The sequence below is a fragment of the Eurytemora carolleeae genome, unplaced genomic scaffold (genome assembly GCF_000591075.1).
Source record: "Eurytemora carolleeae unplaced genomic scaffold, Eaff_2.0 scaffold1413, whole genome shotgun sequence".
Lineage (NCBI taxonomy): Eukaryota > Metazoa > Arthropoda > Copepoda > Calanoida > Temoridae > Eurytemora > Eurytemora carolleeae.
In genome coordinates, this window is record NW_019397299.1 from 9,623 (window position 1) to 81,711 (window position 72,089).

The 72,089-nt window shown below is 30.8% G+C and overlaps 3 protein-coding genes and 1 long non-coding RNA gene across 4 annotated transcripts; all 4 read left to right on the forward strand.

Annotated features, from left to right (window-relative positions):
• Positions 1 to 23,955: 23,955 nt before the first annotated feature.
• LOC111713355 (uncharacterized) lies at positions 23,956 to 30,697 on the forward strand (the record flags this gene model as incomplete). The annotated part of the gene is made up of 5 exons (XM_023488207.1): positions 23,956 to 24,088; positions 27,265 to 27,333; positions 27,893 to 27,970; positions 30,581 to 30,642; positions 30,684 to 30,697. Coding segments are annotated over 5 exons (356 nt in total), but the record flags the coding sequence as incomplete, so codon positions are not given.
• A 3,736-nt stretch (positions 30,698 to 34,433) lies between these two features.
• LOC111713356 (uncharacterized) lies at positions 34,434 to 36,551 on the forward strand. The gene is made up of 4 exons (XR_002767676.1): positions 34,434 to 34,475; positions 34,625 to 34,691; positions 35,641 to 35,702; positions 36,539 to 36,551. It is a non-coding gene; the product is annotated as an uncharacterized LOC111713356 (long non-coding RNA).
• An 864-nt stretch (positions 36,552 to 37,415) lies between these two features.
• Positions 37,416 to 50,149, forward strand: LOC111713354 (nephrin). Its single transcript, XM_023488206.1, has 13 exons — positions 37,416 to 37,451; positions 37,981 to 38,057; positions 38,876 to 38,950; positions 39,154 to 39,209; positions 40,691 to 40,776; positions 41,253 to 41,307; positions 42,070 to 42,145; positions 43,586 to 43,678; positions 46,296 to 46,350; positions 47,311 to 47,412; positions 48,759 to 48,804; positions 49,787 to 49,839; positions 50,115 to 50,149. The coding sequence occupies exons 2-11, from the start codon at positions 38,022 to 38,024 to the stop codon at positions 48,800 to 48,802; spliced, it is 678 nt and encodes a 225-aa protein (XP_023343974.1). The 5' UTR covers positions 37,416 to 37,451; positions 37,981 to 38,021; the 3' UTR covers positions 48,803 to 48,804; positions 49,787 to 49,839; positions 50,115 to 50,149.
• A 7,849-nt stretch (positions 50,150 to 57,998) lies between these two features.
• LOC111713353 (uncharacterized) lies at positions 57,999 to 59,204 on the forward strand. The gene is made up of 2 exons (XM_023488204.1): positions 57,999 to 58,408; positions 58,725 to 59,204. Exons 1-2 carry the CDS (start codon positions 58,236 to 58,238, stop codon positions 58,945 to 58,947), a joined length of 396 nt encoding a protein of 131 aa, XP_023343972.1. The 5' UTR covers positions 57,999 to 58,235; the 3' UTR covers positions 58,948 to 59,204.
• The last annotated feature ends 12,885 nt before the right edge of the window (positions 59,205 to 72,089 follow it).

Below are 72,089 nucleotides of genomic sequence, written 5' to 3' on the forward strand. Positions count from 1 at the left end.
ATCTATCAGCTGCTAATGCAATCTAGATCTATCAACTGAAGTTATGCAAGCTAGATCTATCAGCTGATTATGCAATCTGTATCTATCAGCTGATTATGCAATCTATGATATATTAGCTGATTATACAATCTATGATCTATCAGCTGCTTATGCAATCTAGATCTACCAACTGAAGTTATGCAAGCTAGATCTATCAGCTGATTATGCAATCTGTTTCTATCAGATACTTATGCAATCTATGATCTATCAGCTGCTTATACAATCTATGATCTATTAGCTGATTATGAAATCTAGATCTATCAACTGGAGTTATGCAATCTAGATCTATCAGATACTTCTGCAATCTAGATCTATCAGCTGATTATGCAATCTATATATATCAGATACTTATGCAATCTATATCTATCAGCTGATTATGCAATCTAGATCTATCAGCTGATTATGCAGATCATTTTACAGAAAGAACTTTATCATTGGTGAAATCAGAACCAATAAGAACGAAATGTTTTTTAAATTCAAATTTGCCTTTTCAGAACTCATTTTTTTCCCGAGGGGCCGAGATGTTTTTAAAATTGCACAGGCTGCACTTCAGCCAGTAAAACACTGATTCTAAATAATCCCAACAATGTTTTGTTTAATTAAATCCTAATGTATTGTTAAATTTTACAGTTTAAAGTCCAGATATTTGGCAAAATATATTTGGATAATTGAAAAAACATATTTTTTTAGGAAATTTGAAATTTTTTTTTTCAGATTGTATTGAAATGTCATGAAGTATTTTCGATATTGCAATGGATCTTTTATTTCATGCTTAATGCATGTTTGCCATTGCTTACATTTCTGAAAAAATCAAACAAATTGTGTAATTTTGATTAATTTAACTCTGTTTTGATATAAATGTAGAAAATGAATGTTTTTAAGCAATAAATCAATAAAGTAATAAAACATGTTAATAATAAGAATATGTAAACACTTTTCATTTTTAAAGTTATACTTCTGAAAACATTTTTTTGGAAGGTGTAAATCCCCAGTTTTGTGATTTAAAAAACCTTTACATTGTCAAAACAAAACTATAAATTTCGTGTCACATTTAAGTTGTAACTAATTTTCCATATATTTGATTTATTAGACCTGAGCTGAAAACATTAGAATGGGATATCCTTAATCCCGATCGGTTAATTAATCTGGAGATTAATAACATGAGGAGAACAAGCCAAATTTAATCTGGAGATTAAGAAAAAGAGTGGATCAAGCATTAATCCTGATATCCACAATTCAAAAGTTCCCAGCTCTGAGCTGAATCAAAATCATGAATTTGGGTGGGTAAGTTTTCAGAATCGGTTTTTTTTTAAATGAATAAATAACGACGACGAAAATTAAGTAAAAATTAAACAGTAAAGTAATAAACAATAAACTAGTTCTCAAAAGAAATTTGTCAATAAACCAATGTTAGAATCAATTATTTTGTTTTCATCATTATATTGAATTTCTTATTTACTATGAATTTGTTCGCAGATTTCTACAAATTCTTCAAAGTCGTCTTTTCAATAAAAATTCCAGAAAATCTGAAGAAAATAATTGTGAATAATTAGAGATTATAGAAACTAATAATTGAATAAGATTACTTAATCATTTTCGATAATACGGGTTAATTTTTATTTTCTTAACCTGTTCCTAAACAACTAATCATTTACTGTAGGATTTTGTTTACATTTTTTGTCGTCGTTATTTAATAATTTAAAAAAAAAATTCTGAAAACGTATCCACCCAAAAGTACGATTTTAAACGTCGACTTTGCGCTCAAACTCAGGATTTACAGATCTTTAAAAAGTTTTATATGTCTCAAATGAATCCCAAAGAAGCTTTCAAACACTGCATACTCAGTTCAACTACCTTACATAGCCGGTCACTCCCTTTAAGTCCTTTTTAATTTCTTTATGTTCTTTTATTCATTTTTCCCCTGTTATGCAATCTCGCATCAAATTCTATGTTTACATGAAATTTGACCCAGAGAGAGACCGAAAATCGAAGAGAGCGGGGGGTAGGGGGGTTAGGGGGGTGAACAAGTGTTAAGATCAAAGGAGGCCGACTAAGGCCAATTGTGACCGAGGCTTGGTTATTGACAAATTTTAAACATTATATATTGAGCTTTAGGATATTTAACTGAATAAAGTAGCTAACCGTAGACATTACCAAGACGACGTTGTAAACTCGTAGCTCTTCTTATTTCGATTTTACCAAGTATGAAGCAAGCAAATGGATCCAGTGACATATTAGAAATTCAAAACATTTTTTTCTTCTTCTCAATAGCTCTTCGGAGTTAGGATTAAAAACGTTAACAATTTCAATCTTACTTTTCAAGTCTCTTAAATTTTGTACCTGAAACAGTCTGCTTTCTATTCTCCAAAATTGCCGTTATATTTAGAATGGCAGGTCAAAAAAGCATTTTTTCTTTAGTAAAATAATGTCTAAAATATTTTTTATTCAACCTTCAAGGTACTTTGGTTTAAAAAGTTTGTCTACACCAAATTACCCTAAATATATAATAATAATTCTCTTTAACAACCACAAATTATAGTTGAGTAGCCACATGTCTACAATTACGTAGAAAACCTTGGAACTATTAAAGATAGCGAAGGCGAAATTATGGTTTATTTTAGAGAAGGGGGGGAGGTGGATAATATTTTAGAGANACTTCGCATTTCTAAAAAGAAACTAATAATTACCGAAAGCAAAAAATTGTGTTTAACTACTAAAAAAGTGAATAAAAATATGAATGCAAAAAGTACGAATTTATTGATTGAACGAATTTCAAATTTGAGAAAAAAAAGTTGCATTTCTTATTCTGAACTGCGTAGAGTCTAGGCTAGATCCCAACCGCTGGTTCAACCGCTCCCGCTGAGTTTTTTTTTCTCCAAAGTATATAGCATTCTTTTTCGAGCTCAACATTGAATGTCGGTAAACTCGAGTGAACAGTAAACATATACACACAGTTCTAGCCTAGACAAACAAATATCAGTACACCGTTGTTAATTGAACGTGATCTAGAAGAAAGGTCTGTAGTCCTATTCAACTCTCAAGTCCTTAATCCTAGAGTCTATCGCAAGTGGAACGGACTGCGCATAAGCTATCTTGATAAAGTTATTGCGCTGTTAAAATCTAGTTTTTAAAATTATTTTAATAATTATTCTGCAGAGAAAGGTGAGAAGGGGGTCCGGGGGGAGAACAATGTAGTTATGTTATGGTATTATTAGCTGAAGATAAGAGATGAGTGAAGAAAAAGAATATGTACAAAAAGTGAGTAGACAGATTGGAAAAAAGAAAGATTAATGGAATGAAGAAATACATGAAAAAGAAAAAATTGGAAAAGAAACTGAATGAGGTACGAAGTGGAAAAGAACCGGAATAAAGAAAGAAGTGGAAAGGGAACGGAATAAAGGATGTTGTGGAAAAGGAACAAAATGAAGGAAGAAGTGGAAAGGGAACGGAATAAAAAAAGAAGTGGACAGGGAACGGAATGAAGAAAGAAGTGGAAAAGAAACGAATTGATGGAAGAAGTGGAAAAAAAAACGGGATAAAGGAATAAGGAAAAGAATGAAGAGAATAGAAGCAAAGTATAAGAATACAACTGTTCCCCCCTGGAAGGAACGAAATGAAGGATGAAGGAAAAGAATGAAGAGAATAGAAGCAAAGTATAAGAATACAACTGTTCCCCCCTGGAAGGAACGAAATGAAGGATGAAGGAAAAGAATGAAGAGAATAGAAGCAAAGTATAAGAATACAACTGTTCCCCCCTGGAAGGAACGAAATGAAGGATGAAGGAAAAGAATGAAGAGAATAGAAGCAAAGTATAAGAATACAACTATTCCCCCCTGGTTGAGAGCGGTGAGAGTAAAGTATTGAAGTGCAAGAGGAACCATGTTCGCGGTTTCTCTCTCTCCGGTCCTGGTTCAACTTCTCCGGTATAGAACTCCAGTAGGAGGTTTCAACTCCAGTAGCAGGTTTAAACTAGACCAGGATACATCTTACTAGCTTTCTAACCATCATGCAATTAATTTGTTATTAGCTTTACGAAGTGATAAAATTGATTAGTGAAGAAATATGAAGATTTTGTTCTTCATTTTAGCTCTGTTCCCATCACCACACCAAGGAAACAATTTCAGATATTTTTTGGATATTTTCCAAAAATAAAGTTTTACTTAATGTGTTTGTTGCAAACCCGAAACTTTTCTAAGTTTGCTAAATTTTTGCATTTCTAAATAATTCTAACTTTGTTGGATCTTGTGGATTTGCATAACATTTACGCTTCGATTAATTCTAACATAAATTAACTTGGTTTAAAAACCAGAGAGTTTAGCTCGAAAAGAAAAGATTTTTCTCCAACTAAAATATTGTTTTAATTAGTTGACTATTTATAATTTTTTGATAATTTTTAGTTACAAACTAATTATCAAAAATGTTTTTAAATATCTAAAAAATGTGCGACTGTACAGAAAGATTACTTACGAACTAATAANACTTAATAGTTCCTCAGCTATCTGCTATTTAACTTATCTTTATACTTAATAGTTCCTCAGCTATCTGCTATTTAACTTATCTTTATACTTAATAGTTCCTCAGCTATCTGCTATTTAACTTATCTTTATACTTAATAGTTCCTTAGCTATCTGCTATTTAACTTATCTTTTTTTTGATTCCTCTTCTAGGTTTCAAAATAATTTCCTTTTTGATAATGATTAAACAAAGTGTACAATTTTTTAATAATGTTTGATTCATAAAATGTATTTTTTACTGAGTGGTTTTAATTTGTTTAGGATCTTCTTTTAACTTGAAATATTATTTATAGAGAAACTATTTTTTTCATTAAAACATAGTTTAGCTACTCTAAACAATTTAAAGATTAAAATAACATTATTTAAGTAATTTCAAAACTTTATTTGGTTTTTTAATGATAAAAATTATAAACCCTTTAATAACGCTTCCACGAAATTCAGAATTTTGCAAATATTATCTATGTTGAAAACAACAATCTTCTGAAATTTTTACTTATAAATAACTTTTTATCATATCTTATTTTATAGAACTCAAATCAGCTTAGCAAATTTTATCTAAATCAGTTTTTTTTTAAATTGTGAGTTCGAATTCTGAAATGATATTTATATTTAAAGTACTTAGTTACAAACTAATTATCAAAAATGTTTTTAAATATCTAAAAAATGCGCGAATGTACAGAAAGATTACTTACGAACTAATAACCAAAAATTTTTAGGATTAAGGTCTTTCATTATTACAAATTTTTTCTTTAAAAAATCATTATTTTAAAAATGCGCGAATGTGAAAAACGAGTAAAGATCAAGTTTTAAGCTGCAGGGCTCACAAGGATGTCATTAATGAACCCACAGGGAAATCTGGGGATTATGAATAAATCCCCCATGGGTTTAAATTTCCATTCAAACACTTTTTAATTAGAATATTATCTCATAGTTGCACACGCATTAAAATTGGTTATTTATTAGTCTAAAAAAAAGAAAAAGAAAATTGCTAAATTTATACAGAAACCAAAAAGAAAAAAAGAGGGGGTGGGAGAGGGGGGGGGGTACTGCACTTTAGGACAACAGAAATAAAAAAGTGGATGAATTATAAATAAACCAAATATTATAGTTTTTTCAGATTTAAATATTCAGTTTTGTGATTTGTCACATGTCTAGGGCTACAAAAAATACAAGTTAGTTAGTGGGGTAGAATCACAGGCCGTGGCACTGTGGCACTTGAAGGTCGATTTAGTGATACAGCTTGACATAGCAGTCTGTATCTTCTTGAACAACCCTTCAAATTATTACTTAGTAAAACTGTACTTCAAAAAAATGATATTTTTTGCCTGTATAAGTAAGGATACAAACATTGCTTTCTCAAAAAAATTCATCCTAATCGTTCATAAACTATCTTGATAAAATTAAAAACCATTTCGCCGTGCCGATTATTCAGTTTTTGATGGCTATAATCTTGATACCTATTTCTAAAATTCTATAAAAGTGTTTTAATCCTCTTATATAGATATTTCTTTAGCCAATTAGAAGGAAAAATTGAAATATCTAGAAGTGCCATATTATCATATATCAATATCTAAAATACTAGAAGTGTCATATTATCATATATCAGTATCTGAAATATATAGAAGTGCCATATTATCATATATCAGTATCTGAAATTTCTAGAAGTGCCATATTATCATATATCAGTATCTGAAATATCTAGAAGTGCCAAATTATCATTTACCAGTATCTGAAATATCTAAAAGTGCCATATTATCATATATCAGTATCTGAAATATCTAGAAGTGCCATATTATCATATATCAGTATCTGAAATATGTAGAAGTGCCATATTATCATATTCCAGTATCTGGAATATCTAGAAGTGCCACATTATCATATATCAGTATCTGAAATATCTAGAAGTGCCATATTATCATATATCAGTATCTGAAATATCTAGAAGTGCAATATTATCATATACCAGTATCTGAAATATCTAGAGTGCCATATTATCATATATCAATATCTGAAATATCTAGAGTGCCATATTATCATATGTCAGTATCTGAAATGTCTAGAAGTGCCATATTATCATATATCAGTATCTGAAATATCTAGAAGCGCAATATTATCATATATCAGTATCTGAAATATCTAGAAGTGCCATATTATCATATATCAGTATCTGAAATATCTAGAAGTGCAATATTATCATATATCAGTATCTAAAATATCTAGAGTGCCATATTATCATATATCAGTATCTGAAATCCTGTCACAATTTTCGATGAACAACAAGGCATCCGTTAAATTCATGGGACACTTAATGAAAATAACCACCCGTTCTGTGAAGTTTTCGTGTAAAATTTGCGAATTTTCATCCCAAAAGACGATAAAATTGTGTACAGCTACTTTTTCGAAAAATTAAAATTTTTAATTAACCACGGGTTCAGTCGACAAATTTTGCCTATAAACAATCCTCGCTGCGCTCTGGATGTTGTGTAGGCAAAATTGGTATCGGGAACCCTTGATAGAGTAAAATTCCCTGAACGTCCCTGTAAACTAGGTGTAAACAATTATAAACAAATATCTTTTTTTTTATAACACCCTTTGCACATACAATGAATCTAGGGTATTGCATGTTTTGTCTGTATAAATCCTAGAAAACCTGGTTTAAGTTGCGAGCTGCCTCTCTAATGAGCAAGGTTATTATACAGGCGAGGTATAATAAACAACACATAACAAACTATTCAAATAAAACAGAATTATTACTTTTATTTTATTTAAGTTAAAGGGATTGTTGGCAGGATTTGTTGGAAACCAACATTTTAGAACAAAGCTTGTCTAATTCACATAGATACCTTTTCAAATTTGTTCAGTCAAGGATGACAAGGATTATACTTTTTAGCTGAAAATTGATTATTTTTAATCGAAATATTTCGATAACAATATCAAATATGGAAATTGTCTGAAATGAACGGTTTTTAAAAAGAAATTGACGTTATATTTTCCTTCTTACTCAGAAAACGGTTTAGAGGGACAGACCGGCTATGTAAGGTAGTTAAAATGAGTATGCAGTGTTGTGGAAAAATTCTTTAGGATACATTTGAGGCATATAAAACGTTTCCACGATGTATAACTACCGAGTTTGAGCGCAAAGGCGACGTTCAAAATTATGAATTTGAGTGGGTACGTTTTCAGAATCGGTTTTTCATAATTATTAAATAACGACGACGAAAAATATAGTAAAATTTATACAGTAAACTATTTAAATGTTTAGGAACATGTTTCTCAAAAGAAATTTGTCAATAAATCGAAGTTAGGATTAATTATTTCCTTCTTCATCATTATATTGAATTTCCTATTTTTTATGAATTTGTTCACAGATTTCTTCAAGTTTTTCAAATGTCGTCTTTTTAATATAAATTCCAGAAAATCTGCAGAAAATCTTTGTGATTAAAGAGAGATTATAAAAACTATAAATAATCGAATAAGATTACTTATTTTCGATGATAAGAGTAAATTTTTATTTTTTATTTTCTCAACCTGTTCCTAGACAACTAGTTAACTGTAGAATTTTGTTTACAATTTTGTTTACAATTCTGAAAACTTACGATTTTGAACGTCGACTTTGCGCTAAAAATCAGGATTTACAGATCTTTACGAAGTGTCAGATGTCTCAAATGAATCCTAAAGAATTTGCCCATAACACTCCATACTAAGTTTAATTACCTTACATAGCCGGTGTGTCTCTTTAATCGGACATGTCACTTTATAAATGGAGGGTTACAGGAAATTACATCTATAGTCTCTTCAATAATAAAAGATATAATAAATACTTTTTCTTCTTTTTTGAAAATACTAATGATTCATGGTTTTTATTATGCAGAGTCCGAATTTAAGGAATTCGAGCCGCGTCTCAAATCCGCCTAAAACCGGTTTTTAACTGAGCTCTTGAATCTTGAAACATTAAATACATTTTTAAGTGGAACCAACCATAATTGAGCTGCGTCTCAAATTTAAGTCGCGGCTCAGATCTTTAAATTCGGCCTCAGGCTATGCTAAGCCAAACACATATAATATGAACAGAACTAAAGTTTTGAATAACTAGATGGCAGTTTTAGAATTATACTTCATGTAGAAATAGAAATATGCAAATTTCTATTTTCAAATGAACTTTAATTATTGATTAAGGGACTAAAGGACACAGACCATATTTTCTATTTTTGGATTGTTAAAATTCTAAAAAAAATAGAGTTAATATTAAACTCTGAACGAACTAATTTTGTTTTTAATTACAAAAATAAAAAGAGTATAAATATTAACTTAGTATTTAGAAATTACTTATTTATAAAAATGAAACTTAATGTTTCCAGATATGTTTTGAAAAACAGTTGTTTTCTCTAGATTATGAAGAAATGAATACATAGTTAGAAATGCTAATTTTCAGAGGAAAGTTAAGTTACCAAAATTACTAATGTAAACTTGAGAGTCGCAGGAAGTTTTTATCAGTGTTCGTTTTTTATAGGAGATACAATGTACTTCCATTGCAAACACATTGTAGTTCCAAAGGAAACATAATGAAGTTCCATTGGACAAACATTGGAATTCCTTTGGATACATTTTAGTTCCATTGGATTTACCTTCGAGGCTTTCTTCAGATACAATGGATAACATTTCGTCATTGTGGATTTTGTAATCCATTGGAGACCCATTGAAGATTTATCCGAGAACATTTTTAAGAAATCAAACTTGGTCTCCGACTAGATTTTGTTTGTCTACAAATGTTCTTCTCCCGTTTGAGGGTTCAAGTTTTGCAATCCAATTTCCTCGTTGAGAACTTAACCAAGCAAACATTATAATTTTGCCAACAATTCTAAGAAAGTGTAAAAAAAATATATTTTTAAAGGGACTAAATTCGCAGATAACCCTCATTTATCTACCCAGCATCCATTGCAGTGATATTGAAGATATAATTTTGTTCATCAATAAAGAATGAACAGTTAAAAACTGCTTAGATTATATCCGTTTGATATAAAGCAACAACAATATGTTTTTAAACCAAACCAATAGAAATGCACAAGACACTTTTGTGGAGAAAACAATATTGAAAATAATCTGTTTTTGCATGGAGTCCCTTTATAAGAAAATAATCTGTTTTTGCATGGAGTCCCTTTATAAGAAAATAATCTGTTTTTGTATGGAGTTCCTTTAAAAGAAAATAATCTGTTTTTGCATGGAGTCCCTTTATAAGAAAATAATCAGTTTTTGCATGGAGTCCCATTATGAGAAAATAATCTGTTTTTGCATGGAGTCCCTTTGTAAGAAAATAATCTGTTTTTGCATGAAGTCGCTTTATAAGAAAATAATCAGTTTTGCATGGAGTCCCTTTATAAGAAAATAATCTGTTTTTGCATGGAGTCCCTTTATAAGAAAATAATCTGTTTTTGCTTGGAGTCCCTTTAAAAGAAAATAATCTGTTTTTGCATGGAGTCCCTTATAAGAAAATAATCTGTTTTTGCATGGAGTCTCTTATAAGAAAATAATCAGTTTTGCATGGAGTCCCTTTAGAAGAAAATGTTCTCTTCTTCAATAAAACAGAGTTGTAAACTTTACTTTAAGAATGCAATATATACATCAGAATATTAATTTATAATTTGTTAGAGTATCTAAAGTATGCTAAAACAAATTTTTTTATTGTGTTCCTCATTTTGTACAGTTTGGTAAGAGATACCACATCACATCTGTTTTTTAAGAAAAGATTTGTATTAAAATACAAGAATTGGCCTGAGATTATATTTTCTAATGCCTAGTTCGTAAATGCCTAGTTCGTAAATGCCTAGTTAGTAAATTCCTAGTTCGTAAATGCCTAGTTCGTGAATGCCTAGTTCGTAAATGCCTAGCTCGTACATGCCTAGTTCGTAAATGCCTAGTTCGTAAATGCCTAGCTCTTAAATGCTTAGTTCGTAAATGCCTAGTTCGTAAATGCCTACTTCGTAAATGCCTAGTTCGTAAATGCCTAGTTCGTAAATGCCTAGCTCGTAAATGCCTAGCTCGTAAATGCCTAGTTCGTAAATGCCTAGTTCGTAAATGCCTATATCTGTGTTCCTTAAAAATATGCCTAGTTTTCTGAACGCCTTGTTCATAATGCCTAGATAACATAATGCCTAGATAAAATAATGCCTAGATAACATAATGCCTAGATAAAATAATGCCTAGATAACATAATGCCTAGATAATAAAATGTCCATATTCGTCAATGCATTAGATAACATTATGCCTAGGTAAATGGTAAATTCTGCAGGTTTAATTCGTTGTCGCTGCATAAATTAGCAACTTATTTTTCAAGAAAATATCTGATCAGAGCTGGGAACTTTAGAATGGTGGATATTGAGATTATTGCTTGATCCTCTATTTTTCTTAATATCAAGACTAACCTAATCTTGTAATTGTATCCTGAAAAGTGTATACAAATCAACCAATCAGAGTCGCGTATATGAAGCTGAAATTTTGCGCGCCAATTAAGATTAATATACAGAAACGGGAGGGACTATCTAATTGTAAAGAACCGGTTTTTGATTGTTCTCTACTATATCCAAGATAAAGCTGTGAAGTGTATACCGTGTCGTGAATACCTTGAACAAGTTTGTAACATCTCGACATTTGCAAATTTGACGAATTCCTTCCACGTAAGAATTGATATTGAAAACCATTTTCCCTTCTCATTTTTCTGATTTTCCCCAATATTTCAATTTATATCTATCTATCCGATTTCTATATTTTCTCAGATTTAGACATAAAATAATTCAAGAATAACTGCTATTACTCCGGAGGCCAAATATTGAAAAAACAAAGTTGAAATTTGAAATAAAATTTAGAATTTCAATTTGTCTTTACTATCTAACTAATAGAAACGGACCTACTGATTAATTATAGGTTTTTTTTTCCAGTTTACTTAGCCCTAAAAAGTTAAATGAGAAGGTGCAAAGAAGGTCAAAGGGTTAACATATTTTACATGTTTTAGGATTAAGTAATATTTCAATGTTTGATATTTTCATAAACTCTGAATGATTTATTGCATAAAGCTATGGCTTGTTTTGCGAACCTTTGCTTGGTATAAATCATAAACTGATGATTTATTAAATATTGGTTTATGTATGTTTATATACATCAAACCATTACATGAAAAAAAAAATAAAGCCACGTTAAACTAAGAAAAAAAGTCAAGACTTTTGAAAAAAAAACTTAAAGAGATTGTATTCGCAATTTTAAGTGCAAAGATGCAGTAGCCGATTCACAGCGATATCATAAAACTTTGTCTGATCGAATTAGGTGCCAATGCAAATAAACTTTAATTTTTTGTTTTAAAACATATCAAAATTAAAAACAAACTCATGGGAGCAATTCATAAAATTCAAAATATCTATCATGAACGAACTAAAAGTTAGCCCACTATAAGCTGGGCAGGGACATTTAAAAATAAATCATTATTAAAGAACTGAAACTTTTTTCCCTATTTGCCAGTTCAATTTGATAAAACATCATAAAATAACATAATTAAAATTTATTATAGATCATCCAGTAAGCCCTTTTATACTTCCGAAAATACTTTTTATAAGAGTATTGAAAATAAACACGAAACGTAAAGCAATTATTAATATAATACATAAAAGCAAACAAATGAATATATCGGCTACTGTATATGTATATAAATATCGATCATGTAAAGTAAACATTTCTTTATACAACTTTTATAATCCGTCACAGCCTTACAGGGGCGCAGCTTGAGTTATCCAAGAAGGGGGGGGGGTAATAATGTTGTAAAACTTTTGTATACAGCATCTTGCATGCTCATCTTAATTTCCTTATTGCAGCATAGTCATGAAACTCCATCTTTTCGACATTTGTGCTTTAAAATTTAATTTGTTACCGATTTAAAATTTAAAATTTAATTTGTTACCGATTTTGAATTTAAAATTTAATTTGTTACGGATTTTAAATTTTAAATTTAATTTGTAGTAACAAATTAATGTAACTTATAGTAACTCTTCTTCTAGAGATTAGCTTATCGGATTCTTTTAAAATCTTTTCGTAGGATCAATTAAAGGATTGATAAATCTTTAATTTTCTCTTTGAATATAAGTTTTTATGAAAGTTTTTTTTTCTTGGAGGAAATTTTTAAGATCAATCTTCTTATAAGCAAGAAAAACGACGATACCTTTCAATTATTGATCATTTACAATTTTTGTTATGTATCGATGTGGATCGGATATATTCTCTGTAAATGCGGGGTCATCTAAAATTACAACCACATCCCTTAGTAAAAACAAAATTGAACTTACTTTTCTAATGTTTTTGGAAATACCACTGAATTGAATTATAACCCTGCACTGTGTACTTTGTTTAGGTAAAAAATCACATACTTTGTATGAATATTAAATATAATTGAAAACATGGTGAGGCCTCTTGCAGTAAATATATAAATAATGAATCAATCAATACATTTATTAAATATGCATGACCAACTCCTGAAGTCTGATAGCAAGGTTTAGGAAAAAACACAAAAGCTATGTTTACTTATTACGGGGGAGGCGAGATTTTTTTTAGAACTGATTACTCGCCACAAACTTTATTTTTCTTATTTAATATTTACATGGTGTTAACCGACTATTTGATCTAACATAATTCATAGATTGAAAGGTCTAAACGACATCAGGCTGAAAAGATAAAGGAATTATATAATTAGTATGTATGGAGAGTGTTCAAATTTAAATCATTTCGATCTAAACACTAAGTACTAAGAAATTCTAAAAAATCTAGGAGTTCAAAAACTTATTTTGATTTTTGACATCTCCTTCTTCGATAAAGACCTATTCTTATCTCCGTACATCTGAATTAAGATTTTTTTTGTAAGCTTTATGCTTCAAGATTTTTTTTCTAATTTGTTCTTCATAATTCTTTCGTTATAAGTTTAGGTTTTTCAAGTATAAGCCCCCTTCCCCCTTTCAAACTTATGCCCCCTCTTTCTGTCTCCATTTGCCTCTATATATACACTCCCTGGGCCCCTTTGCCTCCATACTTTTAAACCCCTGCCCCTTGGGCCCAATCCACCCCTTTCTATTCCTTCTGACCTTCCTTTTTCTTTATCCTTCCTGACCATGAATTTTAAATGAAATAAAATATGAAAATGTCTGTTTCCAAGTTGGTCCATTTATTTCCATCAGTTCTTCTTCCTCTATCCTGAAAGCTTTGTTCTTGTAGTTTGATGCATTGAAAACATTAAAATTCAGTTGGTATAGGCTTAGAGTCAACTTCTATAGTTTTTACAAACTTACAGACATTTTCAAAATATTAAAAAAATATCTTAAAATAAATAAAGAGCATTTTCTGCCTGAATTTGTCCAATTTTACAAAGAAACTTATATTAAACTTTTTACTCTAGTTTCTTAACCCATATATTTTTGGCAACCTTATTTTGTATTTAATTTCTTTTCCAAATCATGCATGGGTACTGCAAGATCAAATAGTCCAAGGTTGAAAAATCAAAGGTGTTCATACGGTTACAAAGATGTTTGGAATAAAAGAAATAGAGTTTGCAACGAATAATTAGGGTTTCCTTTACAATTAGTTATGCTATTTACATCTAATCTTGAAGTTTTTATTCCAATTAAAAAGCCATACTTGAATTCATGGAGAGAAATCTAAGCTCAGCATGATTATGCATTTTGTACAATTTGCGAAACATTTTCCAAGTTTGCAAAATTAAGCGGAAAACTAATGCAAATTATTCTCTCTCAGAAAGTTTGGAAAAACTTTGGAAAGTTAGAAAACCAAAAAATTCTTCTTTAACCCAAAACTGAAATAAATCATTTTCCTTATTTAGGTTTAGTGGGTTTAAAGTGAACAACATTTAGTGGGTTTCAAGTGACCAACATTTAGTGAATTTCAAGTGAACAGCATTTAGTGGGTTTCAAGTGAACAACATTTAGTGAATTTCAAGTGAACAGCATTTAGTGGGTTTCAAGTGAACAACATTAAGTGGATTTCAAGTGAACATCATTTAGTGGATTTCAAGTGAACAATATTTAGTGGGTTTAAAGTGAACAACATTTAGTGGGTTTAAAGTGAACAACATTTTGTGGATTTCAAGTGAACAACATTTAGTGGGTTTCAAGTGAACAGCATTTAGTGGATTTCAAGTGAACAACATTTAGTGGGTTTCAAGTGAACAACATTTAGTGGATTTCAAGTGAACAACATTTAGTGGATTTCAAGTGAACAATATTTAGTGGGTTTAAAGTGAACAACATTTAGTGGGTTTCAAGTGAACACCATTTAGTGGGTTTCAAGTGAACAACATTTAGTGGATTTCAAGTGAACAACATTTAGTGGATTTCAAGTGAACAAAATTTAGTGGGTTTCAAGTGAACAACATTAAGTGGATTTCAAGTGAACAACATTTAGTGGATTTCAAGTGAACAACATTTAGTGGATTTCAAGTGAACAAAGGAAATTACAAATATTACTTAACCACGGGGTCCCTAGACCAATTTTGTCTACAAAACATCCCTCGCTGTCCTCTGAATGTTTTGTAGACAAAATTGGCCTTGTGAACCCTTGGTAAAGTAAAATTCCCTTAACTTCCCTGTAAAGTAGTTATAAAAAATGTAGACAATTTTGTTTTGGCATCCTTTACCAAGAAATTTAAACCCAAGCTGCAAGTTTAAAATGTGCGGTTTAATTTCGTGCGTTTAAAAGTTCACAGCTCAGAATGATTAAGTGAGGTCAAAAACGATTACTATGTTTGCAACTTGTACTTTTCTTTTCTATAAATTATTATTAAATCTATCTTTTAAGTCTATCTATCTCTCTGTGTAGCTGGGTTCATATTTCTGCTTTTTATCAGCAGATTCCACTAAATTCAGATAGTAATTAGATATATACATACACAGTAGACGTTTTATCTAACTACACTAATATATATATATATTTATAAACACACACGTGCAGGGTGTCTCAAAAGCACTAATCTTAAACTGGATTTCGAAAATGAGTTCAGGGAGGGACGCATTGATTTCGATCAAAATCTTCTCGTTTGAACATGTTTTTTTTTTATCTATTTTTTATGCGTTTTAAATGTCAGAATGAAAGAACACTCTGTGTATTACTAAAGATTGCTGGACAAAATACCAAAAACTGATTGAATTCAATCTGAAAAAATGTCTATGGTGAATATAATGTTTTCAGTTGTAAAGTACATTTTTTAGTAAAAAAAACAAGTTTGAATTGAAACTACTGGAAACTGAAACTGGGCTAGAAAAAAATGCCGTGCATTCGGCTCAGTAGTCTCATTTTTGTATATGAAACTCTGTACATTGACTCCCATCTATCTATCTCTAGTTATAAAGTTTTTAAATCCAACTCATATATATTGGAAAAGATATATATTCACACATCTAAAATGTAAATTTAAACTAAAAAAAGTTGAAAATACTCTATATACATGTATATTCTCTTAAAATAAAGAACATATTCTATTGTTTATTAAAATTGGTTATTGCTTATAAACATACATATTTATATACTCATATANAAGATATCTTTAGGAGGGGAAAGGGGACTGGGAGTTGTTTAGTGGGGAGGGGGAATTAAGTTCGTCTGTGTTATTTCTTAGAAGAGCCTTGATTGTAATTCTTCCAAGAAGAAATTTATCAATTGTGAAAATCATGAATCTATAGAAATCTATAGAAATATCGGAACAAGGGAAGTAAAACTTTGTTAGATAACTTTGCTCGAAGTTTAGGGAAAATTTTAAAATGTAATTTTTTACACGTTGATATTTCAGTGGAGACATAACAAGGTCTAAGTATATTATGACATCACCAGTCAAAGAGAATAGAATATATATTAGAGGGGAATTTACTAGAAAAAAGTGTAAAACGGCCATTTTATTGTACTGTTTCCATGCTGCAGGTGTAATTCACATATTTATGCTATATAACCTTTTGGGCCCTGGAATATCATTTTATAGAAAATCAAAAATTAATGTTAAAAAAGAAAACCAAATTATGAAATAGACTGGTTTCATAACTGACCAATGATCATTTCGCATAGACTCTATGCCTTTCACTTTACAAACGATGATTTTCCGTTATAACTATAAATTAAATGATGGTTTTTATTCACCTAATTCATTATAGAGTTTATTTAGCAGCTTTAAAATTTCGAAATTGAAATAAATAGTCTAGAGAACATACTGTATTAATGTATTCTACTGCACATAATTTGTGAACATTTACATGATTTGTACACTTTGAACTACCTTTCAGGCTAAAAGGGACTGACAAAATTCATACCGAGAGATTCTTTAAATTCCCCTCTAATATATATTCTATTCTCGTTGTCACCAGTTCATGTTTCACTACAAACTAACCAGAAGGAGAAGGCCAAATTTATTCAACATTACTGGCACAATTTTATGACCTTCTCTAGTTTGTTTAGAGTTGATGTACGAGTTGTGTTTGATTAGGAAAGCCAATTATATTGTAATTTATTTATTTATTTATTGAAGAATTTCCGTGATTAATAGCTTGATGTTGGAAAGGTATTGTTGTTACCGTTCGATTGCATTATAGAAAATATATCTGCTAATTAAAAAAACTCGGTCTTCCACCGCCAATTTAGTAGAACCAAATCAGGGTACACCGTCCAACAAGTGCAAGACCAAAGCCAGCAGTTTTTTTAATGATTATGGGTCAGCCATTTCTGAAGATATATGAATAAATAAGTACAATTTAGAAACATTACACAATACAGGAAAGAGAAAAAAAAATTCAAAAAATACTTTTTGATTGCCGAGGTGCTAGTCTGAAGGTGCATAAAAATCGACGATTTTGCAGCTAAATTTGCTAATAAATTGGCGAACTTTCAAACTATGTATTTTTTAAAATTTTCTCTTTTAGAGCAGTATTTGGGATTTACAAAATGATATAAAACATCATTCTAAATTAAAAACTGAGAATTTAGCGAACATTTCAGCACTCAAATTAAAAAATTGCCAATAAAAGGCCAAAAAGTCACGTTTTTCAGGCGACTACAGAAATAATGGTCAAAAAACAAACTTTTCGATGTTTCTTAGTTTCATACATATCTATTTAAAAGAAAAAGAAAACCTCTGAGCAATTTTACAGGGTGCCCTAGCTGGCCTGGCTCTTGAACTTATTGGACGGGATACCCTGATTTGGTTCTATTCAATTGCCGGCGAAAGACTGAGCTTTTTAAATCAGCAGATTTTTTATAATTCAATCGAACAGTAACAACGATACTTCGCCAACAAGCTATTTATCACGGAAATTCTCCAATAAATAAAGAAAATACAGTATCATTCGCCTTCTTGATCGCACACACCTCGTATGTATACGGAAAATAATATCAATTTATGAAGTTACATATGTGAAATTTTAAAACATTTTGTTCTTACCAATAGCTCTTGCATATTGCATATTATTGAAAACAATTCAGTTTGCAAGCTTACGTACGCTTTATAAATTAGTTTGAAGAGGCTGAACTTAAAATTAAGCTATTTGAAATTAAATATCCTCGATTACTTTTTCCGTACACAAAAAAATATAATCTTTATGTGTCCATAGTACTTTTTTGTTGGGTTACACTCTACTTATTTCCCATGTACGTGTTCATTTCATTTCATATTTTATTCAACTACAAAGCACGAGATACAAATAAAAAAATCACAATTTACTATGTAGTTTGGACCCGCCTAACCAGAGTAGGTTGTTTTAATTGGTTGGCCCACTAAAAACGAATGAGATTTGCAGATAAAAACAATGTGCATTGTACATTTTAAACATAAGAATGATTATAAATCAGGAAAATGGTAAGGAGGAGGTGAGGGAGTATAAGGGAAAGGGAGGATACTCAGCGTAAGGGTTGGATCAAAGGGTAACTAACATAAGTTATTAAAATCATGTTTATGAAATACAGGGTGATGAAGATAGTAAAGACTAAGTTTATCCACATGATACACAGTTTTTTTTTTACAGATATGATTTGCATAACTATCTAAATAGATCTTGGCGACTTTTCTTTTAAACGATTTTGCAGATTTTGTTTCATTCAGCTCTAATTCAATCGAATTCCATATTTTTGGAAATATAGCAGAGGGAAAACATTCTAGAGCTTTAAAGAGAACCCGTTCAAGTTTATATGATTTTGTTCTATTTGGTTCAGCTAAAGAATTAAACATATCATGGAAGGAAGCTGGAAGGTGTTAGTTTGTGCCAATACTTATTTAAATATCTAAATATTTTTTAGGCTTTATAATTTGCCTGGTTAAAAATTAATTTTGGGCAACTAGAATCTTTTTTTTTGTTCTAAATCTACAATTGGAAATTTCCTCTTAATATATGTTTATTCAATTACAAAGGAAGAATAAATAAATTAATTACAATTACAATAAGAAATATAATTACATTACAATAAAATTTTAAACTTTTCTACCAGGTTACTACTCGGGTACTTCCAGGTTACTACCTGGTTACTACCAGGTTACTACCAGGTTAATACCAGGTTAATACCAGGTTACTAGTTACAACTAGGTTACTACCAGGTTACTACCAGGTTACTACCAGGTTACTACCAGGTTACTACTAGGTTACTACCAGGTTACTACCAGGTTACTACCAGGTTACTATCAGGTTACAGCAAAATATTCTTGAATGAAATGAAAATGAACCAATGTTTAAGTGAAAATAAAAATTATGTTTCAGCCAAGGAGTATGGAATTTAAAGGGAAATACATCTGACGCGGCCCGCCCTACAATATGATTATACATGCTTTGCAGACGGTACCTCATTTGTATAAGAAATATTTGTCTGATGTATAAATACCGTGTATACAATAACCTAATATTCTGAATATTTCTTATACAAAGCATGTAAAATCATATGGTAGGGTGGGCCGCGTCAGTTGTATCTCCCTTCTATTACATACTCCTTGGTATCAGCATTCGAGAAACTAAACGTGTCCATCAGGCTTTCAACTTAGTTTGATTATTACAACCGGCTTTTACTTTTTGTATATTAAAATTGGAATCGTTAAAGGGACTATGCATATTAAAATTGGAAGCGTTAAAGGGACTATAATAAGCGTAATTTCAAGTGATCCTTCATTCAAAGATTCGCAATGATACCCTTAAAGCTTTACCTAATGAAGTATGATTAAGTATCAATGTTATCAGAATAAATCACTTTAAAGCCTAGAAAAACGAAAATATCTTCCTTAGTACTGTTCGTTGTGATTAGGGCATCGCCATATGTGCATGGAGGTTTCCTTAAAACGTAAAGTCCTTTAAAAGTGCTTAAGTTTATAAAGAAGCGTTCTAGGCAAAATTTTAAAACTTCCTTAGTTTATCTCTTATTCCACCATTTCTGCAATAAAATGGAGTTTGAATATATTACATTTCGACTTAACAAGGTTTTAACGACAGGATTTATTTCACAGAAAACTTTAGAATTTTAAATTTTTCATTCCATGTAAATTATTCCATTACCAGAGCCACTTACAGAATTAAGAATATGTTGGAACAAGAAAATGAGATTTTTTTGCATTTGAATTAAAACACACGATTCCAAGGATCGGAAAGGTCGGATAAACGAAAATTGAATTATTTTGCTATTTTAAATAGCTGGTTCAAATTACTTTTACAAACAAAAATCTGATAGAATAAGCCATGAGAAATTGTTTTATGAAATATTTTCCAATTTTTTTATTTTGGTTCCATAAATGTCTAATATCGTTACTCAAACTCTATCACTGACTGTAAAATTGGCCCATGGGAATTTTATATTCGAAAGATTTGGAAATCTCAGAAAATCCGCAAAAATAAGATTACATTTTCAATTTCCCCAGATTGAAGTGAATTAAATTAAATAAATCCTGCCCCCACTCCCCCTGAGTCTTACAATTTCTCTATATAATGTTAAATCAATCTAAGTTTATTATTTTTAGTTTTTATTACATGCATTCTGAAAAAACTACTTCCGAATTTATATTGCAGACAAGGAAGAAAAATTGTCAGATAAATGCAGGGTCACTTGAAAGTCCACAAAAGTAATAGTAATTCTAACCTCCCCCCATGTTTTTTTAAACCTGAAAACTTCAGTTTCAACGGAACTTGGTTGAAAAGAAATGATTTTGAAACTATTTGTTTGAACACCATTTACAGATAATTTTGAGACACTATTTGTACTATTGTGAAATAATGCTGAGAGACGATGTATGTTATTGATTATAAAGATTATTAGCGCGCGCACCCGGCGTTGCCCAGATTTTTTAAAGTTACTCAAGCCGTTTACCCAAGCTTGGTATCAAATCATGATTTTATCTGAAGTGTCCGGCGTTGCCCGGGGAATTTCAAGAATTTCCAAATTATTTTTAGGCTTACGTCACCCTAGTGATACCCGTGGTTTCCTCATAAAAAAACTCAGTCAATTTGGTTCAGCCGTTTGGCTAGCTTTAGCAAACACATATATATATGTATAAAGTGATAACCAAAAATCTGTAGAATAGGTAGACGACATTAAAGCAATACTGAGTGCATTTGATGTTGTTACACAGCAAAGAGCTTTACTATGAAGACATTAAATCACTTATAACGTAAAATGAGCCTGATTACACTGCACAGTGCACATGTTTATTGAATTATTTTAAGTCTTTACTTGAGTCTAAAGGATGGATAGTCACTAGTTGGGAAGGGTACCCCCGATTATATATACTAAAATCAGAGACACCCTTAGAGGATGGATAGTTACTAGTGGGGAAGGGTACCCCTGATTGTATAGACTAAATCAGAGACACCCTGTAGAGGATGGATAGTTTCTAGTGGGGCAGGGTATACCCCTGATTATATAGACTAAATCAGAGACACCCTGTAGAGTATGGATAGTTACTAGTGGGGAAGGGTATACCCCTGATTATATAGACTATAATCAAAGACACCCTGTAGAGAATGGATCGTTACTAGTGGGGAAGGGTATACCCCTGATTATATAGACTAAATTAGAGACACCCTGTACAGACTGGATAGTTACTAGTGGGGAAGGGTACTCCTGATTATATAGACTAAATTAGAGACACCCTGTACAGAATGGATAGTTACTAGTGGGGAAGGGTACCCCTCATTATATAGACTAAATCAGAGACACCCTGTACAGAATGGATAGTTACTAGTGGGGAAGGGTATACCCCTGATTATATAGACTAAATCAGAGACACCCTGTACAGAATGGATAGTTACTATGGGAAGGGTACCCCTGATTATATAGACTAAATCAGAGACACCCTGTACAGAATGGATAGTTACTATGGGAAGGGTACCCCTGATTAGTTTCTGAGTAATCAGTGTACTGCACGGAATATTTAGATTAAGGTTTAAATCTTTGAAACAACTTTTTCAATTATAGAAAACTTATTTCAAGATATTGACCCCAACACTAAAGAATTGTCAGGACCCCCTCCTGGGGCGGGGCGGGGATTTTTTAGACCGATTTTGTAATAGTTAAATATTATACATTTTGTTTCTCTACAGGGGTGACTCTGTCGTATTATTAGTTTTTCGATAGTTTTAAAATACACTTTTGATGAAATTACTGCAATTCGATAATTTGCTACAGTTGAACCCGAAATAAGCCATACATCGAAAGAATTTATCAAATGTCGTATTCTTCACTTGATAATGGAATGTTGTAGATATTTATTTTTTTTAATTAAATGATTATATGAAGCTCTTTAAAACTGTTCCCGCATTTTCTTGGCTAATTATTCATTTTGGCAAATACTGTGATTTAGTAAAATAACATAAAATAAATTGTAAAGACGACATTTTACAAATTCTTTCGATGTATGGCTCATTTAGGGTTTAACCCTATTCCTGCTGGGGGGGGAGGTCAAATTGATCCCCCATTGTAGTTTTTTTTACATAGCTCAAAAAGTATTGGTCTGAGGCTGTGGAAATTTTCTGACTTTTCCTACATACCCAAAGCCTTCCCTTTAGGCCTAAAACCGGGCTATAATACTAACTGCCTGAGTCCTCAGGCACACTGCCTGAATGACTGCTTTTTCCTGTAACAAACTAAATCTTTGTTTTGACCCACTTCCACTTGTCAGATTTTGATAAAATTTAGCTTTTTGGAAAGCTTTTGACATAAGGAAACGAATTGCACAAGTTTTGCGATAAAAATTGCAAATTTTTGCAAACAACCTGTCGAAGGAAATTTGCACATTTTCAGTTTGTCTTGATTAAAAATCAGGTTATTTAAAATTTTGCAAAGATTTTTGCATATTTGAAATGGCATGGTCAAGGGCTTTTCAAAAATGTATAGTTTTTCATTTTTTGGAAAGTTTTTTTTTGCAAACATTTTTACTATATAACTGGATTTTGCGATAAAAAATTCAATTTTTGCAAATTTGCAATTTTTTTTGCAGATTTAAAAGTAGAGCACAAGAGCTTTCCAATGATGTATCATTTGTCATATTTGGCCATCAAAAATGGGATTTAGAGGGGGGGGGGGGGTCAAATTTACCCCCCCCAGCATATCCTGGTTTTCAAGTACCCCAGCAGAGATAGGGTTAACTGTATGAACATTTTTATTTTTATTTTTTTAATCTTCCTGGTGTATAAAATTGTATAAGACATTGAACACCAATTTCTTTATTTCTTACTTTTAAATATGAGCCCTGACTTATATTTTGGATAATACAAGAAATATATCTTGAACATGATATCTAACCTAACACTATCTCTAAGGGGTATACACCATACAGATATGGATAACGTCGCTTACTATATATCCAGATATCTACAAGGTTTTAGTTCTAAGTAGTGCCAAAAACATTTAGGAAATTTTGCAAAAATTTTTCATTTTTTTGTCAAATCTAGAACTATTTGCAAAATATTATCTATCAAGTATTTTTATGCAAAATAATTTTTATGCAAAATAATTCCTCGATGAAAGTAAATAAAAATATGTCCCTCATGATTATTAAAGCCCGAAATAGAAAAAGTAAAAAAACAGCTGAAAGCTAAAACATTTTAAACTATTCAAAAAAGTGTGGAAGGAGAAATATTAAAAAATGAACCCAACGTTGCCCAAGAGAGTTAAAGTTATTTCCACCGTCGTCCGCCCGTCCGTCTTTTGTCGTAAATTACGATTTTAGATATTTTTCTTGTTAAAAGTGGACCCACTAAACTAAGAATCTCAAAACCAAACTAAGAAAATTCCCATGGTCAAATTTAAATCAAAATTTAAGTCTTATCGGTCAAGGGGTTTATGAGTTCAGATCGGACAAACAAACAAACACCATAACAGTGGTTACAACTTTAAATATATATTTACTGTTTAGATATAGTTCTGTACCGAGAGGTGTATCTGGAGAGAGCTGTAGAACTACCCTGTAATATTACTCCATCCTTACCTGCTGATAGAACTACATTGGTTCTCTGGTTTAAAAATGATTCTCTGACACCTTTCTACACGTAAGTAGCATATTGAACTCCTCAAAAAAGGATATTTTATAAGACAAAAATGTTTATGGTCTATTTCTTTAAATTGTGAGTTACTTTGATTGTAATTAAACAATCACGCCAAAATAGTTTTTGTTCTTTATATCTTTTAGTTTTTCTTGTAGTCTTGAAGTTTTAGAATCAGATCCAATTTTTATGAGCAAAGAACTAAATTTTATCCAAATCTTTGCTCCGGGGCAGGGTTGATGAATGTTACTTTACGTATACAGGAGACAGGTCTAAAAATTATCTGATTGTAAACAAACCAAATTAAGTAAACAAATTGACAAGGCCAAGGCATTGTTCAGCTAGGAATATTAAGCCTTTATCACAATATTTTGGATATTATAACATTTTTTTTTAGAGAAACACCTAAAATGTATATACAAGAAACACACTGAATTAACCTAACTTCATAACAAAACACAGATTTCTTTTAAATTTCTGTATCTGTTTAAAAATGACAAATTTATTCCATATTTTATCGTGAATTTAGCAAAATATTTCAGTTTTTGTCTCTGGCAAAACTAAGGTTTCAATATTGGAAAAACAAATTGTCAAGTAAAATTCAATTCTTTATTTTTCATTTTGTAACGAAAAATACTTACTAAAATATGAAAAACTAAAAAGGGAGACAGGTTTTGTTAATATTTTATTGCAACCTGGTTATTTCGACATTTTAGTTTAATCCCGAAAATCAAAAAGTATCATGAAAAAAGTGCAATTCTAAACAATCAGCATAATTTTATTGCAAAATAATATTTTTTTTCTAAAAGAAACAATTTATGAAATTACTTTTTTCCCTCAATTCTTTGTTGTTGTTTTATTATTATATTTCTTTTAGAAATTGTTCCCTTATTGCAAAAGTTTTGTTGCTTCTAGTTTCGCAACTTTTTCCTAGTTTTTCCTTCTCTTACACAACTTTATCAACTCTAGGCATATTTTATATTCCTTTAAAAAAAGAAAGTGAGAACCATAATGATTGTCTATAACATGAATATTATGTTTTGCCGTGCTATAATGAAATTTACTATAAAGTGGTCATAAGTGATGAAGAACACAAAAGTTTCATTAAATTCTAACATAGGAAGACTGAACAGTTAGACTAAAGTTTGATTTTTAAAGTCAAACTTCTTCTTCTTCAAAATTTTATTAAAACAACAACGTAAATATTTTTATAACATGAATTATTAAAAAAAATCAAAGGGTTAACACTGTGTTGTGTATTTTAATAAAAGGTTCTTATTAAAGTTACAACATCAAATATACATAATAATCCTAATTGTCGTCTTACTTTTTCACAGTTGTATGGGTCTCAATGTATATAAATAAAAATGTGAATGATTGGATAAACAACATCTGTTTATAATAAGTGTAATTTTAACATTATCATTTGTGATTTTTTAGACTTTATTCTTAAATGTTGTTGAAATTATATCCTTAAATATTTAACAATAATGAAAACTGAAGAAATTAAATAGATATAGAAAATAAAAAAATATCCCCATCCATAAAATGAATAGAATGTAAAATGTTTATAACGATGTTTTCGCCATTTTCGTTGTACTTTGAAAGACGTGGAACATAAATAAAAACATTTAAAGATTTTCAATAATTGGATCCAATAAATATATTTTCCATAATGGACTAGCACTATAATTGTTTTTTCGTTTCGTTTGAATTAAACTTGTTTCATGTCAAAACTGGTTCAAAAATATGCGGTTATATATTTCAATTACTGCGCAACGTTGTTATGCAAGGGGGGTGGAAGTTAGTGTGGTAGTTTGAATTTATTTTTTTTTAAAGTTAAGTAAATTTAGAAGTTAAACCATGAAACCGAGGTCTTTTTGATGTGAACCTATAGAATCAATTTTGCCCGCACGTACAAGCAATGATACACGTAAAAAAATATTTGCTAAAAAAGAGTTTTTATGTTGCATGATTACATGCTTCATACTCTAATCCTCTCATTCTCAATTGCAACTTAATAGAGTAACCCTTTGATATATCGTTGACACCATTACATTAAAATAATAATTTGCTAAGATCGGAAGTTTTGTAAAGTATCGTTAATCTTGAAAGCTTGATCTCGATATCAAATGTGGGCACAGTTTTATATTTAAGGATCAATGCTTAATTCCTATATTAAATTACTCATGCAGGATGTGACCCCTACGATCTATCGAAGTTGTTTAAACTAATCCGCAAGTCTGCATACGATTGAGATCAATGATTCAAAATCCTTTTTTCAAGACGAAATTATTGTTCTTGTGATATAATTACTTTCTTTGGTTTAATAAATATTTGTAATCCGCGACGGTATCCCATTAAGGAACCGACTTAGCTTTCAGCAGATTATTTAGCTAAGCTACTCTCAATAGAAGGGATTAGAACTAAGAAACATAATCATAACTATTATTATCAATATAGTGCTGATGTTTGCACAAAACAGTGAATGCGGAAATTATATATTTTTTGTTTAGGTTTAGTCAGGAAACATGAAGATTAATATTAGTGCATATATACATTACAATACAGCTATATATACATACATATCTATGATAATCAAGGCTTTAGTGACGGCTTAAAATTATTTTAATTAATCGCCCTCTAACGTATATTCTTATGAAAAAAAACGTATTCACCCCCAAAGTAGGAGTTTTGAACGTCAAATTTGCGGTCAAACTCAGGATTTACAGATCTTTAAAAAGTTTAATATGTCTCAAATGAATCCGAAAGAAGTTTTCCACAAGACTGCATACTCAGTTCAACTACTTTACATAGCCGGCCACTCCCTTAAAGCTTTGTTTTTTACTTAACGGATATAAGTCTGAAAAGTTTACCATTACATTGTGGGTAATATACTTAGTAAATCCCTAGCAAGCACTTGCTTATATAGAAAACTGCAACATTTTTGCAGATTTTTGCAAACTTTGAGATTGTTCACAAATACACATTTGTTAAAAACTTTGTTCATGTATTTTTCTTTATATTTTTATTGTAAAACTTTATCAAGGAAATTAGAAAGACCATAATAAGCTGTAAATTATAAGCATACAAAATGGTGGAGTGTACCCAGTTTAAAATACAGGATATTCTGGATATAGTTCTTTTTATCAGGATATAAAATGTTTTATTTCTATTTTCAGATATGACAGAACGAAGAACTCGACAAATCCGGTTCATTGGACGGATCCTAAAATAGAAATAGCTAACAGGAAAATATTAAATTGATAGTTTTTCAAAAAAAATATCATTGTTGTCTTTAATGATCTCTGGTTGAAACTTTTGAACAATAGACAACGTCTAAACTTGGCACTCACAACAAAAACTTTCAATTTGAAGGAAAATAAGTCCTTAATCTGTTCACATTATGGTTTCCGTTTCCTCAAAGGCAATTTTTTTGATAAATTAACTTTTAAATATATTTTTCATTATTATTATTATCAATTTTCAACAAAATTTGACAAACTTTTCTGAAATTAAATAAAATTTGTTTTGCACATAGAAACCCTTGTTAAAATCAACGGAACTATGCATTTCGAATTTATGTGATCTCTTGGTAGTATGGTCTGTTTTATATTGACTGTTTGACCTTTGATGTAAGAAATTGTGTAAAGCAAAATAAATAATTTTTGATCAATAGCTACAGAGCCCAAAAAAATTAATTAATACTTAAATATTATATCTTACATTCTGTTCTATATTTAAAGTTCGTTAAAAGTATTCTTTAAAAAAAAATAATTTTTATTTATATTGATTTAATAATATATGAAGGAGTTTCTTCCAAACAAGCTCAGAAATGGCCCACTTAGTGGTACAGGGTGTACAGCTAGAGGATATGTCAGAGTACAGGTACAGAATTAATAAAGAGTACAGTGGGTACATCTAGAGAATTTATGCAAAGTACAGGTACAGCATTAATAAAGAGTACAGTGGTACAGCTGGAAACGTATACAAAGTACAGGTACAGCAGTACTAAAGAGTACAGTGGGTACAGCTAGAGAATTTATGAAAAGTACAGTTACAGCAGTAATAAAGAGTACAGTGGTACAGCTGTAAATATATACAAAGTACAGGTACAGCAGTAATAAAGAGTACAGTGTACAGCTGTAAATATATACAAAGTACAGGTACAGCAGTAATAAAGAGTACAGTGTACAGCTGGAAATGTATACAAAGTACAGGTACAGCAGTTATAAAGAGTACAGTGGTACAGCTGGAAATGTATACAAAGTACAGGTACATCAGTAAAAAAGAGTACAGTGGTACAGCTTGAAATGTATACAAAGTACAGGTACAGCAGTAAAAAGGAGTACAGCTAGAGGATAAACGAATAATAAAGGGTACAGCGTAAACACTGTGCAGCAGAGTTAGTGTATGAACTTGTTGAAAAAGTCCTTTTTTGAAAATTGCTGTCCATGTATAAAAAAATCAATTTTTTTCTCAACTTAAATTGTGTAATTTCTCTGCTTGCATGCTTATCATTCGAAATAGCACAATTAATAATTTGCACCAATTCTTGGAAAACATTAAACTTGTTTTTCTCTCCAGTTTCTCTTGTTACTCTAGTTCCTCTAGTATCTATTTGCAGTTTTATTTGGCTCCGATATCTATTACACCTTAAGCTTGTATTTCTAAAAAATGTTAAAACTTAACTCTAAACAGGCTTGGGGGCGGGCGTTTAGCGTCCCCCCCTCCTTTTGTTTTTTGTCCTAGCACTCTCATTTTTGACACTATCGCCGTGAGATTTTGTGACTTTTAATGAATAATAATTTAAAGGATTTTTTTGTTAAAAAATATTTTTTGGATTTATAGTGTAGGGTACAGGGCGGAAAAAAAGTCCAGTATGTGAAAAAAAATCTAAAATAGCACATAACTTGTTTGTGACTAAAGCTACAGAAATGCATGTAGAAACATGTGTCACACTTTGATATTTGTTTAAAACAAAACAAAAATATATTTTTCATTTTTTTACCCTTTTTCAGGCATTTTTTCCCACCCTCCCCAGCACCCAAACTATTAAGGTTATTGGTCTAATTTTTTTTCTTTGAGCTTGCCATGAACAATTGGGCTATGAATATGCATTTCAACCCTATAATTATTCTCTAAGGCCTACGCCCCCCCAGGCTATACATAGATTTAGACCCCCTGCCCCGCCTTTATGGGTTAAAAGTACTGTTGAATAAACATTAAGTTACCCTCTCTTTGAAGAGTTCCATTCACAACGGTATCCTTTAAAGCTTTGCCTGGATTTAAATTGGATTAGTTTCGATGGATCCAGTTCTCTGATTAAGTGGATTTATGGAGCCGAGACAATAAAGTCAATTGGGAGAGCTTTAATTTTTTCAAAATAAAAAAACGACGATATCTTTATAATTATTTATCCGTTACAGGAGGTATTGTTGTGAATCACTCATTTGGGGTCACTCCTGAAAAGATGAATTGGCATTTATAAATTGTTCAGTTTGCGCTAAATAGAATTTAATTAATTAGTTTAAACCAGGATTTTTACGATTATTTTTTATATTTTATATTTTTCTTTTGACAACACAGCTCTTCTGTCATATATTTCGTTAGAGATCTGTATTTTTGTAAAACTATGAGGACACTGTTCAGTTAGATGTTTCCATTTGAGGAAATGTTTTTCTGTTCTTCGTCAAACATTTGTCTACAGCACTAATGACTGTCCTACATTACACAACAAAAAGCGGTTCTGTAATATCATAATAGTCTCTCACTGGAGGTTCAAAATACAATATTTTCCTGTCGAAAAGGTTTTTTTTATCCTAGTCCTTCATAATTATCTGTATCTTTTTATCTTATATCCAAAATTTTCTTTTTTTCAAAATTTATTTTATCTGAATTCATTTATCTGTATTTTTTTATCCAAATTATTTTCTTCAGAGGAATTAAGTTTTTGCCACAAAATCTGTTTTCTAACCCCTACACCTTATTTTTAACTCTCAATTACGTGAGATCAAATAATTTAAGTTTGTACATTTCATTCAAGTTATGAAAAATACATTAATTCCCAATGGATTATTTGTTGTTAATGTAAAATTTGTATTATCAGATTTACGTTATAAACCGCAATACTGCGAATTGTATTTCTCCAGCCATTTTATTATGTTAACTTGTCATCTATATATAAATTTGGCTTGTCTGTCTGTCTGTCTGTTTGTATCCAATAAACGTCAAAACGATTTGCTCACGAACTATTTATAAATGATAAAAAAATAAATTTTTCTAGCTTTGCGTTAAAATTAATTTCTGAACCCCAGCTTTTAAAAATGTGTCAGAAGTACAGGAATACAGGCAAATATTTGCAAAATATTTTGCATAAACTTGTTGTATGCAGAAAGTATTGATATTATTGGTTTCCAATTGTATGCTAAATTAAGTATGCATTTTTCCCATTTATTGCAAATTATTTGCTGTTTAATGTTTTTAAATTTGTTTCAGATGCAGAGTTGATTTTGAACAACAACCCACTTTTATTCAGACAGTTTTTCTTCGTGTCATAGGTAAATACATTTAAAGTAAAATTGTAGTAAATTTTCTCCAGGAGACTCCACATAGAGTTTCTAGTGTTATATTTTTGTCTAATTGTCTAATTGTTTAATTCACAATAGTTCTTTTACCTTTGTGTCATCAAGGATAACATTTACCCTAAACAGGCTGGGGCACTGGAAACTAGTCAGCAGGAGAAGTTCAAATTTGTGTGACGTTGCTGGTACGGCTTTGTGACATCGTAGCTCCTCAAGTCTTAAGTTTATCCATATGTTTAGAGAAAAAATCGTATTTATTCGATTACATGTTAGTAATGCAAAACGTGTTCTTCCTTTCAAAATCTCTTCAATAAGAGGAGTTAAACAATTAAAATTTTAATCTTTCATGCATGTTACTTTAGCTTGACGAAGAAAAGGGGGGGGGGCGTTTGATATTTTTGTCAGGCCTGCCTCACACCCAAACTTTTAAAGTCAGCGATCTAATTTTTTTCTCAATGAGCTAGCCTCGAAAACTTAGGCAACCTTATACCTTAACTATAAGGCCTTTATCTGAGTTAGGAGGAGGGGGTGGAACACCTCCCTAGGCTTTACATAGATTCAGACCTCCAGACTTCACAGGGTTAAGAATATCTTTATTTTTTGTGTTTCCCATTAATTCATCCTGGATCGATATCAGACACAGTTTTTTAACCAGAATGAACCAGATAGAACCAGATAGAACCACATAGAACCAGATAGAACCAGATAGAACCAGAGAGAACCAGATAGAACCAGAAAGAACCAGATAAAACCAAATAGAACCAGATAGAACCAAATAGAACCAGATAGAACCAAATAGAACCAGATGGAACCAGATAGAACCAAATAGAACCAGATAGAACCAGATAGAACCAGATAGAACCAGATAGAACCAGATAGAACCAGATAGAACCAGATAAAACCAGATAGAACCAGATGAACCAGATAGAACCAGATAGAACCAGATAGAACCAAGTATAACCAGATATAACCAAATAGAACCAGATAGAACCAGATAGAACCAAATAGAAGCAGATAGAATCAGATAGAACCAGATAGAACCTGATAGAACCAGATAGAACCAGATAGAACCAGATAAAAAATTAAAACAGGTTTAAATGAGAAACAAATGCAAAACAGATTTAATTAATGGAGTAAGATTAGAGCTGTAGGAAAAAGGAAATAATTAAAAATAAAATTCTGTTTAATTTTGTTCAAAAATTAACATTTTGATTCAACGAAACATTAAAAGGACTGCAGAAAGAGAGGGTTCAACAAGTTTAAAGAGAACAAAAAATAATTTGAGCAAAGCTATAATTTTGAATATGTATTACATATGTCACGGTGGACTTAGCCATTGTGGGGTCAGTCAAATAGGCCAGAATTAGGCCGGGTACTGTAAAAAGTCTGAACATGCCATGAGAGTTCTCATAGTTAGCCCTCTCATGGACTAGGCCAAGAAAATTGACCCCTGTCGTATGTTAGTCTGGTTAGGGCGACGTACTGTACGACGTACTGTGCGCTGTTATCTGGTAGGCCGGTACAAACTGGGCAGGTCCTGTCCGAATTCAAATTTACTACGGCCCAGCGTGATGTATTCGTAGTACACTTGTTCTCATTCTTTTTGTGATAATCGTCAAAGAATTTCTTGCGCTTGCAATTTTAAAAAAGTTTCTAAATTTTCATGATTTGAAAAAATTAAAATTAGTCCAGAAATCTATGCAGACAATGAAATGTTGGAGAAGAATAAACTTGGACCTTACAGGCAGATCATCTATCTATATATCTATCTATAAATCTATATATCTATCTATATATCCATCTATCTATATATACCTTACAGGCAGATCATCTATCTATATATCTATCTATCTATCTATCTATCTATCTATCTTACTTTCAATCTATTTATCTATATATCTCTCTATATATCAATCCCTCTATCTATCTATCTATCTATCCTTCTGTCTATCATCTTTGATTGTAGTTTTGTTTTCCCCTTCTGTTATTTTGTTTTGATGAAGGTCTAACCGACTCACCATTGTGTGACATTTGACAATTTGAACATTTTTGAAAATTCATCGATAATAACAAGAACATCCGCAAAACTCCTTTAGTGTTATTACTCAAGGAATAATAAAAATATTAATAACATCAAAGCATAGGGTGCTTTGATGTTCTTATTATTGTTCAAACAATAACACAAAAGCAATTTTGCGGAATTTTCTGTTTTATTGGTGAAATTTCAAAATTTCGGTGCGTGCTGTAATGGTCTGCATGTACACTGACCGAAGGAATATCGAGTTAGCGGGTTTTAGTACCTTGAAAGTAATTATTTATTTTGAAATAAATATGATGTAAGTTTGTCTGATGTAATAAAATACAAAAAATCAGTATTTTATCCATTTAACGTCTACGTGTTTTTATTAAATAATCATAATTTAAAAACTAAAACTGAATTTATTTAAAACCCAAAAATATATAAATGGAAATAATATAAATCTTCAAAATCTCTTCTCAACTGTAGGACGTGCCCTAAATAGTTGTATGCATTATCTCCAATATTATAAAAACCTGAAAAACAAAGTTTGAAGGACCTTTATCTCTTAAATCTATTTATATCCTTTGAGAACTCTTGAAGAAAAGTAAATTCATCTTCACCGCAAACAATTCAGCTTCAAGTCAACTTAAGATGGAATTGGACGTCGTTTTCTCAAAAGTAAATTCATCTTTACCACTTGAACAAAACAGCTCCAAGACGAATTAAAGTGAATTGGGCATCTTTTTTCATCCAAAAAGTAAAGTCATTAGTATTAAATGTTTTTTTTTTTTTTTAAATTGGTGCATGATACATATAATATAAAGCTTGCAGGGGGTTTCGCTCCCTTCTCCTATTTCAATAGTGAAATGTGTAAAAAAAAAATTGTGGATTTTCGAAATTTAATGAAAATCGAATTTTGTCAGTAACTAATTTTGAAATTTTAATAATACATTAGCTGGGGTCATGTGAGATCGACTGTTCTAAATTTGGGCCCGTTCGGTTCAGTCGTTTTGCCGTTTATTGGACAAAAACAAACAGTCAGACACACAGTCAAGCAAAGTATATAAAGATATAACCTTCTATTTAATAAAAAAGACATTCGTGTGTATGTCCCCTATAGCTAGCCAAACGGCTGGACCGCATGGGCTGAATTTTTTTGTGAACACTCATGGGTAACATAAGCTAAAAAAAATTTTAATTTTTTTTCTTTAAAACTTCTTATTTAATTTTTTCAAATTTTTTTTTTCCAGGGGCACTGCCGGGCCCTTCAGTTAGTATACAATATATACAGATTACCTTACCCTAGCCATCTTTGAGAGAAAATTGAATGCCGTGTCATGAATTTGATGGTGACGGATAGAATAACAAATGTACAGATGAATCTTGGCAGGCTATGTACGCATTCCAATTAATTCTTGTCTAAAATGCATTTTTCAAACTATATATTTCCATTTCAAACAAACTTGGTATTCATTACTGGGGCCCTGCACTTGTAAGCCGATTCCATTTGCGCCTCATCCAATCAGGGTTCAGTCATGTGTTTCTTGTCTATTCTGAACCAATAGAAATAGTATGAACAACTTATATCTTTCTATCTATCTTATCATCCAATTATCAAACAAAACCAAAAAAAAGTCAAACTTATGGTCGGTTTACCCCTTATAATAAGATAGCTTTCTCTATTTCCCAATTTCTTTTCTATCTGTGTTTTCTTGTTTGTTTGTCTGACAGAAACATGATCCTGTGATTAGAATTGGAGACAACATAACTCTAACCTGCATTGTCTTAGGTAATTGTCAATTTACCTACTTAAATGATATACAAGGTGTTTCAGAAAACAGGATTGTCAAACATGAAAACAATTTGTTTTGAAATTTGAATATTTTACAATTAAAAAAACAAAACATTACAATTCCAGAATATCATATTTTTATTTAGGAGGTGACCCCTCCCCCAGTGTTCAATGGTTGAGAGACAAGCATATAATTCAAACTGAATCCTTCAGGTAACTTCTTAGCAATAAATACTTCGTTTGTGCGAGCCCCCCTTACCAAAGAAGTTGAAGGAACAACATCGTAAAATCCTTGAAAGTTACTTTTGTCATAATTTAAGTTTTCAACCAAAACAAAAACCCTTTTAATATTTATTTAATATTTAATTGATTATGCTGCATTTCGAATCTTTACAGCTATGGCGAAGCATACAAAAGCCAACTATGCGGAAGTGTATACAAGAATTCGTCCAGGGGGGCCGAAATGTTTCCTTTTCATTTTTTCTTTTCATGTCGAAGGGGACAGCACCCCCTGAAAATCAAAGATTTCCATGATCCATGGTGGCGAACCTCAACAGCCTCGCCTCTCCCCTCCCTTTCGAATGAATTCCTGAAACTTTTCTGAAAGTAAACAAACAAAGAAGTGTCATGGCATCTATGTAAATAATATATATCCTTCCTAGAACTATTGTATAAAAAGAATATAAAATTTAATGGTGGGATCTTGGCATTATTCATTTTTTATCTTTTATCACATTCCTTCCCTTCTATATTTTACCCTTGCATGCAATGCATGGATTGCACATAATTCCTCTGCATTTTATCATTTATGCAATGCATACAATGCGGAAAGCTGACAAAAGGAAATTTTTAAAAATTCACCATGCAAATGCGTCCAATTAAATAATGCTCATTCCCTGCAATTGCAATTTCGTTATTTTTGCAATGGGTGCAAAAAAAGATTTTGTATATCAAAAGAATTTTTTTTTAAAAATCCAATTCAAATTTATTTGTTTGTCATCTTTAACAAAAATGAATATTTAAGTAACAAAAATGAATATTTAAGTATTACAGTAAGACCATTCTTAAACAATTAGTTTATTATTGTAAAGAAAAAGAAAAAAAAAACATTAAATGAAGGAAAATAAGTTATTTGACATTAATATATGTAATCATATTTCAGGCCCTTTCCTGGCAAACTTGTAAGTAAATTAGAACTGATTGATATGAACAGAAGCAATCTAGGTAAGACATTTATAATTCAATAAAAATCTAATTAAATAATAAAGAGGCTGTGGCTGTAATCGATTTTGATTTCAAGGGGCACGATTTACTATTACAACCTCACACCCTTTAAACCTTGGATCAAAGATGAATGATATATTCTATTTTTTTTTTGTAAAAAAGTGACTTTTTCAGAATTTTAAACTTTTCAAAGAAAGAGACACAACAATCTATTTTTTTTTTATTTTTACTCAGAAATAGGTTTAAAGGACACCGTTTTATATCAGAGATGTTTTAATGTTTTAATCGGGGTAACTCAAAATTTCCCCTATAGTCCCTTTTCCAATATTGAAAAATAATATTTTTATAACAACTAAACCAGATTGTTCAATTTTTCATTCAATATGAACTTAAATGAACTAAACATGGTCTCCATTTTCAGAAACTACCAATTCAAATGTGTATAATAGATTTTCTTTGCAATAGAATTTTTTTAATTAGTTTCACTAAAGTTATATAAAGTATATTAATGTGTCAAATTGTCGGTATTTTTGTTATTATCCCAGGAAACGTAAAGCAATTGACAAAATATCTCCAGTTTGGTTTTGAACATTTCAATTTTCTTCAAAAATATTTTATTTACACAATAAAAATAATTAAGAAAAGAAACTTTTTCCAAACTAATTGTTTAATAGTTAGAGGTTAGCGTTAGCTTTTGGTTTTACCTCACAAAGTCGCTTTATATTTTTGTAGCCCTTACCATGTTGATTTTATTGAACTTGTTTCTAGCTTCAGTATAAGAGAAGTAATTGGCATGCATATTTGTTGAACCAAATTTTAAACAATGAAATATTAAGATACAATTTGCACAAATTTACAAATTTACAATTTGCAACCTTTTTTTATACGATGTAAATTTAGAATATTAAACAGAAACTGAGCACTTGTCTCAAACGCTAACTTTCTAGTCCTACAGTGAGATCTATAAAATTGTGGAATAGACAGAAGTTATATATTTGAATAGTCCAATAAATACAGGGAAAGGAACTGAGTTTTTGGCACAAACTCAAATTTTCTTGTCCCTATATCTTGGCAACCCAATGTCGTAGACCTTAGATATTTCAAACTATTAATTCTGTTAGGTCAAATAATCTAAGTTTGAAATATCAAAGGTTTACACCCACTGGTTGCAGAGATATAGAAATTAGAAAATTTGAGGTTGTGGCAAAAACTCAATTCCTTAGTTCCAAAACTAACACTTGGCCTTCAAGAGTATATATCTTTAAATCTATGCCGAGTTTAACAAAACTACACCATCTATTTATAAGAAACTATTTGTCGGAGCAAGAAATGACAACTTTAAACTTGCTTTCCATTTCGAACATATACCTATTTTGAAACAATTACTGCATTTCAGCTTTTGTCGCATTTTCGGAACATATTCTGCAGTTTTAAGACAATTACTCGAATTCATATCAATGTTAATGTTGAAGTATTTAAGCACTTACGTCACGAAACAAGATTTGTTGTTAAGGTAAAAGATGAACAAAATAGAAAATAAAAACATATTGTTCCCTTGTAATTAAAATAAACATTACGGGATTGAGAAATATAAATATTAATTATACTTTCTTCTTGCAATGTAGATTTTACGAGAAATGCGGGAAATGGATTGTATAAAATACAGGAAACTTTATTCTCTTATTTAACAAATAAGATGTGAAAACTTTGATTTTAAATATAATTCAATTAATTTAGGCTTCATAAAAGGTAATTAAGGCTTCAAATTCAGGATATGTTCGATAATGGAAAACCTGACATTGTCTTGAAAACTGTCAAGGGTTGTAATTTAAAAAGAACTCCTTTTATAATTTTGATTTAAGAAAATAGTTTAAAATTCGGAATTTTTGTCCTTCTGATGCTAAATAAAATGTTGGTTATAGTTTTTATTATCAACTTTTACACTCGATATGGGCCGGGATCCTAAAACCCCAATCTTTAAATTTGTGCCCATGTTTCTAGAAATGGGCCAAGTGTTAGTTTTGGAACTAATGTCCCCCTGAAATATAAAACACAGCAATTGTGCAGTGGAAGCATTATACTAGACTAATTGCACTGAATATGTTGATTTTCAAGCTTACTGGTAAAACCTGTAACCTGCAAATATGATGATGTTAACTTTGACTACTTTATAACACTAAATTTATTGTTTAAACACTACAAACATAATTGATGAAAAAGTATAAGGATCGTTTTCACGCTTTTTACTATATTTTGTGAAAAATAAGTATTTATTTAGTTCCTCCGGTGTCAACACTTATACTGTACAAGGAACGGGTCATGAAGGAGGCAGTGGTGGAAACAGTGGATTGTCAGGTATGTACAGCTGTGCAGTTGTTCAGTTGTACAGTTGAATATTATAACTTATGTAAAGTTGTTTTGTTGCACTGTTGTTGAGTTGTATAGTTTTAAAGTTTACAGCTGTACAGTTGTACAGTTGTACAGTTTTACAGTTGTACAGTTATGCACAAGTACATTTGTAAAGTTTAGTCTATCCTGATTGACTATTTTAATGTACAATCGATTTTTAAAGTTTTTTTAATGATTGATTGATTAGTTCATAGCTGAAAATTTTATTAATTGATTGATTGATTTATTCAATGATTGAGGTTGTTAGAATCCGCTGAACCACCCATATAGCCTGAAAATTGGGAAATAATTAATTGATTGGTTGATTGACTTGTGATTTTGTTGAATGCCGTCCAAGCCCCCATATCACCTGGAAACTTGGAAATAATTGATGGATTGATTGATTAATTGATTGATTTGTGAGTTTGTTGGATCCCGTCCAAGCCCCCATATCACCTGGAAACTTGGAAATAATTGATTAACTTATTGATTGATTTGTTTGATTGATTTGTGAATTTGTTGAATCCCATTCAAGCCCCCATATCACCTGGAAACTTGGAAATAATTGATTGATTAATTAATTGATTTGTTTGATTGACTTGTGATTTTGGTGAATACCGCACAAGCCCCCATATCACCTGGAAACTTGGAAATTATTGATGGATTGATGGATTAATTGATTGATTTGTGAGTTTGTTGGATCTCGTCGTCCAAGTCCCAATATCACCTGGAAACAAGAAAATAATTGATTAACTTATTGATTGATTGATTAACTGATGTGCTAGGTTGTAGGGTCCCGCCCAACCCCCCATATAATATGGAAACTGGGAAATCAAACTCTTCAAGGCCACACTATCAGAGTAAGTATTAAGTATTAACCCTGTAACTTTAAAAAGGCTTCAGGGAGGGGGGGCGGGGTTTAATGCATAAAATATAAAAATGCATTGATATTTAAAAGATTTTTTGGAAAAATATGAGAAATAAAGGAATAAAGGTTTTTTATACTGTCCTATAAAATAAAATAAAAATATTTTTATAAAGTTAATAATGTCTTTTATTTAAGCATCGAGACAACAATGTTACTGTAAGTCGTGTAAAAATTCAACCATTCAAAAACAGGTATTTCTTTTTCTAATTTCGGTTTAATCTCTAATACTAAATGATACTTTGAAAGCTTAAACCCTAGTAAAACCCGGTCTATGCGTCTGCTTAAACCCAAGTAAATCTGAAGTGATGACCCGGGTTTCTGATGGCCTTGAGTTTAGTAAAAACCAACCATCTTGGGTTTTTCTCTCTTCAATGCTTGGGACTAGCTTCAGCAGCTGATGATCGTAAATTTTGAAAAAAATTTTATAATTGTACATTTAAAATCTTGGGAATTATTTGTATTGTAAAATTTGATCAAACATATGAAATTAACATACTTTGCAAATAAAGTTTGAATTTTCGAAATTTACATCTCCTTGTCACAGCTAATCTGCTAGTAATCTGTCTTCTACAGAGAGAAAGCTTTCTAAGTAGTCTCTAATTGGTCGAATCAGAGCCAATCCTGACTTGGGTTCTACCTGAGCCCAACTCTGGGCTACACTCGGGTTTAAGTTTTAAAATCTCATCTCTGTTATCAGATAGTAAACTGTACATTGTTTAAATTTAAAACTGGTTAAATCTGGCTAAAGCTAGTAAACTGTACAATTATTAAACTAAAACTGGTTAGATCTGGCTAATGCTAGTAAACTGTAAACTGTTTATGTCTAAAATTGGTTTATTGTGGCTAAAGCTAGAAACAGTAAATTGGTTCAATCTAAAACGGGTGTAATCTGGCTGTACTCTGTAGGCAAGTGTCTTGTACATAGGGTTGTTAATCGTTTTTGTAAATGATCATTAAACCATCGTTTTTTGTTTCGTTTTTAAAAATGATTGTTTCGTTTTCAGAAAAAACGATCGTTTTTAAAAATGACCCACTCGTTTTGAACTTTTAGAAAACGAATAGCGATCGTTTTTGAAAACGATCGTTTTTATTAAAACGATTTGCGACCGTATTTTATATGATTGTTTAAAAAATCGATCGATTTTGAAAAAAATTTGATTGACAATTATGTTAACGATCGTAAACGAAACGGCGAACTTAATCAAAACAGTCGTTTTTGGAAAAAAAATTACATGCAACTTTATTGATTGTCGTCTTACATGAAGTTTAACAGTTGTGGGGGAGTTAAAACTCCTTGATATTTTCTTAAAAACTACTCAATGATAAGTACAGATGCCCTTCAGGTCGGTTTCCTCTCTTCGTTAACGATCGTTAACGAAGGGGTCGTCGTTAACGATCATTAAAGAAACGATGAATTTAATAAAAAAGATCGTTTTTAAAACGACCGTTTCGATCTCGATTTTTGTCGTCGTTTTCATAACGAAACGATCGTTTTTCTGAAAAATGAAAACGCTGACATCCCTACTTGTACATTGTCATGTGTAAGATTGTTTAAATCTGGCTAAATCTAGTAAAATCATTTTTAACAATTTAATCTGGTTTAATCTGTCTAAATGTAGTAAAATGCATATTTAAAACATTTTAAATTGGTTAAATCTGGTTAAAATTTTAGAACCGGTTTGAGTTTGACCTGCGAAGCCTCTACTCCTGGTATACCTGAAATAGTAATCTCGGATAAACTTATTCTTAATGTTCAACGTAAGTATTTCATACAGTTAGACTCAGAAAACTGTGGAAAAGTGAGACTGTAAACAACTAATATTTTCCCTTTTTGTCTTTGGGTTTACTGATGCTTGTAAGTGTCTGTTTACCCTGCACTATTGATGTTTATGTTTATTTAATACTAGTTTAAGTGATCAGCGTTGCCCGTGGAATAAAAATAAAATAAAAAATTTGAAGCAAAATGTTGTTTAACCTTTATCAAATTTTGAAAATACAAATATTTTAAACAATGTTTTAGATGAATCAAGTAATTGAATAATTAATTAATCACCGCTTTAGATTACTTTAATAATCAATTAATTAATTGAATGATGTTTTAGATGAATTAAATAATTAATTCATTAATTAAATAATTCAAGAACGCTGGAGATTAATTTAATATTTAATTAATTGATTAATTAATGTTTTAAGGTTATTTAAACAATTAACTAAATAATTAAATAATGTTTTAGATGAACCGCAAGTATCTCTTCGGTTAGGACAAAACCTTGACAGTTTAAACATTAGGAACATAATTATATTTATATTTCTCCCAGAAACTGCAGTACACTTTTGACTGTAAACGTTCAACCCCCCCCCCTCCTCCCTCTTCCGCCTCAATTTTTGCAGATCAAATTCCCTCTTGCAAAATTTCTCACGGGGTTCTTTGAAATTCAATAGCTTTACATAATTTACATAATATTTGTTTAAGAATAGTCTTATATCCCTCTCCCTCTCAAAGGAACTGAGTTTTTGTCACAAATTTTGATTTTCTAAACCCTATATCTTTGCAACCAGATGGTCTCTGACATTTAATTCAAAAGATATAGGGTTTGGAAAATCAGTGATTGTGGCAAAAACTCAGTTCTTTTGAGATGTTGTTTTTTCTTCAGAATTTTAGACTTGGCAAAATACAAGGTACTAATTTGCAAGGAAAGTTATTTCAGAGGTGTACGCATTTTTTGTACTGCAGTGTACTTACTTTGGTCGGAAAAGTAAACACAAGGTAGATGTCACAGCATGACATGGAATCCATGTTCACAAAAATAATCTATGAAATATTCTGGTCATTGGAAACTATTATGCGAATTTTCAAAATTATCAAAATTTTATGCTTTTAACCTCCTCGGATAATAAACGAACACTGATGCATATATTCTTGTTTACAATGTCCGCCCAGAGAGAACTGGTTTCAATGTGTACGCAAAGTATACGCGACCCCAATTAACTTTACTTGCATTATAACCTTTGCAAAATATATATTTGATAATATTATGTACGAATCTACAGGGAAGGAAATGATGTCTATTTTGTTTGCGAAGTTCAAGCAAATCCTGCAGTGAAAGTTATTACATGGAGATTTAATGTAAGTAAACACAAAATGGTTTATGCGTAATTTCAAGAGACCTTCTTCGCAAAGATGACATTGTTCGATTCACAACGATACCCCTAAAAACTTTTTTTGATCAAGCGTGAATTTAATATCAACGTTTATGATTTTTAAAACTGATTATTTTCATTTTTAATCTACAAAAGTGACTTGCACATTTCTAGAAAACCTATATGAATTATAATACTTTTAAACCTAGAAAAACGAGTTATCTTCCAGATTACTGATCTGATAACGGTGTCAAGGCTACCGTTCTGAATCGCAGCCCCTAAATAAGAATAAAAATACTTTAGTAGCATTATGCATATTTTGTTTTATTTTACAAATAACTTTTTTTCCTGGATTTGTTCTGGCAAAAGACAAGAAAAATACACAAAACACTTATATTTACCCTTAAAGGCTAAATATCCAAATGTTTAAAAACCGAATCAAATATATTGTAGAAATATTTTAACGTTCATAAAACAATAAAAAAAACACAGATTCTATAATCCTTATATTACTGCACAGCGATTTTGTAGACCTTTAACATTTCTAATTACGAGTTATGTTAGATTCAATAGTCTAAGTTTAAAATATCAATTGGTTAACCCCTTCAGGTTGCAGAGATATAAGGATTAGAAAAATATGAGTTTGTGGCAGGAACTCAGTTTCTGTATTGACTACAATGCTATCTGTAAAGAGATCTTTTTGTTTTGTTTGATCCTTAAAAAGAATTATAAAGTCATGTGGTGGAAATTATAAACTAGTTTAAAGTGCAAAAGACTCCAAATATTTGAAGAATATTATTAGATTATTCAAACTTTTTACAAGAGAAGGAGGAAGAGAGAAAAAAGAGAGAGAATAAGAATTACCTGTAGAAACGGAATTATCACAGAATAAAAAAGGAGATTATCTCAATAAAATAAAAACAGAGAAAGAAAGAAATCAAGATTATTTTGTTATGCATAAAATATTTGTAGAGAATACAACAGTTTTATTCGACATTTTTTGAGATATTTAAGACAGAACATTAAAATTAAGTTTCTTTTGTAGATGAACTGTAAGCGTAATTTGAAAGAACCATCCTTGAAATTATCATAATGTTGATTTAAAATGGTATCCTTAAAAGCTTTGTTTGATCATGGATTAATTAGATATCCATGTTTTTGTTCCTTTAAACTGTTTCCTTTCATTTGCGGTTTCTCAGCGAAACTGACTTGCTAATTTATTGCTTATAAAACAATAGATAAATTATCAGAATTAACACTTTTTGAGTCAGAAAAACAGCTTTATCTTACACAATTTTGATCAGAAGGTTTCAAGGGTACTGTTCTAAATCAGACATTGCTATCTTTGCATGGAGGGTTCCTTGAAATTACGCATACAGTCCCTTTAGTGACAAGTTCATTTATTGTTGTTACTTTTTAATTTTAGGGATTGGAGATCAGCAAGGGAGTTCACAGATCTGGGAACAATTTAATTATTCAGAATCTGGGCAGACAATGGGAAGGAATGTTCACATGCCAGGTTAAATCTAGTTTCTTTTAAACTAAATTAAACAAAATGGAGTTTTCTTGAAAGAAATGATGCACCACTATATTACCGATGTTTTTTACGTCACATAATTTTACAAGAAGGGGTTCAATCGTTGATTTTGGCTTACCGTCCCGTTTTCCCCCATATAGTATTTATTTGTACCGTACAGCTTGCTCTGGCTAGTTGAAATTCGGCCCGGTACATGAAATGAAGTGTACAATAACATATAATTGAGATTCATAACACTGAAAACTCTTGATAAACAGTTGATAAATAGTTAATAAATAATATTAGATGATATGAGCTCGGGATTGATGGTTGATATATAGTTGATAGATAATAGTAGATGATAAAAGCTTGGGTTGATGGTTGATGGTAAATGAAATGAAGTGTACAAGAACATATAATTGTGATTCATAACACTGAAAACTCTGGTTCATTTGATGCACCGGACTAGCTTTCAGACAGCTTGACCAAGTTGTACAATAAAGATACAGAAAGAAGAAATCTGTGATGTTTTTAAACCAACCTATAATCATACCAAGAAGAAACCCTCACAGACAAGTCAGGAAAGAAGTCTTAGCTCCGCCTGGACTCCGCCTTTCCTTCTTGGGGGGAGTACTGTGGCGGAAGACGATCTGAGGAGTTAGAAGCCGGATACTCAGACGCGGCAAGATGAGCTCTGATTCTGCCACGTCACCTTGATATATATATTTTCGATTTCTTAAATTTAGATTTAAAAATAAGTTAGTCAATAAAGTATTTATTTAAACTTCGGTCGTGTTAAACTGAGCGTAGCCAAACTGGGACGGTTCAACAAATGAACCATTTCCTGCAAGTGAGCTTGATCTGATACTATATATTATAAACCACCTTTTTTTTCAAAAACTTCATTGATTATTCTAAAGATAGTATCTATACAAGGGGTTATTGCGTAATTTGGAGTAAGTTAACATGCGCAAATTAATATTTTGAACAGTTTGTTTAAAAAAGTGTTGTGATTTCGGTATTTGAAAATTTGGTTCTAAAAATATACAATTAAAAATATGTTTGAACAATCATTTAATATTATTGATTTCAGAAATATTGACCAATCAGTACACATATTTTAGTTACTTATTCATATTCGAAATAATTAATTCATTAGTTGTAAAAAAAAACTTTTTTTACCAAAATAATGTGTGGGGGGGGGTGCATATAACAGACGTCTGTGCATCAGTATCAAATTCAGCAAGCCAAATTTAAATTTTTTTGAAACTGGAATATTATATTGCTAAATTTTTGCCTAAAAATAGTACAAAGTATAAAATGGCAGATGCAAAGATTGTGGTGCCAGTTTTAGAATTAGATATTAATATCTTGCAATCAATATTTAAGTTTCTTTAAAAGTGCATTTGCACAGGTGAATTTTTATTAAACTCCTAAAAATTTGATACTTAAAAATAATGTGTAATTTTGTATTGAAGTGTGAAGTAAAAAAATGTTTGATGCAGCCATTAGTTTGTTTCACTAAAATTAAAACTATAAAAGCCACCCCTTTTTATTAATATCACTGCCATTTTTATCATTTGTGTTATCATCATCAGGAAAATTTCAGCATAAAGAAAGGAATTGAGTCTTTGCCAAAACTTTGATTTGACCTTTGCTAGTTGAAAATATAAATTCCGTTAGATCAAAAATCCAAGGTTGAAATATCAAAGGTCTACATCATCAAGTTCCAAAGATATAGGAATAAAAAAATTTGAATTTGTGAATTCGAGATTCAAAATCTTTGAGGATATTTTGCAATAATCGTTTTCTTAAAAAGCCTAAGAAAATTGAAGAATGAAAACGTTACAAAATGATTATACATTTTTTTGGGCAGTGATGTCCCCAGGTTATACTTTCCCATAGCAAAAACTATTTCATGTACTTAGTTCTTCTTCCTTTTTCAACTTCCTTTTAATCTCAACTCTATTCGTTAGAAAGAGAAAATGCAAGGTGGTACAGGTAACGTTGGACCTGGAAAGTTTCAAGTAGAATCTGGTTTTGAATAAGATGGAAAGTTTCAAGAAGAATCTAGTTTTGAAAAATAAAATGGAAAGTTTCAAGAAGAATCTACTTTTGAATAATAAAATGGAAAGTTTCAAGAAGAATCTAGTTTTGAATAAAATGGAAAGTTTCAAGAAGAATCTAGTTTTGAATAAAATGGAAAGTTTCAAGGAAAATCTAGTTTTGAATAAAATGGAAAGTTTCAAGTAGAATCTGGTTTTGAATAAAATGGAAAGTTTCAAGAAGAATCTAGTTTTGAATAAAATGGAAAGTTTCAAGAAGAATCTAGTTTTGAATAAAATGGAAAGTTTCAAGAAGAATCTAGTTTTGAATAAAATGGAAAGTTTCAAGAAGAATCTAGTTTTGAATAAAATGGAAAGTTTCAAGAAGAATCTAGTTTTGAATAAAATGGAAAGTTTCAAGAAGAATCTAGTTTTGAATAAAATGGAAAGTTTCAAGAAGAATCTAGTTTTGAATAAAATGGAAAGTTTCAAGAAGAATCTAGTTTTGAATAAAATGGAAAGTTTCAAGAAGAATCTAGTTTTGAATAAAACGGTTTATTAAAATCTATTTTTAGGCGAAAAATGAACTAGGAGAGGGAACAAGTAGAGAATTGAAGCTAAATATCAAATGTAAGTTCTATTCATATTTTTATTGAGTTGGAATACAAAAATTATTGTTTTCAGACAGACAATAATTTTTCCCAAACCGTCTTAAACCTAATCAAAAGAGAATGTTCACTTACTTTCACCACAGTGGGGTATTTTAGGGGGTCAGGGGGGGACTGGTTTTTGTAACAATCTTCCTTTTAAAATGCATATTCATTGTTTTTCGTAATAAAATAGACTATTTTAAAAATATTGTAGCGGTTGTACTCGCAAATTGATATATAATCATTTCAATTATAATAAATGTTCCCGTTTATATATTTTCCTGATATTTTCCCAAAAATGGATCCTGGAAATCTGGGATTTACCATTTTGTGTTGTGCGCAATGCCCCGTAAAATTCCAAAACAGAGAGAGGGGGATTGAATTTTGTAGATCCAGAAAAAAAATTAAATTAGTATTTATTTAGGGTTAGGTTAGGTTAAGACACTTTCTGGGTCGAACGCTGCGGCTAGGACAAGCTAGGGGGCCGAGTCGAGACCCTACCAGCTGCCAGTCTCTACGCAGGCAGCCCACAGATATCATTATTCTTGATCTACAAAATTCAATCACCCTCTCTCTGTTTAGGAATTTTACGGTGCATTGCGCACAACAGAAAATGGCAAATGCCTGGAAATCTGCAATATTGCGTACACTTTAGAGGTCATAGTGTACATAGGTAACATCGTAGACGTACTGTAGATTGTAAAAAACATATAGTTAATACCTTTTTTACAAGATTTAGAATAATCTAGATATATAAAAAGATTCTGTCGACCATTAATCAAGCGTGCACAACATTTTTCGTCTCTGATTCTATGAAATACTTATCATACAAGTTTTCAGTTTTTACGGAAACGACCATGTTTTACGCCGGATTGTAGAACCTAAACGCTACATTTCTACAACTTTGAAACTTCTTTAAAAAAAATTATCTATTTTTTAGATGCCCCTGTCTGTGCTGAGGGTCAGCAACAGGTTTATGAAACTATGCGAGGAGAACAGCTAGCAGTATCTTGTTTAGTACATGCTAACCCGATCATACTAGGTAACCAGCTAGCAGTATCTTGTTTAGTACATGCTAACCCACTAGATCATACTAGGTAACCAGCTAGTAGTATCTTGTTTAGTACATGCTAACCCACTAGATCATACTAGGTAACCAGCTAGCAGTATCTTGTTTAGTACATGCTAACCGTCCATAAAATGGTTTGATGTTTTTCTTTTGAATACATCAAATAATCCCTTTAAATTGCTGAACGTTTTTATAGTGCTTGTAATAACTTGCTGCTTGCAATGCACAAACCTTCTTTTTTGTGAAAGTTTGTCAATTTGTCTTCTTTTATGCGAATACATTTTGGCATTGTTTGTTTACTTGCAAGTCTGGCAGTGTGCGGAGTTATTAAGGATTATTATTATGATATATTGAAGGATATCGTGTTTAGGTGGGTTTCTAAAACTCGGTTATGTTCTTGACATATCTTTGGAATTTTATGATTCAAAAGAAATGTGATTTACAAATACAATGGTTTCTATATGGAACAAACCTAAAAACTTGAATGTTTTACTTGTATATAAAAAATGTAATTGGTTTTTGGAAAACGTTACAATAAAAGACTTATCCAAAGCCTTTGACAAATCAAAAATCATATTTTTAGTAGTTATTTCTATCTTTCCCAATAAACTAGAATTCAGTTCTTCTTTATTTAGTATAGTTTATCCCCCCCCCCTGGGGACGTTGAAATGGTTGAGTGGAGCTACCATTAGGCAATACTAAGCATTATTTTTATGTCTGGAACATACACACACTGAATTCCTGATTTCTAACTGGTTTAAGAGAATGCGGATAAAATTTAAAATAAGAAAGTTGAGAGATTAATAATAAAAGTACAAAAGGAAAGTTTTGAAAATTAAATAATTGGTAATGGTTCTTTATTTTTTTCATTAGCATTTAGCATTAGCATTTTTCATACATTCTAATCTACAAAATATAATATTGAAGAAACTAAATAAATTGACTTGTAATCAGGGGGAATTATAGTTCTCTACCTGTGTGCTCAGTTAACTGTATTGTACACTTACAACTGTTAACTAATAATGATATACTATAGGTTAGGCCAGAATCAACGTATAATAAACAAATATGAAGTACGCTCTCGGTATAGTTGATAACCTATAAAATTAGTATAGGATTAGCGTTCATCATCACTCTATACACTATAACCTCGTTGCTTGTAATAGTTCAAAAAATCTCTTTTAACATTAAACAAATCTTCCCATGTATTTTGAACTCGTAAATCACTTATTGCTTCGATCACAATAATAAATGTCTCTTTCTTCCAAATAACCATTTTTTCAATTTGAAAATTTTTTTTATTTTTATTTTCAATTTAGGTTTTTCTGGAAATTCAACAACACCTCGAGGTCCTATTACATAGAGGTATGCGCTTTATATTTGTGCGTATTTCGCTCATTTTCTAGCAAAAAGTGTTTATATTTTATGCACCTGTGTAAATNATTAAGCTCTTAAAATATGGAGATTAAAAAATTGTAGTTTGAGACAATTGCTAACTTCCTGTTCTTTGAACTTTTTTATCTGTTTAGTCTTGAATATTTTATTCAACTGATGAAGTGAAAATGATAAAGCTTGATTTTCTTTATTTTACAATTTGCAATCTTCTGTTTTTACAATAATAATAAAGGGAGAAAAAACTGAAAATGTCAGTGATTTTAATGTTAAAATGCATTTTCAAAGTTAAGCCTTGATTTTAAATTATATCCACAGTTTAGAATACTACAGTATCAATTCAAGAGTAGAGAATATTACAGGGAGGAAAGGCAAACATTTTCTTTGGTATTTTCTCAGTAATTCTTAACGTCTGAAAAGAAGTTTAAAGTTAACATTTCATGTAAATGTTCACAAATTATACACAGTTCATCACAATAATTCAGTTTAATCCTTATCTAAAGCGTTACAAGTTTTTCAGTTTTTAAATTATGTTAATTAAAATCAATATTATATAAAAAAACTAAGTGAAGGTCCCGGCGTTGCCCGTGAAAAAAAATGTTAAACAAATTAAAAAAAAAATCGAATTTTGTATAGCCTATAACACTCCCCGGCCACCCCTGATTGTCCACAAAAAAATTCAGCCCAATCGGTCCAGCCGTTTGGCCAGCTATAGGCAACATAATATACAGATGCCTTGTTTTTTTTATATAGAAATACAACCTATGTATAATTTTTTAATAAAATGAGTTTTAAGGCCCAAAATGGTTTCGACTACAAATGTTTTAAATACGATGTAAGTACAACAGTATGGCGGTTTAACACTATTTTGAACAAAATATTACTTTCTATAATCTTCCATATTCTGTAGTTGAAAAAATATTTTTTTTACAAATTAATGGTTGATGCATTGTAGGATGAAGATGTTAAGAGTTTTGGAAACCATAGCATAGCTCACTTTACACCAAGGAAACATCAGATTTAAAACTATTGTAAAAACTTGTATTACTTTGTAAAATTCTCAAAATGTAAGCATACCAAATTATATTTGAAAACGATCTTAAACATAAAAATTACGATCCAAAGATTAGATCAATTCTGCTGTCTTTATTCGTTTCATAGTTTATTAGATGATTTAGCAAAGAAAGAAAGAGGTTTTATAGTTGTATATTCTAAATGTAAAAGTCAAATTATGAAGTTAAAAGATTTTATTTCTTCAAAATTTGAATTTGTATGTTTGTCAGAAATGATATGGATTATGGAACCCTAGAATGCTGGGCATCCAATAGTATAGGAAAGCAGGAGCACCCCTGTCAGTTTCATGTTGTGAGGGGGGGTCCACCTAATCCAACTAAAGGGTGTGTCATAAAAAACATCACGTATTCAGGTAAAATCATATTTTTTAAGCATCTAAAAATTCTTGGAACCGCTTCAAAGTGTTATTTCAAATGAACAGAACACGCTTTTAAAATTAATTAATTTTTAATGCTTTTTGACCAACATCACCTATAATTCCCCCAACAGAAGGACGTTAAGTTACCTAACGTCCCTTGGGAAAAATAAGTATATCTATTTATGTAATTCATGGTATTATTAATTGCGAAAAAGTTTTTGTCGGGATTTTTATTTTTCTAGTTTGTTTAAGATCAAAATGAAAATTCGTTTATTTTGATCGAGAACAAACTAAAAAAAAATTAGAAATCACAGCAAAAACTTTTCCGCACGCATGATACCCATTTCAATAACATATATAGTTTTGTTCAGTTTTACTCAAATTATTTAAAAGCAGGTAGATAAAGTTACTTTATCACCATGTTGTAGGGTGATTAAGTAACTTTATCACCCAACAATGAGACAAATTAGTTTGAAGTGAAGTTTTAGCATGTTCATCTGAAAAGACGATCAATTATATTTTGGGAAATTAAAAATATTACTTAACCACTGAAACTTCCCTAAAAAGTAGTTGTAAATCATTTTTAGAAAATTTATCCCATACATTATTTGCAACTTGATGTTGATCTTTCAACTATAAATTAAAGATTGAGGCAAGTGTTAAACTCCTTCTCCATGAACTAGAACATATACATTTTGACGCGAACAACTGTTTAGATTTCACCAATGGTTAGCTCAAAATAAACACGCTGAAGTATTAAAATCTTCATATCCATGGCTACAAATAAAAATGTCTAGGTTTTCATGTTGAATGCGAAGATACCAGAAACCTGAAATATCGTCTGGTAAGTAGAGAGGCCAGAACTGGTAATCTTACATCAGATGTTCATCAGAATAATCCTAAGGTACTTAATTAAAGTTTTTACAGTGAAAACTCTGGAATATAAAGATGACAATTAAGACTCAAGTTAAGGTGTCAAATAGTCAAATAAACATCAATAGTTCTGTGTACACAACTCTGTTTGCAAAAATGATGAAGATGAAGTTTATTTATATCTTCATTAAACTCATCAATAAATTAGTAACATTTAACATGAAATATTGATAATAATATTAAATATTATTTTTATTCATTTACTGATTAATAACCAAATATTAACAGATTAATTTCAGTCAAACCATAGAAGCCTTTCTAATCAAATACAGTTTATTACCAGCACGTCATACTAAAGTGAATTTCACGTTAGATTAAAATATTTCATGTTACAATCATATTTAGCTTCTCTTCAGTAATTAAGTCTTTAATACGTTACAGGATTAAGAAATTAGGTCTTTAATACGTTAAAGGATGAAAAAAATTAAGTCTTTAATACGTTTATTATTTGATATAAGATAATTCATAGTTTGAAATCTCTAAAGTCTACGAAATTGGGTTATAGGGATTATATAGGGATTAAAAAATTGAGTTTGATGCAAAGACTCAATTTCTTTCCTTTCTCCATACAATTGTAACAAAATTAGCGCATGATTAGCAATAACAACATAGAATACAACTTGTCGATTTATAAAATGAAAATTAAATATATAAAACATAAAATGTTAAACTCGACAAAACATGTAAATAATTAAGTATATCGATATAAGAAAAATAAGCAAATTTAAATCATTAAAGCTGTAGAAGTTTGATAATTCTATCATTATTTTATTGATAATAAAAATTCTAATTATACAGTTTATCCTGAATGATCTGAAGCCTGGAACCACATACAACTGTAGGATAACTGTATACAATTCGGATGGAGAAAGCTCAGCTATTGATTTGCATCAAACAACATTAAAGTAAGTTCAATTTTATGAAAGTTATTTGCAATAAAAATATGCCTGCCTTTCAATTCTTCATAAAACAAATTTCTTCCTAAAAGTGCTTGATTTTGATAATTCCTAAATGCGTTTCTGCAGTAGAAATACCTAAGTCAGTTTTGTAGAGAACCCACAATTGAAATTAATAAGTTTTTAAAATCATAAAAACTTTAAAACTTTGACATCTAATTCATACTTGATCAGACAATCAGGGCTTCAAAGTGTACCAATGGAAATCTGGCATTTCCTTCTTTTCATGGAGGGTCACTTGAATACTCTAGTATGCCTGATCCAATTAGGGTTCAACCATGGGTTTGTTGTCTATTCTAAACCAATAGAAATTGCATGGCGGTAACATCTATCTTTCTATCTAGCTCATTATCCAATTAGAGATAAATCCTTATATCGGCGCTGTAACAGTAAATGGAAATATTTACTTTTACTGAAACTATAAGTGTGAAAAAGAAGTCAAAAAGTTGCAACATTGTTAGTGTCAAAAAAAAAGGGTAGTATAGACAAAAGAAGCTAGAGGGCGGGCGCACGCGCCCACTCTCATCCCAGCTATTTAAGGTATAAATCATCATTTTGTAAAGGGAGCCTGAGAAACAGATAGCTGAAAGGAAAGTGAGGGAAGGAGAAGGAGGAGTAGGAGGAGGAGGAGGAGGGACGGATACTAGCTCCACCCTTGGGATTATCCTTGGTAGCTCCCTTACCCTCATCTCTATTCTCCTGGTTCTCTTGATCACAGGGCTCTGCAGATATATGACAAGGTACAGTTGGCACCAGGAACACAGTTAAATCATTGTCGTTTTTTTCTTGATTGAGTGATTGAGTCTTCTGATTTCTATACGCATATATTGTCGCAGACATTAGATTTTTTAACTATGAATTTTGTTAGAAGTTTAGAACTCAAAGGTTTTCCCCTTCAGGTTGCAAAGCCATAGAGGACAGTTTATGACAAAAACTCCGCTTCTTAAAAAATATTTATTACTGAGTAATATTTCTTGGTTTTATAACGTTTGAAAGGCGGTTTTATTTTCAGGAGGGGGGGGGGGGGCGCTGATTTGTGAAAACTGTAAAATAACAAATATTCACAATTTCAGAAAAATTAATGATGTAACCTTTTTCATTTTTCATCTAAAAATTCAAAAAAATAACAATAATAATAACGACAAACACTTATTTCACTGGAAACATTTAATTAAAAAGGTGGAGTTGGGGTTTATTTAAAGATGGGGTGTGGAGTGATTTGTGGTTTGAAAAATATGCAAATATTCAAAATATTTTAACCTTTAATTATTTTTCATTAAAGCATTAATAATACAAAATAATAATAACATTGTATTATCTGCAGACTGTATAATGTTTATTTTTTATTTTTAGAAAAATGAAACGTGAACGAGGACCAGACCTTGTGAATGATATTCAAAAACAAGGCAAACCATTCAATTTACGTAAATATGCTGTATAATCTTAACATGTCTCAAGAGAATTGAGTTCGTTCCACAAACTCTGATTTTTAATCCTTATATCTTTACAACCCAAACTTTTAGACCTTTGATATTTGAAACTATGAGTTCTCTTAGATAGCATAGCTACACTTGATACATCAAAAGTTTAAACCATCAGGTGGCAAAGATATAGAGATTAGAAAATTTGTGTTTGGGAAAGAACTTATTTCCTTTCTGGAAAAAAAAATCCACGAAATTTAATATTTTTAATAAAGTTCGAAGTTGCAGGGTGAAACAAAAACTTGTAGGATAAAAAGCGCGCGTCCCAAAAAATAGTTAATATTTGACATTAGATCTTGTAATGTAATTAGTTAGATTAGATTAGAAAATGAATTGCCCGCTGGGATATATAATTACATCTTTAATTAATTGCTTCAATTATTATACAGTCCCCTGAAGTGCCTTTGTGGCTAATGTAAGAGGAACTTATGCAGACGTGCACAGTATAATCAACATTTAAGAGAAAAGAATTAATAATTATTTTAATTATTGTTTCATTTAAAAACATGAAAAATATCACAAAGGAATAAAAGACATGTCAACAACAGTTGATTGTGTAAACCTATTTGACTACTTGATGTAGCAGAAATATTATAAGTCAACGCCATCAGCATAGATATTTTAATTTAAACGGAACTAAACATTCGCAACAAATTCTAATATAATTTTATAATCCCATATCTATGTAACCTGGAGATCATAAACCTTTGATATTTCACATTTATGAACAAGAGTATGAGGAGTGTAATCAGTTAAGAAAGCTTACTTAAAACGTCTTTTTATAAGAAATAATAAATTACTTTATAGAAAATCTGATTTTGAATTAAATGGATTTTAGACGAGGAAAAAGAAAGGCCTGGACTTGAAATAAGTAACAGGTAAAAACTTCCTTCATTCATTTGTGTTAGTTAAGGCTTTTTTTGTTTTCGTTTTTTTTTACCAGTGACTGGCCGTTTTACCGTCCTGTACGGTGTACACCCTACCTTATTCATTAAAAAAGTCATTTTGCAAAAGACTTTTTAAATTACTACTCATTAAAAGTAAAAAAATGTCAAGGTGAATGTATACAAATGACAGTGCTAGGGAAAAAAACTAGAAAAGGTGGGCATCAAACGACCCCCCCCCAGCCTGTTTAGGGTTAAACATTTATCTGATCAAGGATATAAACGCTCCCCCCCCCCAGCCTGTTTAGGGTTAAACATTTATCTGATCAGGAATATAAACGCTCCCCCCCCCCCAGCCTGTTTAGGGTTAAACATTTATCTGATGAAGGATATAAACGCTCCCCCCCAGCCTGTTTAGGGTTAAACATTTATCTGATCAGGAATATAAACGCCCCCCCCCCCCAGCCTGTTTAGGGTTAAACATTTATCTGATCAAGGATATAAACGCTCCCCCCCAGCCTGTTTATGGTTAAACATTTATCTGATCAGGAATATAAAATATTCTTTTTTAACACGCTGAAATATTCCATGAATTGGCGTCACGGACATTCCTTCATGGCACAGTATAAATAAAGGATTGCTAGAAATAGGCTGACAATATTATAAACGTTACTATTTTTATTTTCAACTTTTTTGTCTAGGAAAGGCTATTCTCAAAGTGTGGAGAAGAAAGGGGTCGACAAGGTAAATTTAATTTTTATGTTTTATGTATGCAAAAGTTCATAAAATACACTAAAAAAATACACTCAATACACACTACACTAAGCAGGACTATAGATGTGTTCACTCCATACACACTAGACTAACCAGGACTATAGATGTGTTCACTCCATACACACTACACTAACCAGGACTATAGATGTGTTCACTCCATACACACTATACTAACCAGGACTATAGATGTGTTCACTCCATACACACTAGACTAACCAGGACTATAGATGTGTTCACTCCATACACACTAGACTAATTAGGACTATAGATGTGTTCACTCCATACACACTACACTAACCAAGACTATAGATGTGTTCACTCCATACACACTACACTAAGCAGGACTATAGATGTGTTCACTCCATACATACTACACTAACCAGGACTATAGATGTGTTCATTCCATACACACTACACTAACCAGGACTAAAGATGTGTTCACTCCATACGTAATAGACTAACCAGGACTATAGATGCGTTCATTCCATACACACTACACTAAGCAGAACTATAGATGTGTTCATTCCATACACACTAGACTAACCAAGACTATAGATGTGTTCACTCCATACACACTAGACTCACCAGGACTTTAGATGTGTTCACTCCATACACACTTCACTAAGCAGAACTATAGATGTGTTCACTGCATTCACACTACACTAACCAGGACTATAGATGTGTACGGTTTCCTCAATTCCAATTTAACCACGTTTTGGTTTTTAATTTAATATTCTTAAAACTTGTCATTTACGCATTATGCAAAAAATTAAAAAAGTACAAACGGAAAAAAGGAACCTTATGTAAAAAACTATGAATTTCTGAAACTCCTACATCTTTGCATCCCAGTGACCTTTGATATTTCAAACGAGATGAAATAGTATTAATTTGAAAATTTAAAGTTTTATACCATAACATTGCAAAAATATAGGGATTAAAAATACTAAATTTATGGCAAAACTCAATTTCTTAATGTTAAATAGATAAAGTTGTTCCTTGGACAAGAACCACAATTTTCTAAATCATTGTGCAGTAAAACATAGCTTTCCTAATCTTTCTGGAGCGGAAGTTTTTCCATTAGTTTAGTTACCTAAAAGGATGAACTTTTTTTCGATTTATGTAATGAAAATAAATGAAAGTTGATGAAAATTAATGAAAATTAATGAAAATTTTTGAAAATTAATGAAAATTTATGAAAATTAATGAAAATTTATGAAAATTAATGAAAGTTAAAAAAAGTTAAAATTGCAAGACGAGTGATTTTATAATTTTTTAAATGATATGGTCTTTGTGAATAGCAAACACTCGGTATTATTTTCAATTAATTCGTTCATTATTCGTTAAAGACCCATTTTTTCTCTTTTTAGTCGTTCAAAAAAATTTGGATTTGTTCGCTTTTAATATTATCGTTCATTTTCCGTCTACATTTCGTTCGTTTTCTTTGGAGAGATCGTTCAATTAAATTGTTCGTTCATATAATACAATCCTTCGTTCAAATAAAATTATTTATTCAGTAAAAACGAAAGTTTTTTCAAAAGTGTGTTCAAAAAAATTGTTGGTCAAGTAAAAACAGGTTTTTTTTTCCAATGTTAATCTGGAAACATGAAATAAAAGACACTTTTTAATTGTCGATTGATAATGATTTTAAATTATTTTCGTTTATGTTTCTTAACGATAACATTCGTTCGACCAGCATATGCCAATTTTTCTGAAAGACACCGCCCTTCGTTTGTTTTGAAATATTTTTTAGTTCCCGAAAACGGTACACATCTCTAGCTAGATAGATTTGTACTGGTACGACATGCTATATATATTTAGTCAGCATGTTTCATGACTGCCATCTAACGCCTCTTGTTTCAAATATTCTCTCTTCAGGGATTAACATTTTACGATGTTTTATAAACATTTAGTTTTTAACAATGATTACACTGATCTATTTATACTTATTTTTGATTTTCTTTCAATCTCTTCAATCAATTCAAACTTTGCAATTATATTTTTACATTTATACTTAATTAAACCGCTCTAAATTAAATTAATTTTGGGAAAATATTCAATTAAGTTTTGTGAACTTAAAAAATAATAACACAAATTTTAAGTGCAATGAAGCTTTTAATACCATATAATCAGAAACTTAAGGAGAATAAATTAATTAAAAATCGAAAAGATTTTTTTTATTAATTATATATATAAGTACGTTCTTGTCGGTTTGCTGTATTGATCCTCTGTAATAAAGTCTAAACGATTAACAAGATCGGACCCACATCAGACAAGATGTTGGTTTGCTGTATTGATCCTCTGTAATAAAGTCTAAATGATAAACAAGATCGGACCAACATCAGACAAAATGTCGGTTTGCTGTATTGATCCTCTGTAATAAAGTCTAAACGATAAACAAGATTGGACCCACATCAGACAAGATGTCGGTTTGCTGCTGTATTGATCCTCTGTAATAAAGTCTAAATTATAAACAAGATCGGACCCACAACAGACAAAATGTCGGTTTGCTGTATTGATCCTCTGTAATAAAGTCTAATCGATCAAAAAGATCGGACACACAACAGACAAATGTCCGTTTGCTGTATTGATCCTCTGTAATAAAGTCTAAACGATAAACAAGATCGAACCCACATCAGACAAGATGTCGGTTTGCTGTATTGATCCTCTGTAATAAAGTCTAAATGATAAATGAAAAGAAAATATGCCAACTATTAAATGTTTACTTTTTTTGTTTAATATTGAACGAAAAAAAAACATATACAACAAAAAGAAGGACAATAAGTGTCTTAACTGACTAAATCTATAAAATGCTATAATTATGATTGGACTGAAGTTTTCTTTACAAAATCATTTTTTGTAATTAATTAGTTTTTTCCCCTTGATTAGGTCGGATTCTGATTCATTACGAGTTGGTATTCTGCCTGCTTCAACGAGGAGTATAAATATGCCACCTAACCCGTCCTACTCAACCCTCCGACCCCCCTCCTCCTTTTCCTCATCCTCCAACCCTTCCAGCCACAATACCTCCCTCCTCTCCAGGGAGGACAATATGGTCCAGGAGGACAACTTCTATAACCAGGACAGAGTCCTAGATAGGACAGGACATACTCTCTCCAGGTAAACAAATAACAGGACAAGCAGAGAAAATCAATATCAGGACAAGTACAGGACAAAAACTGCTAAAGATAGAATATTACAGCTTAATTTAAAAACCCAAAATTTATAATGAGACAAGGAAAGGCAAAGACATGACTTATATTAACAAAAACTTTACAAATGCAGACAAAATAGGACTTACAAAGAACTCGGTTCCATAGACAGAATTAACACTGGATGGTTGAACTATTTTTACTTAGTTCGATAACTTTTTAGTTTACATTAGTCCAAGCAGCACTAAATAGATATAAAATGACATTAACTTGTTTCTCTGCAGGGTCCTGAGGGGCTGTGATGGTTTGGGAATGTATAAAACCATGCCTAGAGTAGGACTAGATGGACTATATCCAGGGCAAGATGGTCCCTACTCAAGCCACTACCCTGAGCATTCGTCCAGTTCTTATCCAGTCCAACCTCAAGACTGGGTTGAGTCCAGTAACATATCAGGACAGGAGGAGTTAAACCCTAACCTGGCCAGATCTAGGGAGAGTAAAATCTAACCCATCCTCTCCATTTATATCTAGGTCTATCACCTTGTTGCGCTCATTTCTCAAGGGACGTAATATTAAGTGACGTTTCGTTCTTAGACATTTGTCTGATCAAGAATATTGAAGTCTGTTTTCTTAAAATTAGTTCTTTGACATGTTTGTTTTTCGCGGAGTTTCAGCAAAAATACATTAAACCAAGGGTGTAATGCAAGGAAAGTTAATTGCGGTCGTATATACTCTGCGTAAATATTGAAACCAGTTCTCTTTTGGGTGGAATTTGTAAACAAGAATAGATGCATCAGTGTTCGTTCAGTATCCGAGGAGGTTAAAAGCATTAAATTTGATAATTTTGATAATTCACATAATAGTTTCCCATGACCGGAATATTTCATTGATTTTTATGTGAAAAATGGATCCCATGTCAGGCTGTAACATCCGTCTTGTGTTTACATTACCGCCCAGAGACAGTACACTGCAGTACAAAAGATGCGTACACTTCTGAAATAACTTTCCTTGCATTACATCCTTGCATTAAACTAGCTTGGGAACCCATGGCGCTGCCCAGGTTACTACAAGTCTACACTCTTCAGTTCCTTTCATTGTGCATTGATTCCAATGAATATTAGTTTAATTTAGCGAATCAATTTTCATTAATCGATTAATGATTAAGTTCGAGTGATTGCATCTGAGGTTTCGTAAAGATAATTGATTATACAAACAGTCTTTGTAGTGAGTGTGTGCCCGTATTTTCTCTTCTCCTTCTTTTTTAGGGACTCCATAACTCTGTTTAGGGACTCCAAAACTCTGTTTAGGGACTCCAAAACTCTGTTTAGGGACTCCAAAACTCTGTTTAGGGACTCCAAAACTCTGTTTAGGGACTCCAAAACTCTGTTTGAAAATGAATTGATTCTTTGCCACAAACTCTGTTTGTCTAATAACTACATCTACAACCTGATGATGTAAAGATGTGATATCTCAAACTTAGATTAGTTGATATATTAGAATTCATAGAATGAAATATCTAAGGTCTAAGACATCAAGTTGCAAAAAAATTGGAATTAGAAAATTACAGAATAATCTGTTCCTTAGCTTATATGCACTGTTTCCTTACATGTTTCCTAACCGTTGTTTATTTATTATTTAAATAGTTCAAGAACATTTAAAGAGCATGTTATCAAACCTATATATCCCCTTGGATAGGTTTATTTCGACCCTTAATACATTTCTTCGCGATGCTTCACTTTGATACGTCAGCGCTATGCCACAAATATTATAATAAGTCTTGCCAAGCCACATAATGATGGTAATAATCTAAAAGAGAAGTAACATTATAAAATTTGCGGTGATATGTTTTTGCCGTTAAATAAATATACTTTTAAAAATTAACAAACAGAATTTGGTATTACAATAATAGTTTAAGTTTTGAAACATTATTTTTACAGACTCGAAATCGAGAAACATTTATACATACAATTTTGTTTTTAAAATCCAAACTTAAAGATACCTAAACTTTTTTACCTGCAAAAAGTTTACAAGTTATGGCGAATAATTTGTTAAAAGTTATACGTTTATGAAATTTTATTTCATTTATTGAATGACTTCCTGTACATAAAAATAAATGTGTGTTTCCTACAGTGTCATAAAATGTACTAAAAGATGAAACCTGCGTCCTGTATATTTTGTTGTTTCATATTATATATGAATGTTGAAAATAGAAATGTAAAATAAATATAATATAATTTTAGTTTTTATTTCCTTTAAAACTCCAACATTTTTATTATAATTTCAACCGCATGTCGACTTGTTACAAACTACAAAATTTTATTTTCTATCAAACAAACAATAACTTTTCAAAAGCTAAAATAAATTTTATGAATTCAGAAACAACTTTTATACGTTTCTATACTAATTATAATGCATTCATCCAGTGTCTATTATCAATTCAAAACATGATATCTACAAAATTTCAACATTGAACTGCACCTGCATTTTGCTGAATTTTGGTTGGTTTTGCAATTCAATTTGTTTGCTTTGATCTAGCATGACTGACCAATCATTTAGTTTTTTTTAAAATCCTTTTTGGAATTTTTTATTTAGTTTTAAGTTCATATTCATATTTTTATTCAACTACAAAGCACGAGATAATACAAATAAAAAAATCACAATTAACTATGTAGTTTGGACCCGCCTAACCAGAGTAGGTTGTTTTAATTGGTTGGCCCACTTTAAACGAATGAGAATTGCAGATAAAAACAATGTACATTGTACATTTTAAACATAAGAATGATAATAAATCAGGTAAAAGGTAAGGAGGAGGTGAGGGAGTATAAAGAAAAGGGAGGATACTCAGCGTAAGGGTTGGAACAGAGGGTAACATAAGTTATTAGAATCATGTTTATGAACTACAGGGTGAAGAAGATAGTAAAGACTAAGTTTATCCACATGATACACAGTTTTTTTTTTACAGATATAATTTGCATAACTATCTAAATAGATCTTGGCGACTTTTCTTTTAAACGATTTTGCAGATTTAGTTTCTTTCAGCTCTAATTCAATCGAATTCCATATTTTTGGAAATAAGGCAGAGGGAAAACATTCTAGGGTTTTAAAGAGAACCCGTTCAAGTTTATATGATTTTGTTCTATTTGGTTCAGCTAAAGAATTAAACATATCCTGGAAGGAAGCTGGAAGGTTTTCATAAAAGTATTTATGCATAAAAGATAGAAGACCTAGTTTATATGTATCATCAAGATTTAGAAGTTCTAATCTGAAAAATATTGGATCTGAATGTGCCTTAAATGAACTATTATTTACTGCTAACCCTAAACAGGAGTTCGTAATCTCACTTTTGACACAAGTACCTGGAACTTCGACGGTCGAAAAGCGAATGTTCTGTTTTAAATACAGTGGTAACCAGAAAGCTCTGGAATTATAGGAAGTCGACTTTTAGTCTCAAATTACGACATTAAGTAGTCGTTTAAACAATTAAACAATAGCAATTGTGCAGTGTAAACAGACCCATTTCACTCAATGAGTAATTTGATTACTTTCCCACTATAGTTTCAGTAGAAGTGAATATGTCCATTTACTGATTGCGCCGATTGAAGGATTCACATCTCTAATTGGACAATGAGATAGATAGAAAGATAGATGTTGCCGCCAGACTATTTCTTTTGGTTCAGAATGGACAACAAACACATGACTGAACCCTGATTGGATCAGGCGCTAATGGACTCGGCATACAGGAGTGTTCTATTAAAGATGTTTGCTTTGTAACAACATCAAATGCACTTCAGTATTGCTGTAATGTCGTCTTCGTATTCTACAGTTTTCTGGTTATCACTGTAGCCTATGGAATTTAATGTTTTTCAAGCTATAGACAAAAAAATAACATTTTGAAACAGATCGAGTTCATTCTCTGTTTTGTGAATAGTGAATACTTCTGAAATATATAAATTTTGGTTACTTTAGAATTAGAATTAGAATTACATGAATTGGAAAGAAATGACTCGGTTTTTGCATTTTGACTTGTATATTTGAAGATGTGCCTTTATTCTTGTTTTAGTTACTCGTATCTTATTTTAGATTAAAAAAAAAAAAAAAAAAATAGAATCATCAACAAATCAAAAATTGTGGTTATGGCTCATCATCAATTTTGACAACGTTTTGTTAATTGTATTTTTCCAATCTTCTTTAACAATAACTATAGGAGAAAATATTGAAACTGCTTCGATCAAATTTGTTTCTGATATTTCTTATTATATAAATCAATCAGATTTTTATATTTTTTGGAAGAAATTCCGGAAAGGAGGTTGTTTACAATACAATATTACATTATTTTAAAGCTCATTCACAGTCTTTGTTGTTTACAATAAGGTTATTTCTAGGACTGTCGAGCTTAAATGTCAAAGTAAAGTTTACACAAATTAGCATGAACATCTTTAGATTTCTTCCTTTTGAAGTTTATTAAACCTAAACGAAACAGTTCATTTGTTAAACTAGCTTTAAGTAAGATCTGTAACTGTATTGCAGTGGTATTTTTTAATTCTCCTTGATTTTGATAGCAAATGTTAATGTCACCAATTCATTTCTGGAAACGGTGAAATTAAATCATTTGGGGTTTTTTTGTAGTTAAAGCAAAAACAGTATAGTTTTTCTTTGAACTATCCTTCATCGTTTTTTTTAAACGAAAACTGCGTTAGCAAAACTACCCCCCCCCCTCCCTCTTCTTTATATTGTTCTACCCTCATAGATTCTGTTGAACATGATAGACTGGAATTTGAAATCTGTAGAATTTTTAGATTTCATGAATAATTCAGATTCAGCTACGCCGTTTCTATTCTTGTTAACTGACATTTTAGAAATAATCTAAGATTATAAATAGATTTTTTCCCATGGTATTTTCTACGCTTACATTATTGTCTTGCATATGTTTCACCAGTCATTAAAGGGACTGGCAATGCAATTTAAAGTGACGTTAAAGTCCCTTTAAGATGTAAAGAATTATAAAAATAAAAACTATTTTCTTCTTTTTCTCTACTATATAAATCCACAAGTGATGTAAGTGGAAAAACCTCAAACTCTAAATGGAATATAATGTAAAAATAATAAAAAAATAAAATAACGGGATCAGATCGAAAATAAAGGTTGGGGGGTCGTAATCTAGTAGCCTAGGGCGTCCCCACGCTCCTTTTATAATTTTTTTTTTAGACAAGGAACATTTTACAAAGAATTTTTGAATATTTTGTTTTAAGATCTGTAGCTAAAAATAATATTAAAAGGAATCTAGTTTTCTAGTTTTTTTAAGTTTTCTTGTTTTCGGATTTTCTAGGTGTCTAGTTTTCTTGTTTTCTTGTTTTCTAGTTTTCTAGTTTTCTTGTTTTCTAGTATTATTTATTCATAGACTTTTAAGTTTTGAAAGTTTTCATTTTCAAAAGCATTTTATTTAGCATATTTTTTGCAAACTTTTTCCTTCTGGTAGTTTAGCCATGTTGCAAAATATTTAACAGCTGATCCTGCAAGATTAAGGCTAAGTGTATACTGCATTGTTGAAGAAAAAACTGTACAAATGAATTTAAATTTTTGTCACAAACTGATATTTTCTAATTCCTATATCTGAGCAACCTGCAACATTGTAAACCTTTGCTATTTCAACCTCATTTTATTTGATCTAACATAACTCATAGTTTAAAATACATAAGATCTACGACATTTTTGTAGCAAAGACTCAATTCCTATGTATTCAAAATTTGTATTAACCAATTTTGGACAAAGGCGGTCAACCTGAAATCAAAAAACGAATTCGAATGAGAAAATTGTTCATCCAATACAATCTTATGAAGCTCTAAATAATCTATATTAATGCTTTGCTTGTCTTGGTGTCTGCTTTGGTGTTTAGGTGTCTGTCTGTCCGTCTGTATCCAATATACGTCAAAACGGCCGAACCAATCGGGCCCACATTTTTATGTGACCTCACATGACCCGAGGGAAGGTTTTTGGATGCTCAAGATAAAAAAATGGGTGTCCAAAGGGTTTCGAATTTTGTTAAATTTATTAAAATGGTGCGAACTGTTATTATTTATTCTGCGAACTTTTTTGTTATTGTTTTATATTGTACAAAGAGAATGATTTTACACATTGTGTTTGTTAAACCAACAACTCTTTTTATTTATTAGAACTGCAGTATTAAAACTTGAAGATTGCATGATTGAAAACCACTGCAGATATTTATAAGGAAAGGACATATTTTTACAAATAAAAGAATTGAGTTTTTGCACAAACTCTGATTTACTCCTTGTATCTTTACAACCCACTTTCGTAGACCCTAGATATTTCGGAACTATTAATTGTGTTAGATCAAATAATCTAAGTTTGGAATATTAAAGATTTACAACATCGTGCTGGAAAGATTTAGTCCCATTAAACTTAGTTTTTTTCAGTAATTTTTTTCCAAAGATGATTGTTTTTGAATTATGGAAATATGCGATTTACATTTATTTTCAAATATTGATTCCATTTTCTATATTAGAAGTTAGAACTTTTGAATTGTTAATCTGTTGTCCGACAGATCTCATTAATCTTTTTGGAATTCTATAAAATATTCAAGTATTTAACCAAATAAAAGCTTTGTCCAGTTAGTTGCAAATAAATATTCTTTAAACCAATATCAGATATCCGGATTACTGACTTGATGAATTTAAAATAGAACTTTTGGATATAAAATCAAGCTTTATAGATTTGGCCTGTATCCTACAAAAATTGCAACCTTAGACATCATGTGATTTAAAGGTTCCAAGCTCTCAAGCATAAATCGTATGAGAATTGTGATGGTCATTTCTGATTTTATCGAAAAATGCTTTTTGTAAATGCTGCTTCAAATTAAAATGCTTGCCCAAACCCTAATATTAAATATTTGCAACCCAATTCTGCAAACCTAATTTGGTATTACAAACAACGTGAATTTCTTATTTTCTAGAGCTGATGAATTACCTAAATATTGCGTGTTTAACATAAACATTTCTCCACTTGGTGCGATAATTTACTTGTTCTATTATAATTACTGTTATAAAACAACATTATACGTATGCTTTGACATTTTATAATATTTCAAATTTTGCTTCATTTCAAAGGAACTATAAATACTTATCCCAATATCTTTGCAACCAGATGATGTAAACATTTGATATTTTAAACTGCAACTAAATGATTTTTCAATATTTAAAGTTTGAAAGGTTAAAAATTTACGACATCAAGTTGAAAACTTTAAAGATTAAGAATTTAAAGGGTCAGTTCCTTTCACTCTTGTGTGCCGAGTCCATTAGCTTCACTCTAGTATGCCGAGTCCATTAGCTTCACTCTAGTATGCCGAGTCCATTAGCTTCACTCTAGTATGCCGAGTCCATTAGCGCCTGATACAATCAGGGTTCAGCCATGTGTTTGTTGTCTATTCTGAACCAAACGAAATAGTATGGCGGTAACATCTATCTTTCTACCTATCTCATTATTCAATTAGAGTTATGAATCATTCGGCGCTAAACAGTAAATGGAAATATGTACTTCACCTGAAACTATATGGTTTATCTGACAATAATGCTTTAGAATTAATCTTTGGTCATCCTTAGATCTTTGCCACATTATTGGGGTAAATTTTTCGAAGGTTAAAATTCAATCTACAAAAATGAAAAGTTTAAGGCAAGAAAGGTTTGTCACATCGGTTGCAAAAAATCCATAGAAAATAAGCATAGAAGAAGCACCAAGAGTTTAGAAGAAAACCATTTGCTGCTAATTTCCATATAGATCTATAATTGGATTATAAGCATTAAAAAGACAGATAAATAAATAGATCATGCCGCCTTTTCTATTTTATTGGACCTGAGTACTCACTTGGACGTCAGTGAACCCTGATTCTCGATGAGAAACCAGAGAGCGAATTTAATGAATTCAAGCCACGTCTCAAATCCGCCAAAACCCGGTTTCAATTGAACGCCGGCTTAAATCTTGAACCAATTAATACTATTTTAAGTGTAACCAACCATATTTGAGCTGTGTCTCAAATTTAAGCCGCGGCTCAAATTCTTTAAACTCGGCCTCTGTTCCTTTTCACAATTATAGCGAACAACTATTCCATGAAAAACTTTATTCGCATTTTTCAAATTTCGTACTTTCTCCTGCTTTCTCTTGAAAGATATAGAAACAAATATGAAAATGTCTGAATCTAAGTTTCTCCATTTGTTTCAATCATGGGTTTCCTTCCAGAGCCTGACAGAATTCTTCTTTTCCTCGGTTTTATCAGTTTATAGTATTGGAGTTCTGTCCATAGTGTGGTCAGTCTATATATATATATTTTTACATACAGGGTGAGGACAACATTTTCAAAACTTTTTAAGTGCCTCAGATATTTAGACATAAAAAAATGTGATTAAAATAATTCTGAAATAGTTATGACCTTAGAATGCACTCGCTTACAAGACATTTTTGGGATGATATCTTTTAAAATTAATAAGTGTGCGCAGTTCCTTCTAAATTCAACACAATTTTCCGCAGTTCCTTAAAAATTCAACACAACGTTATGTCGTGTTGAATAAGATAAGATCATTTGATTAACGGTTTGTATAATTTTAATCTGTAAATGTAGTTTTGTGTGCAACATATGTCATTATTTAACCCAATCTAGCTAGGCCGTTTACTTTCAAATTCTATGATATGTAATTTATCAGTTTTGAAAATATTCTTTCCTTTTAAATTCAACCATCAATTTCCTCTTTATCTGACAGTTTTTACTTTATTAAAACACCCTAGATGTAAAGAACTTAAGTATGACCAAATGAATGAAATGTATTAACAATATTAAAAAGGTCCCCTCCATATTTTTCAATTCTATGACTTTTTTTATTATTTGTTATTTAGATTTGCAAAGAAAAAAATCCTGCTTTTATTCAGTTCACAAAAATACATTGTTTGAAAAAGACAATTATTAATTTGGACTTTTTTCCCCTTAACTGAAAGGGAGTGTTCGCGAAAAATGAACGGGGGGAATAGGCTTACGGCTAAAAATAATCGTTTTTGATCGCTACAAACCTAGTGGAGGACAGTCAAGCTGCTGGTCGTTCGTTCAAAGCAATCAGAAATGGCTTATAACTCTATTAATTAATTAAGCTACGGCTAAAATTTGAATATTTAAAAGTTTAAATTTAAAAATTTTGAAAAATATGTCACAAATTAATATTTGTAAAAAGTTAAAATATTTATTTTTAAACATTTTTTCTGATGTTCTTTTTGAACTTTTTAAAGATTGCACCCAAACCATTAAAGAAAGAGGTTTATTTTTTAACCCTATTCCTGCTGGCCCCCTGTAGTTTTTTTACATAACTCAAAAAGTATTGGTCAAAAATGTATAATTTTTCATTTTTTGGACAAATTTTTTTTTGCAAACATTTTTACTATAAAACTGGATTTTGCGATAAAAAATTCAATTTTCGCAAATTTGCAAATTTTTTTGCAGATTCTAAAAGTAGAGCACAAGAGCTTTCTAATGATGTATCATTTGTCATATTTGGACATAAAACATTGGATTTAGAGGGAATCACCTTAAAGGTAATGTAGATGTAATTTCAAATGACTCTTTATATACGGAGTAAACTGTTCAAATCATATCGGTACCCTTGACACTCTAGTATGCCGAGTCCATTAGCCCCTGATCCAATCAGGGTTCAGTCATGTGTTTGATGTCTATTCTGAACCAATGGAAATAGTATGGAGGTAACATCTATCTTTCTATCTATCTCGTTATCCAATCAGAGTTATGAATCCTTATATTGGCGCTAAACAGTAAATGGAAATATTTACTTCAACGGAAACTATAAGTGTTGAAAGCTTTGCCTGATCATGAGTAAATGAATTAATAATGATTTTTCTTTTACAAATTGTTTATTTAGTTTGTGGTTTATCTAAACTGATGTCAAAATTATACCAAAACGTATATATGTAAGATATATGTCATTATCAGTTGACCAGAACTCCTTCCAATGGCAGTGCAGTATACTAGTCACGTGATACAGACGGAGACACGTGACAATAATACTGCACTGTCATTGGTTGAAGTTCTGGTGACATGTAATATTATCAATTATATCTATTAAAAATGAAAAATTATTAAATTCAAATAATAAAAGGAGCAAACTTGAGTTTCTCAGGCTCCTCTGGGATATCGTTGTTTTTAGATTGTTTTCGTTTTTGTTGAATATTATCTGTTTAATACTACGAATCTTATACAAAATCTTACATATATACGTTTTATAATTTTTAATACAATTTTTTTTATCAATTTCTCGAGACAGGAACATCAGATAGAACTCATATATGTCTCCATCAACTCCTGAGATTCTCAGGTTTCAGCCTATACCCCCTTTCATTTTTCCTGTACAGTCCCTTTAAACCGGAGAAAGACAGAAATATAAAGAAAATGTATTAGCTGATATATCTGATTTTATTTAACTATCTTAAAAGTGATTTCATTTATTCCAAATTTTTATAAATCTTCATTAAGTCAAAAAGTTCTCATGAAAGCTTCAAAGTAAGAAAGAAATTCCTAAAAATTTAAATTTTTTTCTGCATTTTTATCCTGATTTTTATATCCTGTATTTATCCCGATTTCGTAATTGGTTTTACAAATTTTCTAAGACTATACAGACAATTGTTGACGTAGAACCATCAAAGAGTATAGTATAGGATTTGGAGTGAATTCTCCAAAATATAATTAGTTGTTTATTTTTCATATTTTTAGAAGCACAAATATTATCTTTAAATATTTGTATTAATCTTTTTTATTTAATGTTTTGTTTTATCCTCAACCTTTTAAATTAATGTGTTTATAATTGTCGAAAGGGGGAGGGATGGTTTTATTATTAATGATAATTGGACAAAAACGAAACCATTACAAAAACTATTTTATAAAAATGTTTGTATAAATCTTAAATATAAAATATCTGATCGAGCCAAAACGACAAAAGTAAATTTAAATTGTTCCAATTTAAACAGAAAAATCTCCGTAATTTAAGAATGTGTAAAATTTAATATATTACAGCGCATTTTATTATAGGCGTAATTTCAATTATTTTTTTTTTATTTTGGAAAACTTATATTTAAGTCTGAAAGATGTAAACATAATACAGAGTAAATTTTTCCATTTACTGATTGCAACGATTGAAGGATTCATAACTTTGATTGGATAATGAGATAGATAGAAAGATATATGTTATCGCCATACTATTTCTATTGGTTCAGAAATCAGAATAGACAACAAACACATGACAGAACCCTGATTGGATCAGGCACTAACGGACCGACATACATCAAATGCAGCAGTTTTCTGACCGAAGAAATAGTCGGATTTAGCGTACTGCAGTGGTATATAATTAAATAAGTAAATACTATTTAAAATTTATTATTCCGGACTTGAATAAATTGCATTGAAAACTTAAGATTTCAATCTAAAATGCAATTTACTTTAGATTGACGTGTTTGATTGAGCCAATTGAAATTAATGCCACCAGGAATATCACACACCCACCACTTCATCCCCAACACCCCCCATAAAGATGGGCGCGTTCTGTTTTTTTAATCGTTTAAAAATAAATTGATTTTGTTCGTTTTTTATATTTATCGTAAATTTTTCATCTTTTTCGTTTGTTTTCTCAATGAAAATAAAAATTGTAGATTTTTTTACTTGTTGTTCAAAAAATCGCTTGTTCAGTAAATAAGGCTCGTTTTTTCAAAAATCTTTGGAAAATTCGTTCGTTCAGTAAAAACCAAAACTTTTTTTGTTCGTTCGAACGATTTTAAACTATTCATTCTTTTATAAAAATAAAAAAGCTGTATTTCCATTTCTCTGAACTATCCAAGTCGTTCATCCATTGTTCGATTTAGCTTGTTCTGAAAAATGTTGTTTGTTGATAAAAACGATGCACAATGTTCCATTCCTTTCAACACTATTAATCAATGTTATTTCATTTTCAACCGTTTAGATACTCCCAATTAAGGGCCAATATTTTTAAACTTTGCTTTTATTTCTCATTTCATGCTATTATTCAATAAAGTTACCGAATATCCCTGTTGTTCTTTTATTTGTGTCAACAATAGTATTCTGTCATACACCCTCGTACCTTTTCTCATCCCCCCCCCTTCCGACCGAAATTATTTTCTTTTAACCCTCCCTTCATGATGTTAATTGTTAAAAAAGTGTTCAATCTTTTATTTTCAAACTTTATTTTACTACCTAAAACATTAGATCCGGCTATAAGCTTTTTGCTATTAGTTTTAATCTATTAATTGTAAATTAAAAAGCAAAAAATCTTTGTGTTTTGATATTCAATCATTGAACGACAAATTTTTTTTCTTCAAAATAGACATAATGAAAACAATTTGGTAATTAATTAAGCGAAAAAAATGAAGAGAAATTGAGATTAAAAATCAAAAACCCAACAAAGTAATAGAGTGCAACAAACTAAATTTTATAAACCCAATATCGTTTAAATTGTGTACATTTTTGATAATCAAACTTAGATTATTTAATCTAACAAACTTAATAATCGTCTATTCTAGTTAATATATTTTTCTAAAAAATTTACAAGGGATTTTCTTCAACTTTTAGTTATTAATATTTATGCATGCTAACTTATCAAATAAAACTTAGATTATTTAATCTAACAAACTTAATAATCGTCTATTCTAATTAATATATTTTTCTAAAAAATTTACAAGGGATTTTCTTCAACTTTTAGTTATTAATATTTATGCATGCAAACTTATCAAATAAAAGAATTATTTAATAATAATAAAATTTTGATTCATGACTTTCTTAATTAATAAAATTAAGTTCGCAGAAGAAGCGCTTTCTAAGCTTTTCTAAGAAAACTAAATGAATAATTTCTGCAAACCTTCATCATGTAGCATGCAGGTTGGCCAGCCACATCAATTCTTCATCCGAGCCGCCTGATATTCATTTTCTCAAACGAGGCACCATCGTCTTTGAAATATAATCCCTTTTAGAATTCTTAAGATAATAAGTAAGGTTGGTAAAACCAATTCTAAATAAGTAGTTCAACTTTTCAAAAAGCTAGCTAGTTAAACTATAACATGACCCGGCATGATCAAATTCTGCGCAAATGAATCTAAAATCAAAGCTTTTTTATCCATGGGTTTTCAAAAAAGGAGGTACAACTAGGTACTGCTAGCTGAACTATAACTCTAGTGTAGTTAAGAGTATGGAACTTAGTTTAATGGGAGTGACCAGCAATAAATGGTTGTTGAACTGAGAATGTAGGTCTATGGAGCAATTATTTAGGATTCATTTGGGACATATAAAGCATTTTAGTTATTTAATTATAATTACTGAGCTTAAGCTCAAAGTCAACGTTCAAAATCCTCCATTTGGCCCGGTGGTTACGTTTTGAGAATCAAAATGTATTAAAAATTTTACATTAAACAAATTAGATGTTTAATTAAAAAAATTTTCCACAATACTACATTCTCAGTTCAATTACCAAATATTGCGGTCACTCCCTTTAATTGTTTAATCCTGTTCAATAAATTTACCCTCTCGGCATTATAAAACAGAGAAACTAAAAAAAGTGGCATTGTTAAATAAACAAAAGTTT

Coding starts and splice junctions, on each gene's coding strand:
- LOC111713353 (XM_023488204.1), top strand. CDS start 58,236: ATGCCACCTAACCCGTCCTACTCAACCCTCCGACCCCCCTCCTCCTTT. Junction 58,409..58,724: donor ACAGGACATACTCTCTCCAG/GTAAACAAATAA, acceptor GTTTCTCTGCAG/GGTCCTGAGGGGCTGTGATG.
- LOC111713354 (XM_023488206.1), top strand. CDS start 38,022: ATGAAGGAGGCAGTGGTGGAAACAGTGGATTGTCAG. Junction 40,777..41,252: donor ACTTATTCTTAATGTTCAAC/GTAAGTATTTCA, acceptor ATAATGTTTTAG/ATGAACCGCAAGTATCTCTT. Junction 46,351..47,310: donor ATTGAAGCTAAATATCAAAT/GTAAGTTCTATT, acceptor TCTATTTTTTAG/ATGCCCCTGTCTGTGCTGAG.